At 50.7% G+C, this 70941-nt stretch overlaps 1 protein-coding gene across 1 annotated transcript; it reads right to left on the bottom strand.

Moving 5' to 3' along the window:
* Nucleotides 1-23104: 23104 nt before the first annotated feature.
* NEURL1B (neuralized E3 ubiquitin protein ligase 1B) lies at nucleotides 23105-41297 on the bottom strand. Its single transcript, XM_002816200.5, has 4 exons — nucleotides 40745-41297; nucleotides 26991-27710; nucleotides 24833-24958; nucleotides 23105-24450 (listed from the first exon to the last, which is right to left on the bottom strand). Exons 1-4 carry the CDS (start codon nucleotides 40995-40997, stop codon nucleotides 24206-24208), a joined length of 1344 nt encoding a protein of 447 aa, XP_002816246.2. The 5' UTR covers nucleotides 40998-41297; the 3' UTR covers nucleotides 23105-24205.
* Nucleotides 41298-70941: the final 29644 nt, after the last annotated feature.

Here is a 70941-nt window from a genome sequence, read left to right as displayed (position 1 = left end):
CTGCATGAGACAGCTTAAAGTGGCCTGGGAGCAGGGAGATCTGTTGGGGGCTGCTGCAGCCCTCCTGAGGGGGAGATGGAGGCCTTGTGGACAAGGATTCCAGTGGGCAGTAGAGATATACATTCCAGATATAATTAGGAGGTAAAACCAGTGGCGCTTGGCTGATGGATTGAATGTGGGGGGATTAGGGAGAGACAGAGTCCAACACGACTCCAGAAACCAGGACTTCTCAGCTGGAGAGAACGTAAGATGAGGACCAGGGTGTTGTTATTTGGTTGATTGACAGATTGAGTAATTGATTGATGGGTGGAGGTGCTGGGATTGAGGGTTGGTTTGCAGTTCCTAGGTGGTGGCTTGGAGGAGCTGTCCAGTGGCTGCAGGGTACAGTGCTCTGGAGAGTGGCCCAAGGGAGAAAGGGATTCTGGACTCAGCTGGGTTATTAACGCTGCAAGGGGCCGGGCGTGGTGGCTCACACCTGTAATCCTAGCATCCTAGCACGTTGGGAAGCTGAGGTGGGCGGATCATGAGGTCAGGAGTTCAAGACCAGCCTGACCAATATGGTGAAACCCCGTCTCTACTAAAAATAAAATAAAAAAAATTAGCCGGGCATGGTGCTGTGCACCTGTAGTCCCAGCTACTCGGAGGCTGAGGCAGGAGAATTGCTTGAACCTGGGAGGTGGAGGTTGCAGTGAGCCGAGATCATGCCACTGCACTCCAGCCTGGGTGACAGAGCAAGGCTCCGTCTCAAAAAAAAAAAAAAAACAAAAAAACTACAGGGGAGGATGCCACCGTAAGAAAGAGTGTGGAGGTGGAGGAGGCGAGGGCTGATCCTGATCCCACCTGTGATGGCTGCTTAGATAAGGATGGACCAGAAAGGACCCTGAAAAGTAGATTTTAAGACAAACATTACTAAGGGTAGAGACATTTCATAAGGATAAAAATTGTAGTATACTACGAAGCTATAACAATTCTAAGTATTTATGTTCTTAATGCCATAACTCCAAAATATATAAAGTAAAAGTCGACAGAACTAAAGGAGACATATTCAATCCACAGTCACAGGGGAAGACTTTTAACACAGCTGAAGCAGACAACAAATGAAAAAAAAAGATTTCAACCACATGATAAACAAACTTGACCTAATTCATGTATTTCAAACACCACACTCCACAATGTCAAGATATCCATTGTTCTCAAGTACACACAGAGCATTTGTGAAGATTTACCATGTGCCAGGGCAAAAACAAATTTCAAAAGATCAAACTAATACAGAGTATGTTATCCAAACATTGTAGAATTATGTTAGGAACCAACAGCCAAAAGATAATTAGAAAATCCCCAACTACTTAGAAATTAAGCAATGCAATTCTAAATAAACTGGGTCAAAGAAGAACTCAATGGAAAAGAAAAAATATTAATATTTGGAACTAAGTAAAAATGGAAATAAAAACTAAATAAGAATGGAAATACAACATATAAAAAGGTATGAGATAGATGTATTCGATTACAGATCAGATCACGGATTAGAAAGGAAGGAGGGTTGAAATAAAATTACCGAATATCTATGAGCCCGTGGGGTTTCATCATTTTAAAGACTGACCGATTTCTTTTTCTTTCTTTCTTTCTTTTTTTTTTAGACAGAGTCCCGCTCCGTCACCCAGGCTGGAGTGCAGTGGTGCGATCTCAGCTCGCTGCAACCTCTGCCTCCCAGGTTCAAGTGATTCTCCTGCCTCAGCTTCCTGAGTAGCTGGGATTACACGCATGTGCCACCACACCCGGTTAATTTTTTTGTATTTTTAGTAGAGACAGGGTTTCACCATGTTGGCCAGGCTGGTCTCGAACTCCTGACCTTAAGTGATCCACCTTCTTCAGCCTCCCAAAGTGTTGGGATTATAGGCGTGAGCCACTGTGCCCAGCCAGTCTGACCTATTTCTGATTTCCCCTTATTTCTAGGGAATTTCCTTTTGGGAGGGATCTCAACTGAAAATCCGGGGTGTTCACGCGTTCCCCTCAGCCTGTGGCCAGCCCTGAAATCTGCATTTTGTCCTCATGAGACCCGTGGAAGCTCTGCTCGTCTTAGCCTTGCCACTGCTACTTGCTGCTGGGTCGCTGTTTCTGAACAGGCAGCTGCTCTCAGGGAAAGGCAGCCTCAAACACTGGCCCTGCAAGGCCTGTCTGCCTGGGTACTTCACTGATGTCTTTATCTAAATCAAAAAATATTTCATCCAAGGGCTGGGCATGGTGGCTCACGCCTGTAATCCCAGCAATTTGGGAGGCTGAGGCGGAAGGATCACTTGAGGTCAAGAATTCGAGACCAGCCTGACCAACATGGTGAAACCTCGTCTCTACTAAACATAACAAAAATTAGCTGGACGTGGCCGGGCGCGGTGGCTCACGCCTGTAATCCCAACATTTTGGGAGGCCAAGGCGGGTGGATCACGAGGTCAGGAAATCGAGACCATCCTGGCTAACACGGTGAAACCCTGTCTCTACTAAAAATACAAAAAATTAGCCGGACGTTGGGGCAGACGCCTGTAGTCCCAGCTACTCAGGAGGCTGAGGCAGGAGAATCGCTTGAATCCGGGAGGCGGAGCTTGCAATGAGCCCAGATCACACCACTGCACTCCAGGTTGAGTGACAGAACAAGACTCCGTCTCAAAAATAAAAAATATATGTATGTATTTCGTCCAGGTTCTCTCGTTGTTCTAAGTGGGAGGATTGATCTGAAACGAGTTAGTCCCCCGCCCACCATGAAGGGGACATCTTCATGTAGTTAGCATCCTGCAACACGGGAAGTAGCTAATATAGAAAATAATAAAAGTTTACAAGGAATCAAAAAGAACACTTGAAAAAATAACGGAGATAGCTATTATGTATCTGGAGAGGAGAATTTAATATTTGAAAGATATAAATTATCAGTAATTACCTTAGGATGTTTATGCGATTTAAATATAAAGAATAATAGGATTTGGGGAATAGGAAAATGCACAATTTCCCCATTGGAATAGAAACTCAAATAATAAACTGGGAGGAATATTTTTAACATATATGGCCAACAAAGGATTTCCGTTTTTACCAACGCTCTTACTAACCAGGAAGACTTTGCTTCAAAATCAGCAAAAGACAAGGAAAGGCAATTCACAGGAAGATAGCCAATACTCAAATAATAAAATGTGTATGCTTGCTAATAATCAAATAACAGTATTTTGCAAGAGCAATGAGATGCCATATATCTAAAGTATCTAACTGATCATAGATGAAAAATAGATAATACCCAGAATTGGTGAGATTGAAGAGAAGTGGATATGCTCACATTACCGGCTTACTTGTAAATTGTCTCAGTCCTTTGGGAGAGCATTTTGGCAGCATAGGTTTATCACCTTAGACCTCTGCATAGTTTTTCCCTAACAATTCCCATTCAAGGAATTTATCCTGTAGAAGCAATTGTGGGATGAGCCAAAAGATTGCTTCGGGACCCGTGTGACAGTGATGTTGGTAACTGATCATTTCTGCACACAGTGACAATGTGTGTTATATTAATAGGGGAATGCTGAATAAATTATGCAGTACCCAATCAATGGAATACCATGTAAGTCTTTTTTTTTTCTTTTGAGACAGGGTCTCCTCATTCTGTCGCCCAGGCTGGAGTGCAGTGGTTGCCGTCATGGCTCACTGTGGCCTTGACCTCCTGGGCTCAGGGGATCCTCCCACCTCAGCCTCCTGAGTAGATGGGACTACAGGCGTGAGCCATTGCACCTGGCTGCAATCTTAAAATCAATGACGAAAACCTACAGCAGCAATCCAGAAAATGCCAATAACTCGGATGAAAGGAACTCTAAGGAGTAGCTGCCCCAGAGCAGCCACTCAGCTGGGGAGGCCTCAGAGTACACAGGAGTGGAGGTGGTGACAGCCTTCTCTGACGCCCCTGACCACCCCAGCCCACCTGTCAGCCTTCATGGCCTTCCAGCAGCTTCTGGATATTCCCCCCCCCAGCACTGCCCTGTACCACCCGCTAGCCAACCCCATCCTATCCATCTCTCTCTCTCTCTCTCTCTCTCTCCTCTTTCTCTCTCTTGCAGACACACCCACACCACACACTCACATCCACACTCACTCACCCACCCACAGATTCACACACATTCACCCTCATACTCTCACACACCTACATTCATACACTAACACTGTTACACCCCCCGCGCTCACATACACACTTGCAGTCACTTGCATATGCACGCACATTCCCACACCCTCAGCTCACGCACACTCACACTCACACATACCGCCACGTCCTCATCCCCATGCTCACGCACATTTGCCCTCAGGCACTCACCCCACTCCCAGCCCACACTCCCCTCCCTGTGCGTCCCGTCCCCTCTGAGTTCAGCAGGCCTTCATGCCCCACTCCTCTGAGCAGTGTCTCCATCCCCTCCCCCGCCTAAAATGGGCTGTCCCCAGGACGCGGTGCCCTGGGTGTCTCAGGTGGAAGAAGTTTCCCCATGCTGGAGCCCTGGGAGCTGGAGCGGATGTGCGGATTCCGGGCTCCTTCCTCTCCTTTGGGAGCTGTAGACGTCTGGCTGTGCTGCTCTTTCCCTAGTCATTGGTGCCATCTGCCGGCCCCCAGGACACCTCGTGCCCCTGCCCTGTCCCCGTATATACAGAAGACTTGAGCTCACTGGGAGGGTGGGGGGACTTTAACCCACATGGCAGTGACCCACCCAAGTCCCCAGGCCTCACAGCTTCACACCTTCCCCACCTGCAGCCACCTGCTCCTCCCGCTCAGCCACCTGCCCCATCACATCATTCTCCGCCATTCTCAGAAGGGGCCTCATTTTTGATGTGTCAAGTCTAGGTCCCAGCTCTCGGCCACCACTTCCCACCCCTCCAGGCCACTTGCTCAGGATTCCTCGATGTCCCGTCCCTGGTCCTCACCCTCCAGCCAACTGGCCTCACCCTCTTCTCACCATCCATCCTGCCCGGCAGCCGTCATCTCCCGCCTTCCCTAGCTCAGGTCCTGGGGTCTGCCACCCACGCCTTGTCGCTTCTTCCCGCCCCGCGGTGTGCCCGCCTTCCTCCCTTTTGCTTGCCTGGCAAAGCCCCGACCCTGGATAAATCCACCCTTTCCCCTCTCCAGGGCACTCTGGAGCAGCTGAGTGTTGCTGGGTAAAATCCCACCTGTCACAGTCAGCTCGGCTGCACTCACAAAATCCCACCAACTCAGGGCTTAAACAGCAGACTGTTATTTCCTACAGCTCTGGAGGCTGGAAGTCCGAGGCCAAGGTGCTGGTGACTTGGTTCCTGGTGAGGGCTCTCTCCCCGGCTTGCAGATGGCCACTTTCCTGCTGTGTCTTCACACCATGTTGGGGAGAGGAGGAGGAGGGAGAGGGACATGGTGGGGCGGGATGTCGGGGGGTGGAGAGAGAGAGAGCAAAGCTCTCATATCTTTTCTTATAAGGGCACTAATTCCATCACAAGGGCTCCACCATGACCTAATTTCCTACCAAAGGCCCCAAGTCCCAGTACTATCACATTGGGAGTTTGGGCTTCAGCATACGAATTTGGGAGGGGAGGAGACACAAATACCACTCCCAAGCTGACTGAGTTCACTTTCAATTCAGTTTTATGATTCCCAAATGGTCTCTCATTGCCCTGCCCTCTTACCGTGTTTCTCTAGAAGGTTTTCTGCCCATTCCTGAGAGGATGGTTTTCCTTTGTCTGTATATTCTCAGAAACCCTTCTTCTCCCCCACTCTCAGCTGAGCCTTCCACTCATTTATCTTGGAGCAATAGAAGGTCTCCAGGGGCAAGTTGCTTATACCCACCACCAAACCTACCTTCTCTCTCTCTGCCTGCCATACAGCAGCAAATGTCCTTCTCCCCACCACAGCTTTTGGGCCCTGGATCTCCTCCTGCTTTCTTGGAAGCCTTGCTTGTGTGGTTTTCCCTCCTTTCCACGTCACCAGTGCCTTCTTCTTTAGGTGATCCTCATCAGCACACATGCTAGGGCAAGGGCCGGAAAACTATATAGCTCATGGGCCAAATCTGGCCCACCAATTGTGTTTTTAAATAAAGTTTTATTGGAACACAGTCCCACTCATTTGCTTAGGAATTGTCTGTGGCTGCTATCAAACTACAATGATGGAATTGCATAGTTGTGCCAGTAATCATACAGCTTGCAACGCTGAAAAACTTTACCATCTGTCTCTTACAGAACAAGTCTGTTAACTTTTGTGCTAGAGCAATGGTTCTTAGTTGTGATTCAGCAATGCTCATGAGGAGGGCTTTGGAAAATGGGGGATGGCTTTTATTTATTCATTATTTTATTTTATTTATTTATTTTTTTGAGACAGGATCTCACTTGGTCACCCAGGCTGGAGTGCAGTGGTGTGATCACAGCTCAATGCAGCCTCAACCTCCTGGGCTCAAGCAATCCTCCCACCTCAGCCTCATGAGTAGCTGGGACCACAGGAGTGCACTACCACACCCAGCTAATTTTTTATTATTTTATTTTATTTTTTGAGATAGAGTCTCACTCCGTTTCCCAGGCTGGAGTAAAGTGGTGCAATCTTGACTCATTGCAACCTCCACCTCCCAGGTTCAAGAGATTCTCCTGCCTCAACCTCCCCAGAAGCTGGGATTATAGGCGTGTGCCACCACGCCTGCCTATTTTTTTTGTATTTTTTAGTAGAGACCAGGTTTCACCATGTTGGCCAGCCTGGTCTTGAACTCGTGACCTCAGGTGATCCACCTGCCTAGGCGTCCCGAAGTGCTGGGACTACAGGCGTGAGCCACTGTGCCCAGACTTTTTTTTTTTTTTTTTTTTTTTAAGATGAGGTCTCACTATATTGCCCAGGCTGGTCTCAAACTCCTGGCCTCAAGTGATCCCACCTTGGCCTCCCAAAGTGCTGGAATTACAAGCATGAGCCACTGAGCCTGGCCTACAATAGCTCTTGTCAAGCTCCCAGGACCTTCCTATTGTGAATCCAAAGGCCACGTCTCTGTTCCCATCACAGCACATCTTTCAGCAGTATCTTCACTGTTGACTTCTCTCTCCTTGAGAAACTCTTCCCTTGGCTCAGGGCCACCACACTGGCCTGGTTTTCCTGTCCCCTGCACTGGCCTCTTCTGTTCAGTGTCCTTTGCTGGCTGCTCTTTCTCTATGTGATCTCAGAATCTTGGGCATCCTCAGGTGCACTCCTGAGCTCCTGTCTTCTCTCCATACGTGCTCTCTCCAATGGATCTCATACCATTTGTGATTTTCGGCACCATCAACGTGCTGTTGACCCCCATACTTATGTCTTGAATCTAGATCTTCCCTCTGGCTCCAGACTCACAGTCTAGCTGCCTACACAACCCCTCCCTTAAGTGTCTCACAGACATCCCACCATGAATGTATCCCAAACATAACGTGTGGGTTTTCCTGTAACGCTCGCCCTCCCACCATCCCAAGTCCCCTGGCACCACCATCCCACACAGGTGCTCAAGTGGGAAATGTAGTGTTCATCCTTCTTCTCCCACCCCACCATTCAGCCTGCCAACACATTCTGTAACCGCCAAGCCATTCACCTTGCCGGCTGCCTAGACAGAGCCGATTTGTCAAGGCAGGGGAATTGCGATCGAGAAAGAGTAATCCACGCAGAGCTGGCTGTGTGGGAGACCGAAGTTTTATTATTACTCAAATCAGTCTTTCTGAAAACCCGAGGATCACAGTTTTTAAGGATAATTTGGTGGGCAGGGGGCCAGTGAACTGGGAGTGCTGATTGGTTGGCTTGGGGATGAACTCACAGGGCGTCGAAGCTGTTCTCTTCTGCTGAGTCAGCTCCACGGGGGGGCGGGGGGGGCGGGCACAAGATGGGTTGGCAGGTGCAGGTGGGGCCATTTAGTTGTTAGAAATGCAAAAACCTAAAAAGACATCTCCAAAGGCCGATCTTAGGTTCACAATAGTGATGTTACCTTCAAGAGTAATTGGGGAAGTTGCAAATCTTAGGACCTCCAGAATAATGGCTGGGAATATTTAGAATTCCAGCCCCTCTCATCTTGACTTGGTGGCTGGTGGCCTTCCATTTGTTTTACAAGAACAGTTTAGCCTTTTGGGAAGGCCTATTATATAAACTGTACACTAAATTCCTTCCCAAAGCGAGTTCGGCCTATGCCCAGGAATGAACAAGGACAGTTTCGAGGTTAGAAGCAAGATGGGGTCACTTAGGTCTGGTATCTTTCACTGTCGTAATTTTCTCAGCTATGATTTTTGCAAAGGCAGTTTCCATTCTGTTTTCTCTGCCCCCAAAATACATCCTCCCTGCTACGGTCTGAATGTTTGCATCACCCCTAAATCCATGTTTAAATTCCACCCCACTACCCACCGTGTTAATGGTGTTAGGAGATGGGGCTTTTGGGAGGTGATTAGGTCATGAGTATGAAGCCCGTGTGAATGGGATTAGTGCCCTTATAAAAGAGTCCCCAGAGAGATTCCTTGCCCCTTGCACCACGTGTGGACTCAGCGAGAAGTCACCTCTATGAGAAAGTGGCCCTCACCAGACACGGAATCTGCTGTCTCCTTGATCTTGGACTTCCCAGCCTCCAGAACTATGAGAAGTAAGTGCCTGCTGTGGATAAGCCACCCAGTCTATGGTATTCTGTCATAGCAGCCCAGATGGATAAGATGCACCCTCCGTCCAGTAATGTCTGTTGGCTTCACAGCCCCTGAGCGCAGACCACCTCCATCTCTGTCCTGGGCCACTGCACTAGCCCAGCACATCTCTGCTTGGCCTCCCTCACCCCAGGGTCATTATTCCAGCCTTCTTCAAAGATGGATTGAGCACCTACCATGTGCCACATGCTAGGAATAAGAAGTGGGGGGGAGAGGGCTGTCCCTGCCCTCCCTCACCCTCTCCATAGTGAGGGGGAAACTGAACTGACAAAATGTGATAAATGCTCCAAAGAATAGAAGCAGAGTGGCTGGGCACAGTGGCTCATGCCTGTAATCCCAGCACTTTGGAGGCTGAGGTGGGAGGTCCGCTTGAGACCAGGAAGTCAAGGCTGCAGTGAGCCCTGTTCTTGCCACTGCACTTCAGCTTGGACAACAGAGCAAGATCCTGTCTCAAAAACAAAACAAAACAAAACAAACAAAAGAAGCAACGTGCTGAGATAGACAAAGGTCTCCATAGTGTGGCTACAAAGGGTCCTTCTGAGCAAATCACATTTCAGTTGAGACTTTTATGCAGGTCATGCAGGGCCCTGGTAAAGAGCTTAAAGTTTGACATGAGAATCTCTGAGGGATTTTAAGCAGAGGAATGACGGAATCTAGTTTTATGTTTTAAGAAAATCCTGGCCAGGTGCGGTGGCTCACGCCTGTAATCCCAGCACTTGGGGAGACTCAGGCAGGTGGATCACCTGAGGACAGGAGTTTGAGACCAGCCTGGCCAACATAGTGAAACCCTGTCTCTACTAAAAATACAAAAATACACCAATTAGCTGGGCGTAGTGGTGGGCACCTCTAATCCCAGTTACTTGGGAAGCTGAGGCAGGAGAATTGCTTGAGCCAAGGAGGCGGAAGTTGCAATGAGCATAGATCATGCCATCGCACTCCAGCCTGGGTGACAGAGCGCGACTCCATCTCAAAAAAAAAAAAAAAAAGAAAAAGAAAATGAAAAATGCCTCCTGTGGCTGTGTGGACAATGAATTTGGGTGGGGCGGGTTCCAGTGGAGGTGGGAGGCACTGATGGGCCGGGCCACGGTTCTTGGCCAAGGGAATGAGGTCAGCCTGTGTGATGCACAGGAACAGGGCGGGGTGGGGTGGTGCCCCTGAGGAAGACTGAAGTGCTGTTTCCAAGAGGCTGGGTAGGAGAAAAATAATAGCTGTCCACTTCAGGGACCAAGGTGGTGTGTCTAAAAGGGAATATTATGCAAATAAAGAGCATAAGAAAATAAAGGACCTTCTATACCTGGGACATGTGGGGCTCTTTATTAACTGAAGAGCTGTACCAGGTGTAAACTATGGAGGGTTGTGCACGCCAGGCAAATAGAAATCTCACTTCCCTTCTGATTCAGGAGGAGGTGGAGGAAGAGGCAGGAGCTGTCTGCTGTGGTTTCTTGAGGATGTGGCATTTGTAAAGCTGTGATCCATGTGCCAGTGTGAGAAAAGTCCTGTGAACACAAAACCAGCAGTGTCCGTACAGCGCCGTTTCTCTACTGTAATTCCCAGTTACCATCAAGGGGGCTGACGCCCTAGCTTTGTCTCCTACCTACTGTGTCTTCCAAATGCCGCAAAATCCTCCCGCCAGCCCCAGCCGCCCTGCCTCTTGCACTTCTCCCCTTCTGCCCACCCTCCCCAGAACCCTCCCAAAAAGTGGAGAGGGGAGAAGTGGAACAGACTAAGCCAGAAGGACAGAGGCAAGAAACGCTCAGCATGCACCCAACTGGAAGGAACGTCCCAGGCATGGCCTGACGCCGATGTCTGCAGCTGTCAGAAAGAACTTCCTCTTAGGATACCTTCCCCAAGTCCTGTCTTCCTCATCTGCCATGTGGTCATTTGTTTAAGTGAAGAAATATTTGTGGGGTGCCCACTAAGTGCCAGGCACTGTTCTGAGCAATAGGGATGCCACGGTGAACTAGATCTCATCCCTATTCTTGAGGAGCTGATAGGCACTGAAGGAGACGAAGAAGAAAATGCTTACAGATTAATCCAGCCCTGTGATGTGGGGGCAGGGGTGAGGTCTGTTGGGGAAGGCTTTCTGGAGGGGGTCATATGGAAACCGAGGTTTGGATGGTGAGCAGGTAAGTAGGCATGATCCAGGCTGTGTGAGTGTGAGTGTGTGTGTGTGTGTGTGTGTGTACTTGGGGTGTGGGTGGGAACCTTCCAGACTGAGACAGACACCTATGTATAACAGGCATGAGTCTCAACCCATAAACTCAGGCATGCATTTAATGAGCTTGCTTTCCCAACAACTTAATTTCTATTTTGAGACTGCATTTCACTGGGGTTCCTTCCCTTTCCCTCAAGGTCATGGCCAAGTTCCAGAGGTATAGTGCCAAGGCGTTGATGGGGAGTTGGAGCAGAACACTATTCTGCCTGCTCCCCTGGCAGCCCAGGCTGCTCCGAGAGCATCAGTTATGCAGTAAATCCGGAGTCCTTCCTGTTTGCTTTCTGCCCTGAGGCATCTTTCCATTGAGTAGGGAGGGAGGGAAAGATTCTAGGTAAGTGGGGTGGGGTGGCGGGGCAGGGGGCGGGAAATGCCAGGGGTCAAGGAGACTCAGTTAATACTTAGAACCATGAGCAGTCTGCATCTGTAAAGGCAGCTCGAGCTGGCTAGGGCACTGCAAGGGGCAGGGCGGCTATGGGGGCTGTGGAGGAGCAAGGCGGGAGGCAGGAGGAGCCGTAGAAACAGATGTGACAGAGCTTGGGTGTCCTGCCACGGAGGCTGAACCTAGTTCTGACTCCCAAGGTGACTGTGAACACCAAGCCACACATCCCAAAGCAGCCCCGGCATTCTGTAGAGAAGGGCTGGGCCCTTCACACCCTCATTTATCCAGGAAGGAGGGGTGGGCGGAGCCTGGCAGCTGTCGCTTCTCTCTACAGCAGGGGTGGGCTCTTTAAGCTCTTTAAGCTCCTTAAGGGGTGGGAGTCTCACAACTTCACTGGAGCCAGATCATGCCCAGAGAGGCAAACTCTTGGCGGTTTGGGGTTATTCTCTACCAGTTCCTGGAGATCTGAGGGTAGCAAGTGCCAGTGGCTATGTTGGGGTCACAGAGCTTACAGAGCCCCTATCTTATCCACACCCAGGGCATGGCGCCTTCTTCCCTGGCAGACAAGTAGGGAATGGTAAGCAGTCCTTGGAAACTGTCTTGTGATTTAATTTGACTTAATTTCTTAGCATTAGTAGGTCAATTTTGCAATGTATTAGGCAAAGCACACCCCTGGGGAGAGGCTTAGCAGCTGAGAGTGTGTTTCCTATTTTATGTGAGGGAGGAAAGGAAAGCAAAAAGAACTATTTAAAAAGAAATATTCAAAAGCAACCCTCAAGGTGGAGTTCAGCAACCTCTCCAAACCAGCTTCTTCTATACCTTTTGTTGTTACTGTGGTTATTGGCCTGATGGGCCACCCAAGCTGGAATAAGCTGCCCCTGGGCCTTCGCTGTGCTCTTCCATCTGCCTGGCGATCCTTTCTTCCTCTTCTCCACCTGGAGGCTATCATTCCCCCCTTCAAAATGCTCCTCCAAGCTTCCTCTTCCTGGACACCTCCCCTGACCCTCTCAGGTTAGTCAGGGCTCCCACGATGTCCTGGTTTTACCCTTGCCAGAACACTGGCCATTCTGCTGTAACATCTGCTTCTGGCCCTGGCCCCTGGCAATGAGGATGGTGAGAGCAGAGATTTGTCGTGTTAGATTGATTTGCTAATTCACTGGGCTCTACTTTGTCCACTGTCTTTTATGTTTTATTTTTTGAGATGGAGTTTCACTCTTGTTGCCCAGGCTGTAGTGCAATGGCATGATCTCAGCTCACTGCAACCTCCACCTCCCTGGTCCAGGTGATTCTCCTGCCTCAGCTTCCTCAGTAGCTGGGATTACATGTGCCCGCCACCACACCTGGCTAATTTTTGTATTTTTAATAGAGATGGGCTTTCACCATGTTGACCAGGCTGGTCTCGAACTCCTGACATCAGGTGATCTGCCCACCTTGGCATCCTAAAGTGCTGGGATTACAGGTGCCCGCCACCACGCCCGGCTAATTTTTGTATTTTTGGTAGAGACGGGGTTTCATCATTTTGGCCAGGCTGGTCTCGAACTCCTGACCTCCAGTTATCGGCCTACCTCGGCCTCCAGAAGTGCAGACGTGAGCCACCGTGCCCTGCCCCAGAGCAAACTTCTTGAACCAGCTGGGGCATAAATATCTCAAGCACTGAAGAGGCACTTTTTTTTTTTTTTTTTTTTTTGAATGGCCAAAGGTGCAGTTTTAGCTGCATTGTCATTTCTGTCTATCTTTGAGGGTTTAAAAATATTGCATTTTCCTCCCCTACTTGTTTTATTCTAATGTGCCCGGCACAGGGTCAGACGTGCGGGTTAAACGGAGCGGGTCAGATCAGTAGGACCGGAGTAAAGAAACATCGTGTCCATGCGCCATCCTCCCAGCACTGCAGGGGCGGGGAGATCCTTTCCCTTTCCCAGCCCCAGCCCCAGCCCACCACACCCTCAGCTCCAGTCCACCCCCAAACGCAGACTTGACCCCAGACCCAGACTCAATGTCACCCCGACATGCCTCCTCAAGGTTACCCAGATACACAAGGCCATTTGCAGGAGTCTGGCTTCCCGGTCGTCGTGGCTTCTGCAAGATGTGCTCGCGGGAGATGGTAGGGGGTGTGAATCTGTCCAGCACCTGGACCTTGACCGATGTCTTTCCGCTCAGGTCTTTGCCACTTCTCACCATGGCCACTAGAGAGCGACAGTGCTCCATCTTCTAGAAAGAAACAGTCCAATCCCTGCGCCTTCTGCCGAGGAGCCTGGAGAGCCACCTCCCTGAACTCCAGGACTTTCAGTTGCACTGCCTTATGGTGAGGGCGCGGAAAGGGAAGCCCGAGGGGACGGGGCCCTCACCCGGGATCACTCCCGGCCCAGGCTGTTTCATTGCCCTTTGCCTGTCCGTCTGTCCTTTCCTGGGAGGCCAAGGGGAGCTTGCCCTGTGGGAGGAAGCCTGCTCAGGAGCGCCAGCCAGCAGGGTCGTGGGAACCTCTTGGAGAAAGGCTGGTTTGTTGCAGAAGGCAAATGTCTCTTGGGACCTTTGCCCCCACCCTGGAGGGCTCCTCCAGCACGGGGCCCATCAGCTTCTGCGTTTGGGCAGCTCCTTTCTGCAGGGAGTGCTCAGGAGGAGCTTCTGCCGGCCAAGGGCTGTCCAGCCTCTAAGGTCCAGCTCGGGGAGTACCTTGCGGGAGGCTCCCCCAAGCCGGGTCTGTGTTCATAACACCTCCAGATGAAATAACTCCAGGGTGGAAAGATAGCAAGGTCAGCCGGGAGGGATGGCCCTGGAGTAGGTTCTAGACAGCCCTGGGACCACCTGTCAGAGGGGGCAGAGGCAGAAGGGAGTCTGCCATTGCTCAGAGTCATGTAGGGAACTCTTTTTGTGCTGATCAGGGGTGGGGTGGGGTGGCACCAGAAAAAGGAGATGGAGTCAGCGTGGGAAACTGCGGGCAGATGGGGAAGCCAGAGAGGGCTTCCTGGGAATAGCCTGGTGTTTCTCTCCTGGGGTGGCAGTAGCAATCTCTCAGAGCCCCATCTCCATCCCTCTGAGGTGGGGTGGTTGTTCCTGGGGAACCCAAAGTGGGCTTGGGCCAGCGCTGAGGCTGTGGGGGCCAGCGTGGCTGCAGGCAGCTCCCCGCTCAGCTCAGTTGGGGAAGGCCTGGTGCTTCCCACGCCCCTCCTGGAATGCGGGGCTGCTCCTGGGAGTTGAGCAAAAGTGTGGCTTTCCCCCTGGAGTCTGAGGTCGGTCAGCCTCCCAGGCCTGGGGCCAGCACTCTTGACTGGGAACCAAGACAAGCAAGGGGCGGGGGCCTGGGCCAGCCCCGAGGCCTAGCACGACTCCACCAGCAGATCACCACTCCGGTTCATTCTTTGTGGAAGGGAGGTATGTTAATGCCAGAAATTCCACACTGGGTGTGGGTGAGGGGTGTACACACTAAGGCCCTACCGTTTGGTAGACCCTGTGTTGGGAGCTGGGGATGCGCCGCGTCACCTGCGGATGCTGCTGACAGTGTCGCAGGGCAGGCTCACTGAGGTGGCACGGGAGGCCCAAGAGGTTGCAGGAGGATGGAGGCAGCCGCTGGCCCAGATGGGACAGGGGAGGGCATGGGTGAGGGGTAGCTGGTGTAGCAGGGTCTAGAATACTCCTAAAAAACATTTAGCACCTGCTGAATGCCAGCCACTTTCTGACACAATTTGACACCCCTCTTCCTTCGAAGCTCCAGAAACTGAGGTTCAGAGAGGGTATGTAACTTGCCCAAGATCCCACAGCACAGGCAGGCCTGTCCCCTCAGCTGGAGAGAACTCACCCACCACACTAGACCCCATCACACTGGAAACCCCGGCTCAGAGCTGAGATGCCAGGATGCAGCCTCCTAAGGGCGGAGGGAGGGTGTGGTCTTACAGGGCCCACGTAGGGGCCACGAGGGGGGAGGCTCAGAAGGGGGCATCCCCATCGTGCAGCTCCAAGGGGCACATTCACGTAAAGTTTGGTATGTGAGAGGCACCCTCAGGAGGCCTGGTGGGGAGGGCAGGTCCTCTGCTGGCTGGGGCGGAGCATGGATGTGAACTCAGTCAGGCCGGCCCAGCCCTCCTAAGCAGGCCCTTGTGCTCCTGAAAGGATGGCCAAGGCCTTCCCTGGGCAGTCGGAAAGGCAGGAGAGTCAGGCTGTCTGTCTGGGAAGAAGGGTTTAGACCTGGGAAGGCCCAAGCTGAGAGGGGAGGAGGTTGAGGAAAGGGGATCAGGCTGCCTGAGGCACTTCGTTTTGATGCAGCTCCTCCCCAACACACCCCACCACTGGGCTTCTGGAAGCTTCTCCCTAGGTGTATTTAACAGCCAAGGTCGGGGTTCTGTTCCCATAGCTCGATGCCTGGAATATTCGTGTTTTCCACATCCCTGTGTGGGAGCTTCCAAGAGCCAGGAGATCAGAGCCTGAAGGGAAAAGCAAAGATTCCCTGCCCCTGGAATTGAATGGATAGGCATTGTGTGAGGCAGGACACAGCTGATGTCCTTCTAGAAAAAGCCCTTCGAGGTGCTGAATCTGGCTTTTTTCTTGTCCTTTTCTTCTTACTCTCCTTCCTCCTTTCCCTCCCCCTCCTCCTGACAATGTACCCACAGACATGCTGTGATGCGGTGGAAAGAGCCAGGCCTGGTTCAAATCCTGGCCCCACAGCTCCTAAGCAGTGTGATTTGGGGCAGGCCCTTCCCTTCCCTGTAAAATGGGACTGTAATACAACGGGTGGCTGGTGGGAGTCTGTGAAATCACAGCTGCAAATGTTCTAGGCCCATTTGCACTTGGGAACCAGGGGGTCTAGGTCCAAGGACATAATTACAAACAGAAAGTGAAGAAACCTTTTGTCTTTGAGAGGCCATATAAAGTAGGAGAAGGTTACTGATTCCTTCTGAGTCTTGACTTCTTGCCTGTAAAATGAAGGTAATGATGGAGCCACTTCAGAGAACTGTTGTGAGGATTTACTGATGTCATGGATGTCCTTTGCACACAGTAAGTGCTCATTAAATGATCCGGTATTATTATCATCTTTCTGGAGGATTGCTTGTCCTGCAGGAACTCAGGGAATGAGAAAAAGGGATGTGCATGCACAATAGCGAACCCCCACCGCCCCAGGCTAGGTGCACTGCAGGCAGCAGGAGCTGGTGAGGGTCAGCGCACAGGCTGTGTGCACTGCAGCATCGGAGGAGGAATTGGATGTGCCAGGGAACATGGCTCAGGTGTTGGTAAGAACACACAAGGCCAGGAGAAAGAAGGATGCCTAATTACATCGCTAAATGATCCCGAGCCCTCGTGGCCTGAATTGGATCGTTCCCACAGCCTCAGAAGTGCACTGGTCTAAACACGTCTGTTTAGGGGTCTGCCTTCCCCTCCAGACTGGTTGGTTCTTGAGGGTAAGGGCCATGCCATACCTAGAGTTTTGTATCAGGTGTGGGCATGTGACAGGTTCAGGGATTGAGCTTTTGATCCAAGGAGTCAAAGGAGAGACAGCACTGGGACTTTTCCTGAAACTTCTTTAAAGGGTCACTAAACTGGCATGATATGAGTCACTGGAGGTTGTTCTGGTTGCTGCAAAGGGAGAGCCTGCCTGAGAGTGCCATCAGCTCAGAGGAAGGCAGAACTGAGAGACAGAGGTAGAGGCCTGACAACATCATGTGAATACCCGGATCTAGCTGTTCCTGAAGCTAGACTGATCTGTTCTGGGCGTGAGTCAGTACATTCTGCCCGCTCTCCTTTTTTTTTTTTCTTAAGTTAGGTTTCAGTCTCTTACAATGCAGTGGGCCTAGATTAATATGACCTTTTTTTCTTTATTTTTCTTTCTTTCTTTCTTTTTGAGATAGAGTTTCGCTCTTGTTGCCCAGGCTGGAGTACAGTGGCACGATCTCAGCTTACTGCAACCTCCGCCTCCTGGGTTCAAGCAATTCTCCTGCCTCAGCCTCCTGAGTAGCTGGGATTACAGGCGCCCACCACCACACCTGGCTAATTTTTTGTATTTTTAGTAGAGACGAGGTTTCACCATGTGGTCCAGGCTGATCTTGAACTCCTGACCTCAGGTGATCCACCCGCTTTGGCCTCCAAAGTGCTGGGATTACAGGCTTGAGCCACTGCGCCTGGCCCTACTTTTTTTTCTTTATTCAAAAAAGTCTTGATTATCAGATAGCGTCTGTGAAAATGTTGCCTGGTCCAGTAGAAGGACATAGTGTTGTGGGAAGGAAATCTGGAAGGGGAGAAAGGATCCTGGGTTTTGGACAGACTCGGCCCCTCACCAAGACTTTGGTAAAGGGGTGCGAAATGTGTCTCTGAAAGATTTTGCCTTGACTCTGGAGCAGGCCCACCTGGGGGCCAACCCTACTTTCACTTTGGCCTCCTTGCCTGTAAAATGAGAACACTATTGTGAAGATCCATTGTGAGAATGTGTGAAAACCATGGTTTGTGCTGCTTGATAAATGCTGGTTTCTCTTATCTCATTGCTTCCTAAAACTCAGTGTCACCAAGCCAGGCTCTTCTAACCATCCAGAAGGAGCAGGCCTGGGCAGCTCCCTCTCTTTGTTCACCCCACTCCCCTACTCCCCACTCCCGCTCCTGCTACCACTGCCATGTTCCACCCCAGAAATTTGGGCCCCAAAGCCTGACCTGGAGGAAGCCCCACCAAACTGGTCAGCCTGGCCTGGCCTCCGCTAGAAACTTACAGGTCCTTATCTCCACCGGACTAAATTTGGATCTTAAACTCACAGACAATCAGCCTGGGAATTCCTGACAAATTCCAGCAAGAGCCAGCTGTTCTCTTTGGCTTTTGCAGAGTAGGGAGATCATTTTTTCCAAGTAACAAGTTTAAATGAAAAGTCATACTTGCTCATTATAGAAAATTTGGGAAATTTGGGAAATTTTCTATAATAAGCAAGTATGAGAAAAAGGCACCAATAAGGCCATCACTCAGACACAGCCCTCATGGACATTTCACTCCTTTCTTTCTGGTCTTTCCAATGCTTGGGTAGGTTTTTGGGCTGTTGGTGTTTTTGTGTTTTTTTCATCTATGAGATCACGGTGTATGTGCAATTTTATATCTTGATTTTTTTTTAACCACACTTTAACATAAACCCGTTCCTGTGTTATAAACTAACAATTGTTGCTTGGTGCTGGGTGCCAGATGCTGTGCCTGGCACATCACTGGTATGATCTCAATAACATTTACACCCATCCTAAAATCAGGAACTATTATTGTTCTTGCTTTGAAGATGAGGAAACTGAAGCACAAGGACATTAAGCATCTTTCCCAATGTCTTGGTGAGGCCTTGGCAGTCTGGCTTCATGCCGGTGTCATTAGCCCCATATGTGTCGGTATCATGGTTTACCGTTCCCTACACAGAGGCCTGTTGTTTTTGCCCACACTGCATTCTTCTTTTTTTTTTTAGACAGTCTCGCCCTGTCACCCAGGCTAGAGTACAATGGTGCGATCTCGGCTCACTGCAACCTCCACCTCTCAGGTTCAAGTGATTCTCCTGCCTCAGCCTCCTGAGTAGCTGGGATTACAGGCGTGTGCCACCACACCTGGCTAATTTTTTGTATCTTGAGTAGACGGGGTTTCATCATGTTGGCCAGGATGGTCTTGGACTCTTGACCTCATAATCTGCCCGCCTTGGGCATGCATTCTTTAGGACTCATTTTCTCTGGAGATTGCGAGTCCCCATTTTCAGCCCACAGAGTTCAGACAGGGCAGCTACTGGGTGCAGGTGAACACCCATCCTGGGTCTGACCAATCAGAGCCCCGTATCTGCCTGTCCTGTGACTAGTTCAGGAGCGGACACGTGATCTGAGCTAGTCCATGCAGGGACTGCTCAAAGGCAGGATGCTGGTGGCCCTGCAGGAGGCATCTTGAGAACCTGCCTGGGAATGGGGCCAGATCACAGGGCTGAGTGAGAGGGGAGAGGCTAGTCCTGATGCAGCATTTCAGACCCTGGTTCCACCTGCACGTAGAGTGGGTTCTGCTACTGGACTTTTCAGTTCCCTAGCTCTTTATCCCCCTAAAACCTGTCCGAATTGGGTTTCCGTCACTTGTAACCAACAGTCTTGGTGAATACACCCTGGTTGTTGGACATTAGGGTTGCTCACAGCTTTTTACCACTCTAGAAAATGCCGCAGTGAATATCTTTACACGTAGATCACATCCTTGATTAGAATGATTTCTTTGTGATTTTCACAGAAGTGAGTTATTTGGCAAAGGCATCAAACATTGTCGGGGTTCTATAGACATTTTGCAATTTATTTCCTCAAGGCTGGCAATGATTTGGATCCTCACCTTCATTCCCCATCAGTGTATGTAAGTGGGATTTTAAAAATTGAGTTCTGAAGACTCTTTTTTTTTTAACAAGCCAAAGTTGTATTTTTTTTAAACAGGAAAATTATGTCAATATAAAACAGATAAAAACAGACAAAAATCAAAACACACAACACAGAAAAGCACAACACGCAAGACCAGTGCAAACCCTTCCCAACCCACTTCCCAGGTTTGAAAACCTTGATTACAGATCCCCAAGGATTAGACTGTACTGGAGGGTCACAGTATTGAATCAGAAAAAGAAGACGTGTTTTAAAAGGTCTGTACACAGGTAGTGGTGTGTGGGGTGGGGGATGTACACTTCATCACTCCAACATCAAAAACATGATGCAAAAAGGATTTCAGCGATGACCACAGATTTCTAGAACCCTACCACGTATGCTAGCCCCCCTCCCCATCCACTTTTAAAAGTTGCTTTTAAAAAGGATAAAAAGTGCACAGACACTTTCGTAAGGCACAGACAGATTGTCGCACAAGTCATTTCATTAGGGACTCGGATAAGACAGCGAGACAGTTAAATACCGAGAAATGCCAGGAGGCCGCGTGTTCCTGAGCCGGTGCCCCCTGCCAGGACGGGCAGGCGCAGGGCCGAGCAGTGGGAGGTTAATTGCCTCTCTGCCTCAACTGGACGGACTCACTGGGGTTCTCCTGGGCCTTGGCCACTGATTTCCAGGGCCTGAAAGCAGCAATTACCCAACTTCCCCACCGTGTCTCCCTGGCAGGACCTGAGGGTGATCACCAACCCGCGGGGCCTCCGGGGGTTCTACTTAACGCCGTTTTGGCAGCAGCTCACTGACTGCAATGTGCCCAGCATTTCTAATGAAGAGGAGGTTCTGTGAAGCGCACAGCAGGTTCTGGTCAAGAAGGCAGCCTTTGGGCACCCACCTCAACGGACCCAAGGCAGCAGATGGCCAAGAGAGCCCAGTGGATTCTGCCCCAAATATCTCATTTCCCTCTCAGTGTCACCTCTGCTGGCATCACAGCTGGGGCACAGTCCTCTCTGCTCTATCCTCACAGCACCTCACACGTATTAGGTACTCAGCAAATGTTTCTGGAGTATCTTTGTGTGCGTTATGTGGTGCTGTTTTATCAAACCCCTGAACACTCATAATCTGATTTCTGGTTTACTCAGCAAACCTTTACTGAGTAACTACTACGTGTTAGCACAGGACCAGCACCAGGGGGTCAGAGAAAAGTTAACCCTGTGTCCTGACCACAGTCCATGCTGATTAGTGGCATCGAGGGACTGGAAACGTGGTGCTGCCGTGAGGGGAGCAGCTCCATCCCAGGGGACTCCCCGTTCTGAGAACCTGCTAGGACAAGGAGCCGGATTTGCCTTGGCAACAGCCGAGTTTTTCAGGAGGCTCCGAATGAACGGGCACAAGGCCATTAACAACGGGGTGTTTTCAGGTCTCCCCTGTCCTCGCCCTGGAGCCCTGGCTGCTGGGGCCCAGAAGAGCACACCACGGGCAGTGAGCCTGGAACAGCCGAGGGCTGGGTCACGTGAGGGGGTGCTCAGGGGGCTAGGGCCCCGCTTGATGGGGTGGTGATCACAGGGCCTAGGAAGGTGGTGGGACAAGGCCCCAGGTCCCTCCCCAACTGTGGACACCCCTGCATAACAAGAGAGGGCCCTTGGGTTGGAGTCCAGATCTCTCAGAGCTCAGCTCTGCCAGGAGGTGGGCAGTGAGCAGATAAGCCTGGAAGGGAGGCCGCTTCTCCTCCCAGGGTGTGGGCAGTGGAGGGGCCCTGGCTGGGGCTGGAACCCTCCACATAGGCACAGGTGCCCGGACTCTCTCCAGGTGAGTTTCAAGGGAGAAAACTCACAGTCTCGAGCTTCCTGGGACTTGGAGCCAGGCAGTGGGAGTGTGGGATGTGGCAGCAGACACTCCCGGGTTTGAATCCCAGCCCTGCCTCCTCCTGTTGTGTGATCATGAGGTCACTTCACTCACAGGACCTCAGTTTCCTTACCTGCCAAGTGGGATAATACCAACTTTCATAGATTCTAAGTAGCACAGTTTTTTTTTCCACACGTGAACATCTCTGATTGGAAGGAACTGTACAGTTGTAGCATCTTAGTTAAGATTGGCCGCGTTTTTTTTCCTTATGGTATGTAAAACAGTGTTTTATGACCGGCAGTGTCTTAGATGTGACTTATTATGGCAATAAGACCTGCCTCACAGGATTCACGCAGGAAGGTGCCTCTCTAGCCCAGTGCCAAGGCACACTGTAGGTGCAAAATAAAATATAGTAGCTCCTTTTTGTCTTTCTCTTGTCCCCTTCTCAAGACAGAACATAGTGGGGACGTGTGCATCTCCTCTGTAGCACTGAGTAACGCTCAGAGCATCAGGAAATGTCTGGTTTTTAGAAGATAAACACCTCCTTTCCTCCTCTTGGAAACAGGGAGGCTATTTATAGCAGCTGCAGAGCAGGTTGAACGGGCCACTGACTCCCTTCTTCCCAGGTCACAGGTGGCCAGGAGATGCCTGGTCCACCTCTGGGTCCAGGCCTCAGTCACTGGTTTCCCAGTGGAGGCTGGACGTGACCCCGGTTGGAACCCAAAGGGGCAGCCAGGAAGGGCAGGAGAGTGGAGCTGCTTTCTCCCAGGCCACTGAGACCCCACAGCTTGTGGCTAGGTCTCAGTGTAGACAGGAGACGGTTGTCTGGAGCACCACAGGCCTGGGGTGAGGAGTCCTCCGTGCAGGGCCTGTGCATGGCCCCGCCCACACCCAGCACATACAGGAAACCAAATTCAGCCAGGCACCCAGGGCTGCTGGATTCTCAAACTCTTATCTTGGCAAACACTGTGGTTCCAAAAGCTGCTCAGAAAATTCTGCTGCAAAATTAAAATGTGGGAATTTCCCCAGATTTTCTAGGGAAAAGTAAATAATCAGGGATTCTTGATGGGGCAAGAGAGTGGGGGCCTTAAGTTGGAATCAGGTCAGACAACAGTGACTACTCCCAGCTAGAGGAGGAACAGGAGGCCCCAAACTGCCAGCATTGCATGGGCACCAGCTGGTCTATGGGGCTTGATCTGGTGAGGGCCTGGCTCAGCTTTGCTCTGGGCACCCAGACACCCAGCAAGTGTTTGTTATATGAATGCATCAACTCCCCTGCCTTCCTCTCCCTCCTTCCCTCCTTCAGCAGGATATGAACAGATTAGGAATTGTACTACAATTGATACTTGCTTTTTGTAAGGCGTCCCAGGCTTTTTAGAACGTTGTGCTGGTCCTCCCAAGAACTCTTGGAGTTGGCAGGTTCTAGACTTCTAATTGGGAACTGAAAAATAAGACAGGCCAAAGGACTTCCCTAATGGGACAGCACAGAAGAGGGCAGAGGTGGAGCCCAGAACTGGGGGCAGGAACGGAGGGACAGGCCTGGGCCAGCCCATCGGCCCGGGTGTGGTCTGGGAGTCTGCAGAGATGGGCAGGGCTGAGGGGGTGGGGCAGGGCCAGGGTCCCAGGAAATACCAGCAGATAGGTCTGGGAAGGGAGAGCATCCCAATGCCAGCATTTTTAGTTACTGTCTCCATCATTAGTTAACATACTTATCAGTGAACACTTTAGTAACCAGCGGAGGAAGATACACTCAGAATCAGAACAAAGACCAAAAGTTATAACCAAAGTTATAAAGCCCTCGTTCCTCCTCCTGCCAGCAGGTCCCCTGGGAATGCCAGGTCCAGGGACCACCGCAGGAAGGTGAGAGCTGTCTGCGTCGTGGAGTGGACTTTCCAGCTCCAGGTGGGTCACCTGCCTCTAGGATTCTTTCTCTTCCAGAGAAAAACAGAACCTACTGCTGGTCTTCTCCTTGGAGATGGGGAGGGGCATTACAGAGACTTGCCTCCAGAGACGGAGACAAGGTATGATGTGTGTATTATTAGACAGTCTGGGGGTGAAGGGGTGAAAAGATGACACAGCCCAGAGGGCTTGGCCTTGGTGCCCATCACACCCAGCTCTAAGACCCAGTAAGAAATGAAGAAGTGAATTGTTCTCTGCCCACCTACCCCTCAAGGAGTTCACGCTTCGGAGCTGTAAACAATGAGTTATTTTTGCCTCCCCTTAGAAAATCTGAGCATCTCTTTTCTACACCACCCCAGGGAGTTCTGTTAGGGTCAGCTTCATACATTCAAAACCAGCTTATGTCCCATCCCCAGAAAGTGAACAACTTCTAGTCATGCCAACGTCGGGGCTCCGGATTCCACATTTCCTCCCGGAGCCGGGACCCCTGGTAAAATCGCTACACGTTCATTCTCTCTCTCTCTCTCTCTCACACACATTCTCTCTGTTCTCCCTCCCTCCCCTCCCCCTCTCTCACACTCAACCCAACCCCAGCAAGAAGCATTGCACAGACAGAGGACGCTGTTTCCCAGTTGAAAGGTCACCAAGGGACAGGGTGATCTGCCAGGCAGTTCCTGAGCTTGCTCTTGGGACGGCCTTTTGGGGGCAAAGCACTTTGGAGCCGGAAGCAAGCCCTGCCTGGGCTGAGGCCCCGCGGGCCTCGCTCCACGACTGTCACGCCTTGCCCACCACTGGAGAGACGGCCGCTGCCCTTGGACTCCCTGGCAGCCATGTGGTTGCCCAGCCCAGGGGGGCTTCAGAAAGGTGACCTTGCTCTGGCCAAGGCCCGTGGGCGGGCTAGGCTATGGCCTGTAGATCTTAATGACGTCCTTGATGGGCCGCCGGCAGATGGGGCAGCAGGCCCGGGCCTGCCGCTTGAGCCGCAGGCCGCAGCTGTGGCACAGGCACATGTGTCCACACGTGTAGATGACCGTGTCCACCTCGCCATCGAAGCACACCGTGCACTCGCCATTCTTGATGCCTGCCGGCTCCGGTGGGGAGAACATGGGGGACACCGGGGGGCTCAGTGGGGAGCTGGGGGCCGTCACTGCCGAAAGGGAGAAGAGGACATAATGTTAACAATGTCTCTCTCAGGTGGGCTCTGTTGGGGCAACCCCGAGAATGCAGGGCTTCTTGGTGGGACCGGTGGGAGAACACTTTGGGGAGATACTAATTTGAGTTCACCTTGCAGGTTTTGCAGCTTTCTCTACTCTTCTACTCCCAAACACCAAGATAAAACGCCACCATCATCACCCTTTGGAATGCCTTATCTAGACACTTCTCCCTCCAGCTGAGCACACAGCTGAGGGAAGGAGAGGATGCTGGGGAAAGGCGGCCACCCTGCTCAGCCCCTGGAAGGCCGCTGGCACAGCCGGAGGAGCCAGGCCAGCCGCCAGCCCCTGCCCCTGCCAGGGTTTGCATTTCCTTACCCAGGGATGACTCAGATGCCGAGGAGGACTGGTTGACACTGAAAGTCATGTCTGAATCGCTATCATCCTGGGAGCCGCTGAGGGACCCTGACGGAGTCGTGGTCGCAGGGCTGCACTGCAGGGTACCTGAGACCCAAAAGATTCCATCAGGGGCAGTGGGAGGTTGGACCTGCCCTGCTAGTCCATGGTGCGTCACTGCTTTGCACCTTAGCTTTTCCGTCTAATGAGAGGACCAGAGCTATCTCCCAGGGTTCTGCTGAGGAGTGAAGAGTGTATCCAAGTGTGGTGCCTCTGTTCTTTGTCTACCAGGCCTCTCTTCTCTTCCACAAACAGCCCTGGGATGTTCTTTTGGGATACTAATGTGCCCTCCCTCATAGGATAAGGGCCAGGCCAATAGGAACTTCCACTCCCTGGTCGCAATAGTGGTGGTTCAGGAAAGGGCACATAACCCCCGTAAGGCCCGAGACCCAATTCTGCAACTTTTACTAGAACTACTAGGAAAGAAGGAACTCATTCCATTCATTGGGAAGGAAGCCTGGAGCTGGAAGAGCCAAGCTGTGGCAAAGGCCTGCCTCAGAGTGATGCCAACACAGAGGCAAGCAGAGCTTTGAGTTGGAAAGAGAGGTGCTATCCTGCTGACAGCCTTCCAGTACCTAGATCCAGCTGTTCCTGAACTCACCCAATATACTCCCAGACATTTCCTTTTTGCTTAGGGCACTTTGAGTGGGGTTTTGCCACTTGCAAAAAGATCCCTGACTACTAGTGCTCAACATGGAGGAGTTTTCTTCCCCAAGCTTGCTATTGGTTCAGACAATAACAGCTTATTTCTTAGGATGAAGAGACGCCCCTTCCCTTGCCCTACCTGAGGATGAATGGACAGATAATGGGCACTTCATCTCGGGCTGAAATGATGACTATGTCTGACGGTTCCTCAAAAACACAAAACAACACAACTTTCCCCCTCCCCAAAAAACACTCTGACCAAATAACCACTCTGCCACCCGGCTCCTCCTCTGTTCTCATGAAGACAGCAACAGCTGCTGTTGTTACTGGTTACCACTGATTAAACCCAGGGCTGTGTCCGGCCCCGCTCAAGGCATTACATGCACATGATTTCATCCTCATGACAACCCCATGAAGCAGGTATCACTCTCTTTCTACAGAAGGAAACAGGCTCAGGAGAATCTGTGATTTGTCCAGCATCTTCAAAGCTGATCAGCGATGTGAGCCTGGGACAGTCATTTAATCTCTCTGTGCTCGCTGTCTTATCCGTAGGTGGGGATAATGATACTGATTTCAATAGGGTCAAAGGGAGGATAAAATTCAATGAGGGAACATATGAGCTGCTGACTGCTTCTTATTGCTTGGACTCTACTTTTTGAGCCACGAAATTGGAGCCAGGCTCTCTGGGAAGCCTTCTCTGAACACCTCCTTTACTCCACCAAGCTGGGAGAGGAGCCCCCGGCTGTAGCAGATGTCACACCGTGCAACTCTCCTTTAGGGTGTCTGTGAGCTCCTAACCGGCATGGAGTGTGTCCTGTCCTCTGCTGGCCCTATCCTGGTGCCCAGGGCCCGGCCCACAGCTGATGGCTGCTCCTGCCTATTTGTGGCATGAATGAAGGCAAAAATTATCTCAAAATAGGATGGTTCAAGCCTCCATTCCACTTTCTGTGGACGATACTATTCTTATTTCCTCTTTCATGTGTAGTCGAATTTATTTTTTCCCTACACTTACTGTGCATTACATGTTAAAAACACCCTAATGTAACATATCATAACAACGGAACTAAAAATCGCACCGACCATTTACCGAGGGGATACAGCCTGCCAAGCTCGGAGATCAGCCGGTGACCTATCTAGGTCGGTGGTTTACAAAATGTGGTCCAGAGAGCCGCAACGTCAGCATCCCCGGGCACTTGTCGGAAATGCACGTTCTCGGGGCGCACCGTGGACCCACTGAATTGGGAACTCTGGGGTGGAGTCCAGCAATTTTGGACGGGGTGGATCGTGCCGGGCGCTTAAAGTTGGGAACCGCGGGCTGGCCTCGGGCGGTGCAGCGCCTAGCGAGCGGGGCGGGGCCGGGGAGGAGCGCAGCAGGGCGAGACGACGCGGGACTGGGGAGGGGCGGGGACTCGCGCACGCGGAGCCGGGGACTCACCGAGGAGACGCAGCTGGCCCGCGACGCCGCCGCGCACGGCGAAGAAGGCCCAGAGCGCCTGCGTGGTGTCGACGCACAGCAGGCGGCCGCGCGGACGCCCGTTGACGCCCAGGAGCACGTCGCCGCCGGGCCGCAGCGTGAAGCTGAGCGCGTCGCCGCCGCTCGGCACGGGACCCGCGCGCGCGACCACCCAGTACTCCTTGCGGTCGAGCAGCGCGTCTGGGTCGGCGGGCAGCTCGTTGGGCCGTAGCCCGCCCGGGTCGCACGACGTGATGCCGAAGGCCAGCACGCCGGGCGCCGCCAGCCCCGGACGGCCCACCTCCACAAAGAGGCTCTCGCCGGGCCGCAGCGGGCGCTCGGAGAAGACCAGCGTGCGGCCGCCGTCGGGCCGTGGCGCGCAGGCCACTTTGCGGTCGGCCGACAGGCTCACGTCGGGCCCGCGTGTTGCGTGGAAGCGCAGGTCGGCCTCCAGTAGCGCTGGCGACGACGCGGGCCGCGGGCGCTCACGGGGCCCGCACGGGATGGCGGCGGCCGCGGCGTCGGCTGGCGGTGGGCCCGAGGCGCGGCCCAGCGCCAGGTGGCCCAGCTTGGCCACCACCTGGTTGTTCTCGAGCTCGTTGTTGTCGAAGTTGGCCGCGTCGTGGCTGCTGGGCGGCAGGCAGGCGCTGAAGCGGGCCTGGCTGAGGCGCGCGGGCGTCAGCGTGTCGGCGAAGGCGCTCTCTGTGCGGATAAAGGGAGGGACATGGTCGGGGAGAGGCGACGCGTGAGGCTGGTCGCGAGCCCCTCCTCGCCCGCTGCCCCCTGCAGGCCTCCACGACCGACCTGGGCCTCGAGCAGCCCCCACCCCACCCTGGCTTCGAACTCTCCTTTTGTCCATCTGTAATGTAGTGAGTCGCAGGAGTACAGAATTGCACTAAGCACCATCCTCGGTTTCCCTGACATGCTGTTACCTTTGGGACCGGCAGATTAGGCCCTTTTTTCCCCTGCCTCCTTCTTTCTCTTCTTCCATCCCTCCTTTTCTCTCCACCGTTTCCCCTTTTCTCTCTCTTTCCGAGGTTTCCATATTTCGATCATTAAAAGGGCATCTAAAAATCGTTTATTGTCCGTCTCCCCAACTAGAACATTAGCTCCAATAAAAAGAGCAAACCTGTACTCCTGGCCTTATGCAACAGGCACTTCTAAGCTTTCGCATGCTACCTCATTTAATTTACACAACCACTCTGTGAGGCATGTACAGTTACTGCCTGCTGTTGAGCTCACAAACTGAGGCACAGAGGGGTTGGGGAACATGACCAAGGGCACATGGCTACTAAGTGGCAAAGTCCCGACTTGAACCCATGAGTTGAACCCAGGCTGTCTGGCTCTAGAGTCTGGGCTCTTCAACACATGCTGCCTCTCAAAGAAGGGAGGACCTGGGTCTGTCCTCACTGTTGTGTTCACAGCACAGAGCACAGTGCCCGGGCCTGGATAGGTGTTTAAGCATTGACAGAAAAAAGTTTACGGGAGATTGAGTTACTTAATAAAACAAAATGAAGGGAAATTTTTTTTTTTTTTTTTTTTTTTGAGATAGAGTTTCGCTCTTGTCACCCAGGCTGGAGTGCAATGGCGTGATCTCGGCTCACTGCAACCTCTGCCTCCTGGGTTCAAGTGATTCTCCTGCCTCAGCCTCCCGAGTAGCTGGGATTACAGGTGCCTGCCACACGCCCGGCTTAATTTTTGTATTTTTAGTAGAGACAGAGTTTCGCCATGTTTGCCAGGCTGGTCCTGAACTCCTGACCTCAAGTGATCTGCCCACCTTGGCCTCCCAAAGTGCTGGGATTATAGGCATGAGTCAGCACGCCCGGCCGAAGGGAAAGTTCTTTAAAAGTTACAGTTATGAAAATATTTTAAAGTAATTTTTAGTGATTTGAAAAAATGTTCTTCATATGACATAGGTAAAAAAGCAAAAATAGTGTTTATCATTTGGGTAATACAGGTATTCGTACTTTAGTAGATTACCTGTTTATTTTCTGCCTCCCTAGCTGGAATATGAGTCTCTTGAGGGCAGGGTCTGTGTCAGTCTGGTCACCACCATGTTCTCAGGGCTTGGCAAATAGCCTTTACTATTAATAGTTTATTGGATGAAGGAAGGAACGACTAAGGTCTAGAAGAGACTGCTATGCTAAATAACAACAACATCAGGAAAGAGTCATTAAAATATTGTGAAGGTGTTTTTTAGTGATACAAACATTTTTGTTTACCATAATAGGAAAGTAAGTGTTTTAGACTTTTTAAACAGACCACTTTGAGCCAAGATTTTGTTAAATGTTACCATTCTATAGTGTCTTGAAAAATATTTCCTCTTTAGTTTTCCAAATATGAAATGAAATCATAAGAATGCACATGCTTTTTCAAACTATGCCCTAGGCCCCGGTGGGTCCAAATGCACCCCCTCAGACACCTTTCACTTAAACTGGATTTATAGCACTTGGGAAACCAGTAAATCGGGCAGTAGGACCTGAATTCTGGCCTGGCCACAGTGGGCTAAAGCTTGCCCTTGTATTGAGGTGGTTTGATCTCTCTTGATGCACCTGAGGTGGCCCTTTTCAAGGTCTCAGCAAAAGGGGTCAGCTACTTGTTTGGGCTCTGGGCATCTGCGTGTGTATGCTTTGCCTTAGCGAGGGTGCTTCCCATAGCTCGAGGGAAGAAGTGGGGTTTCAATTTGTTTCTTTAAAAAAGTACATATGTGTGCATTTGTCTACATTTGTCTGTATCATTTTATTTATGTGCATAGGAAATCAAGTGCTGGAGAGACATAAAATATTAATAGTAATTATCTCTTGGGGTGAGATCATGAAGGACTTTTCTTTAGATTTTTCTGTATTATCTAGTTTTCCTACAATAAACTTGTATGCTACTGATACGGTTTGGATTTGTGTCCGCCCAAATCTCATGTCAAATTGTAATCCCTAGTGTTGGAGGTGATTGGATCATAGGGGTGGACTTCCCCCTTGCTGTTCTCATGATAGTGAGTTCTCACGAGATCTGGTTGTTGAAAAGTGTAGCACCCCCCCCCCCAACTTCACATTCTTCCTCCCTCTCTGGCCGAGTAAGCTGTGCCTACTTCCCCTTTGCCTTCTGCCATGATTGTAAGTTTCCTAAGGCTTCTCCAGCTGTGCTTCCTGTACAGCCTGCGGAACCATAAGCTAATTAAACCTCTTTCTTTTACAAATTATCCAGTCTCAGGTGGTTCTTTATAGCAGTGGAAGAACAGACTAATACAGCTACAAATTTTTATGGAAAAAAATATTTAAAAAAATTGAGTTTTCAATTAATATTTAATAATATGGGAAAAATACCTATGATATAACATTAAATGAACAAAACATTCAAAACTGAACACATGGTTTGATTCTACTTTTGTGGAAAATGTGTGCATAGGATTCATAGGAAAAATATAGAAATACATTAAAATGTGAGTGGTTATCTCTGGGTAGAAATTTGCTTCTTACAGTTTTCTAGTTTTCTCTTTTTCTCTAATGAACATAAATTGATTTTTATGATCAGAAAAAAGGCATATAAATAAAGGTAGAATAAACAAGCACTTTTTTTGAAAAGGCATTTTAGACAAGTATGTGTTTCTGGAAGTCTCGGTGCAATGCACTTTTCCCAGGCTCCCTGCCCCACTCACAGTTGCCCGCCCCTAAAGGCGCTGGCCTTACTCACCCTGCTCCTTCCCCCACCCCTAACTCTCCTCCTCCTGTCCCCCAGTGGCTCCATACAGGAGCCCATCAGTGCAGCATCCTTATTAATGGCCTATGGCCTATGGAGACAGGCGGACTTAGGTTCAAGTCCTGGCTTTGGCTCTTCCTGGCTATGTGACCTTAGGTATGCCATTTCACCTCCCAGAGCCTCAGCTCCTTCAGCATAACATGGAGTGATAGAGTGATAGTGGTAAACATCCCCATGTTATGGAAATTACTTTCATGAAGGGTAATACAGAGCATGGCACTAAGTGCTCAAAACATTAATTATGATCATAAAAATGTATAGAGCACTCATTGTGGGCCCAGCGCTGCTGTGTGCTCGGTGAACAGAGGTGAACACACAGGCGTGGCTCGTGTGCTCATGGAGTTCCCTTTCAAGTGGGAGATAAAGGCTCTATGAAGCCATCTTACAGAAAACTGTGCCAAGTGCCACCAAGAGCCTCTGTCCTATGTGGGGAAGTGTCATTGGGGGAACTCTGAGGCTCCAAGAGGTCACACAGCTGGGGAGTGACAGAGCTGGGATTCTCTGAGTGTGTATAAAGGGGGACTAAGGCCAGAAAAGGCCTCCCTGACTGATCAACATGCTGCGACCTGGAGATAAAGGATGGGTGGCCGGGCAGGTTCTCCAGGCACAGAGAACAGCACATGTGAAGGCGCTGAGGTGCTGGAAGCTTGGTGTGTCTACAAGGCTGGGTTACAATGAATGTGACATTGTGCTGGGTACCTGGCACATGGCAGCCCCTCAGAAAAGGTTGCATGGCCTCACTTATTCTCTGTGGAAGGAGCTTTGTTCCTCTTGGGCATAGGTCCTGATTGAGACAGTCCAAGACAGCACAGTGCCGGCCTACGCCAGACACTTCAGAATCCACTGCTCAAAGGGGCATTTCTTCCAAGGAGAACCAGTCGGCTATAGGCAGAAATCCAGCAACATCAAGAGGCACCGAGGGAGCGTGTCGAGACTGCCCAGCTTCTACCCGTGGCTGAAACAAGTCCACACATAACCACGTTCTCGAGCGCCTACTAGACGCAGCTCCATACACTGATGGTCTCCTTCAGTCCTCACCACTATCTTATGTAGCTCTGTAAAATGGGCACATTTCACAGTGGGAGAACACTGAGGCGCTGAGAGGTGGAGTGACTTACTGAAGGTCACATAGCCTGGGGGTGACAGATGGGATTCCAGCCCAGGCTTTGACTCCAGAGCAAGGCCCCTGGCTAGCAATACTGCCTCCCAATGCTGCTGTTCTCGTTCAGCTCTGAGAGCTGCCCAGCACCTGGACTTGGCCTCGGGCCAAAGTTGGAGTTTCAGTCTCCATGGGCCTAATGTCCCTGCCTCCCTGCGTTGAATACCCACTGAGCACCAACACACAGCAGCAGTCCCCAGGCAGGTACGAGGAGGCTGGGACAGGCCCCTGACCTCCCATTCTCCCAAGCCACTTCCAGGGCCTAGCTCTTCCCTTTTTCCCCTCCCCTTTCTCTCTTAGGTCCAATATATCTGGGCTGGAAGTAAAGCAGAATGTATGTCTCAAATGAAACCGTCTTGGTGTAGACATGAAAATGAAGACAGGGACAACTGGGGACAGAGAAACCCATCCATCAATCACCACTCTGTCTCTGTGGGACTGACTCGGGCCATGTACTAGAGGCAGAAATGACAAGACTCGCTGACAGAATGGATCCAAGGCAAGAAAAAGAGGAATCAAGAATGACACCGGGTTACTGGCCAACCAAGTGGGTGTTGCCACTTACTGCCAATGGCCAACCAAGGGGGTGGTGTCACTTACTGCCAATGGCCAACCAAGGGGGTGGTGTCACTTACTGCCAATGGCCAACCAAGGGGGTGGTGTCACTTACTGCCAATGGCCAACCAAGGGGGTGGTGCCACTTACTGCCAATGGCCAACCAAGGGGGTGGTGTCACTTACTGCCAATGGCCAACCAAGTGGGTGGTGCTACTTACTGCCAATGGGGCTGGCTGAGGAGCAGGAGGTGGGGGATTCAAGAATTGTGTCCGAGCATGTTCAGTGTGGGATGCCCCTCAGCTGTAGGAGGAGAGGCTGGATAGGTGGTGGGAGGCCTGGGGCTCAAGGGAGGCATCAGGGCTGGGAAGATGGGTTTGGGAGTCAACAGCCTAGATGTGAAGCCCAATGATGGCTCAGATGACTTGGAGAAAGAGGGCAGACAGAAACAGGCTTGTTTTACGACAATCTGTTGAATGCTACAGTTGTTCTTAGATGCCTTCCTATATGCATATTGTATTACACAATTTAAGAAAGTAAAAAGGAAAGAGTGAGCCCAAGATAGAACTCTGGGGCTTTCAACATAGGGACGACAGGCAGCGCGAGGGGTGGCCGGGAAAGCAGGAGGAACGGCGGGAGCTCGGGAAGGCCCAGGAGCCACAAGCAGCAACATTCACGCAGCGGGGAGAGGTCACCCGGGCTGAAAGCGAGGGGCCTGGTAGTGGGCCCAGGATGTAGGCTCAGGGTCTGACAGGCTCAAGGTCAGTGATGGGCAGGGACTCACGCCTCAGGGCACAGCTTAAGAGGGAAAAGGAGAGGGTGGCATAACCAGCACTTAAGAAAGACCTGCCCTGAGGGAGGGAGGGTAGAGAGACAGGACTGTGGCTGGTGAGGGGGCTGATCGAGGGTGTTTTAAAAAGATGGATGCCACTGGGGCTCTTCCATGTGCTCATGGGGATGATTCAGTGGAGGCAGAGGAAGTGGACAAATGACTGGAACCATGTCCATGAGCAGGCAGGAGGGGACAGGAGCAGAGCTCCTTATCCACGGCCACAGGGGGAAGGCCGAGGGAGTGGGCACCAAGGGAGAGGGCTTGGGGTTCTAGGAAAGAAGATGGCAAACATTGGCCTTGGTGCCGGGTCTGTGGGCCACTGACCTCGTGCTTTTCCAGATGCCCTTCTGCCAACCAGAGAAGGCTGGACTGCAGACACAGGCCTCTGTTGGACCCTGGCCAATTCTGGCTGTGACCTCAGTTTCCCCACTTGCAAAGTGGGGACCCTCGTCCCATTTCAGTGGCCTGTGGGGAAGATTAAAGAGGGCAGAACAGTGGGATCACGATGCACCCAGCTCCGTGCCTGCATAGAACAAGCCTTCAGAAGCCCTTGGTGGGACAGGCTGGCGGCCATGCAGTGGCAGTCTCGCTCCAGACTGGGAAAGGACAACCCTTCAGGACACCCTGCCATGCAAATGATTTATGTTGGAGTGAGGAGGTGGGTGCTGGCCTGGTCTGTTTGGAAAAAAGAACACTAACCGCAAAGCTAATGACGCCACGTGGCTCCCATTGGGGCTCTGCCTAAAGCCAGCAGCACAGCAGCATTCCTCCCGGCCCAAGGTGTGCTGACAGGCCCCTCACCGAGACAGCCCCTGGGTCCACACCTCCTTCCCCAACTGTGGCCACTGACCAGCTGAGAGACCTTGGGCAAGTCCCTGCCTTTCTCTGGGCCTCAGTTTCCTCTCCTGCAGACTGGAATGGTGCGCTCAGACCTCCGAACCCTGCATTTAGCTCTGTAAGTTCAAGTCTTTATCACACACTTTGTTTATAACAATAATGAACAAACTCTGACTTTAGGACCACCAACAGTTTTGTAACCTTGGCCAAGTTCTCTATCCACGTGGAGTTTGCAAATGCGCTTCCTGCCTCACAGGATTCTTGTAAGGAACAGAAGATATGACCCACGTCAAGCTCTCAGCATTGTGCCTGGCACAGAGTAAGTGCCTAGTAACTATCTTTAACAAGGGATCTCAGTGCTTCCAAGCGGGCAAATGACACCTTTCCAAGGCCCATGCAGGGCTGTTGTTTCTGGCTGCCTGGCATCCACTCTCCTTCTTCTGGTAACAGCACCCAGCTTTTCTTTGGAGGGAACTGCTCCACCCCCACCTCCCATTGCCTCAGGAGTCGGGAGGGGGGCCTTAGCCTGGCCAATCACTTCATCCTATCCCCCTGGCCATGGAGATGGGTTCAGAGATAGGCGTGTGACCCAGGCCAGATCCATGAGGCTACATCTAGAGACGATAGGCAGACCTTCTAGGAAAGCAGCTCTTCTGTTGGATTTGTTAAGCTCATGGGATGCAAGACTGGAAATGCTAGTGGCCTTTCCTCCACCCCAAAGGGACAGTCCAGCTGAAGATGAGGCCACCAAAGAAGATGGCAAAATGAGAAATGAAGACAGAGAAGTATTCCAGGTGCTGTTCTTTGGGTCCCTGTATTGCGCCAGGCTTAAAGGCAACCATTCCCAGGAATTTTCAGCCACATGAGACATTAATGCTTTTTTTTTTTTTTTTTTCCTTAAGTGAGACTGAACTGAGTTTCTGTCCCTTGCAACCAAAGATTTCTGACAATATGGTCTGCTATGCCATGACCCCTGACTGGCACTGCTTGTTCAATCTGACCAGCTTCCCACGACTGGGCAGAGGAAGGACGGCAGGGCTGACACTGACTACCCTGGAGCTGCCTAGGAAGAAGGGCAGGGCTGCCTCAAAAAAGCACAGGGCCTGGCCTGAACTCGAGGACCTCCAGAAAGGGCTTCCATAGAAAAGAGACATAAGTTGAGTATCCCCGATCTGAAAATCTGAAATGTGAAATGCTACAAACTCGGAAGTTTTTGGCACAAAACATGAAAAAACACTAATCTAGAATCATCAACAGTGATTTTCGGATATCAGATTAGTGATGCTGAAATGTTAACTATAATACAAATATTCCAAAATCCAAAAACGTCTAAAATCTGAAATGCTTCTGGTCATAAGCATTTCTGACAAGGGATACTCCACCTGTGATAAATGCTTCCTGGAACCACAGGGAGAAGGGAGGGAAGGGAGCGCATGGCCTGGCAGAAGCTTCCTCTCCTGGCTCCAGGAACTGCTAAATTCAGCGAAAAGTAATTTTCCTGCACTCAGTCCCTTCTCTTTGGCCCTGAGGAGCATCTTGAGAAATCTAAGCCTCTCAGGATGGACCCACTCCGGGACCCGCACGCCCCTCCTGATCTGTAACCCAGAGACCATTAAACAAGCATAGAGCAGCCCTGAGACAATGCACCCTACAGTACTGTCTGTGTGTGTGGCTTGGGGGATTGGTCGTAATCCAGGTGTCCATCAATGGGCAGGGACCACGAGGGAGAAAGGAACCAGACAGGCATACAACAGTACAGATAGATCCTAAAGAAGGGTGAGTGGAAAAAGAAAAACAGAATAAGATCCTTAGCACAATACCATCCACATATGCATATAAAACAAATCTACCTATTTTTAAAAGATACATTCGGCTGGGCACGGTGGCTCATGCCTGTAATCCCAGCACTTTTGGAGGCCGAGGCGGGCGGATCACCTGAGGTCAGGAGTTCGAGACCAACCTGACCAACAGGTACCCAGTAGAAACCCCATCTTTACTAAAAATACAAAAATTAGCCAGGCATGGTGGCAGGTGCCTGTAATCCCAGATACTCGGGAGGCTGAGGCAGAAGAATCGCTTGAACCCGGAAGGCAGAGGTTGCAGTGAGCCAAGATTGCACCATAGCTCTCCAACCTGGGCAACAGAACGAGACTCCAAAAGATACATTCGTGGGGTTATGAATCAGAGTGGTGCCTATCTGGTCAGAAGAAGGCATGAAAAGGAGTGGGGATTGGGGATGAAGCGAAAAAGTCAAAGCAAGAGACAGGGTCTACGTGGCCCAATGATTCTATCCCCTGGACAGAGGAGTCCGAAGAACTTGACACCCAAGGTTCCCAAGCAGGGAGGGAGGAAGGAAGGGGCAATGTACACCTATGCAAAGGGGATCGTTAGCACAACCCTGGCAGCACCTGGGGGCCCTTAAGAACTCCTAACACCTGGGTGCCACCCCCAGAGGTTCTGATTTAATCGGTCTGGGTGCAGCCTGGGAAGTGGGATTGTCAAAGCTCCCCAGGTGAGCACAATGCGAACTAAATACTGCCGCAGCAGTCTTCAGGGCTGGCTGTGCCACTGACCGTCTTGGTGGTTCTAGGCTAGTCACTTTCCCTCTCGGGACTCTGGATTCTTTACCTAGAAAGGGCACCCCACGGTCTGGCCCCATAGATGCAGCACTCTCTGCTGCAGCTGGACTCTGTGCAGGAGGATACTGGACTGGGCTCACAGTTCCACCAGGCAAAAAAAAATATGTGAGGCCTACAAGCCCTTTTTTATTTCTGAGACTTTGGCTCGAGGGCAAATAAAACACACCCCAGCCCCACAAGATGGGGTGGATGCTTCTTAGACAAGGATTGCCAGATGAAATGCAGGATGCTCAGTTACATGTTTTTATAACTTTTTTTTTTTTTGAGATGGAGTTTTGCTCTGGCACCCAGGCTGGAGTGCAATGGTGCCATCTTGGCTCACTGCAACCTCTGCCTTCTGGGTTCAAGCGATTCTTCTGCCTCAGCCTCCCAAGTAGCTGGGATTACAGGTGTCTGCCACCACGCCTGGCTAATTTTTTGTATTTTTAGTAGAGACGGGGTTTCACCATGTTGGCCAGGCTGGTCTCGAACTCCTGACCTCAGGTGATCCGTCTGCCTCGGCCTCCCAAAGTGCCGGGATTACAGGTGTGAGCCACCGCACCTAGCCACATTTGAATTTCTGATAAATACATTTTTTTTTTGCATAAGTATGTCCCAAATATTGCATGGGATACGCTTGTACTAAAATTTTTTCCTAATTAGCCAGGCATGAGCCTGTGGTCCTGGCTACTCGGGAGGCTGAGGCAGGAGGATTCCTTAGGCCCAGGAGGTCGAGGCTGCAGTGAGCTCTGTTCACACCACTGCACTCCAGCCTGAGCAACAAGAGTGAAACCCTGTGTCAAAAAAATTTTTTTTCCTTGTTTATCTGAAATTCAGATGTAACTGGGTGTCCTATATTTTTATTTGCTTGATTTGACAACCCTACCCAGATGCTACTTTCGTTTGTTGGTTTTCAGGCTTTATCCAGTGGGACCTGATTGTGGTGAGGGAGGAATGAAGGGGTCTCAGGGGTTTTCAATTCTAGAATTTACAACTGAGAAGCTCTAAAGGAACCATGTCAGCCCCTTGTTCTTGCGATGGAAAGGAGTTTAGAGTGCTCAGGATAGCACAGAAACTGGCTTTCTCTTTATGTATCCATTAGGTACCTTGGACACCACCTTCAGGAAATTTCGGGTGGGATTTTTGATGTTCTCGTGGTGCCTCATCCTGTCCTGGAAACAGCAGGGTATTTGTCTCCTGTACTTAAACCATACAAAATCATGACTGCTTAGCTTATTTTTATTATAACATTTTTCCTGATTATAAATCATTGTTATTTTGGAAAAAAAAAGTGACTCATAATCCCTTTACCCAGATGTGACCAATGACAACTTGCTTTTCCTCTGGGAAGAAAATAAACACTCACTGAGCCTCAATCACGTGTCAGAAACTTCCCCTCTGTTATCTCATATAACCTTCAGAAAGGACAATAACCTTATTGCTTTTTCTGACTGTAAAAGCAATACAAGCTCTTTACATATATGTATTTTTTAAAGGTGACTCAGAGATATAAGGAAGTAAAATTCACCCATTATCTCATCACCCATGAATGAAATTCCTTCTAATACCATTTTCCTCTTTTATATATGTTTGTGTTTCCTGCAGATCATATGAGGCAGATAAAAACAAAAGGACAGAATAATTTTGTGATCATTGTCCTGTGGCACCTGTGCCAGGTACTTTCCATCAATGAGCACAGCTCAGGGACGACTTGTAGATAAGGGAAGCTGAGGCTCATGTCTGCCACGTCACAGTGACGTTCCAGCAGACTCTACCTCTCCCTTCCTAGAATGTTGTAAGGAGTTCAATAAGGGTTTGCTGAATAAGGAAATGGAGTGGGGGGGAGAGTTCACCTTACAGATTTATGCAGTCTCATTAAGTCATCAAAGGCTGCTTCCAATTTGTATTTTTTTTAAAATCCGAATCCACTTGAGCTGATTATGGAGTGGCTGTGATTTCTTGGCTGTTACTCAAAGACATGGGCTGCAAATGAGCAGGTGAATGAGGTGGGATTGCTTCCCTGCTGGATAGGAACAAAGAGCTCCAAAAGAGATGATGGGAAATCTAGGAAGTTTCAGAAACCTGCATCTCCTGGAGGTGAAATACCAAAGCCTTTCATGGAAAAGAGCATGAGGGGACACAGTTAAAATGCCCAAGTAGGCTCCAGCTTGGAGGGTGGGTAGCTCTTCACAATCTGGTCTAAGCCTGGAATTTGGACACGTGCTCCGGCTCACCTGCAAATAGGCAGAGCTTCTTATTTCTTAGCTGTTATTTCTTGAGTGCCTTCTCTGTGTCAGGAACTGTGCTGCATCCCTTTCAGACATCATCTCATGTAACCTTATCAACAATCCCATGAGGTGGGTGCTATCTTGTGCCCATTTTGCAGATGAAAAAAAATCTGAGGCACAGAAAGTTTCAGTTACCTGGCCAAGGCCACACAGCTGGCAAGTGGAGAGTCGGTCCTAGAACAGAGGTCTATGTGATCCAACATCCTGCTCTTGACCACTCAGATGTTCCACTGTCTTCCTACTTCTGTGGGTTGGGGCATAGCTTGGATGCATGAATCTTTCCTCCTTGCCCAATGGTGGGGTAATGAAGGGGATGAAGTAGAGGATCAAGAAGCCCAGGCCAGGGTTTTCCCACAAGATGCAGGGCTGAAAAGCCAGAAACAGCCCAAACATTCAGATATACAAACTCTGGTAATCCAGTTCATGGGATACTACTTAGCATACTTAGCAATGAAAAGGAACAAACTACTGATACAGAAACAATGTGGATGAATCTGAAGAATACAATGCTGACATAAAGAAGCCAGATACCAATGGATAAATACTGTGCGATTCCATTCACATGAAGTTCAAAAACAGGCAAAACTAACCTATGGTGAAAAATCAGAACAGTGGCTACCTCTGGAGAAGAGAAGGTTTGACTCAGAAGGATCAACTCTGGGGTTATGGACAGGTGTATCAGTCTGTCAACACCTGCGAACCTTTAGATCCATGCATTTCAACGATGCACATGAGCTACACCAAGAGCTGTGTCCAGATTCCCTGACAAACCTGCTCTCCCTTTACTCCCGCAGAGGTGGAGGCTGGGCTGGTTCCGGCGCAATCTGTAGGTTCAAGAGCAAAGGTCTCAAACAGAAAGCAGATGAGTGGTTGCCGGGGCTGGAGCGAGGGGAGAATAGGGAGTGGCTGCTGAATGGGTAGGGTTTCCCTCTGGGGTGATGACATGTTTTAGAACTAGATAGAGGTGATGGTTGACAACTATATGCCACTCAGTTGTACACTTTAAAATGGCTGCTGTTCTATTATGTGAATTTTACCTCAATTTTTAAAAAAGGTCTTGAGATACAGGTAGCAAACTTCTACTCTCATGAATTCTCACCATCAGGATTTGGGCATTAGCAGCTGCCTCCTCTGTGAGAATCGGGCTCACACCTGTCAGCCTCCCCAGCACCTCAAGCCCCTTAATGGGGGCCAGGGTTTGCCACACCTAACTCGTCTCTGCACATGCCATGGAGGTACTCCACGGCTGCTTGTGATTGGAGCCTAAGTTTGACGCTGAATGGGTGAACGAACGACTAAATGAGCAAATGGAAGTGTGTGAATGAATAGGTGAAGGAGTGAGCAAATGAATACATGTGCGAATGAGTAAATGAGTGAATGAATGAATGAACAAATAAACTAGGAAGTGAAGGAATGAGTGAGTGAATGAACCTGGGCCAGAGCATGGGTTCAAGCCATGTGGGTTCCAATCCTGGCTTTGCAGCACAAATAATTTAACCTCTCTATGCCTCAGTTTTCGCATCTGTAAAATGAGAGGGTAGGTTGTTGTGAGAAATAAATTAGTTAAAAGGCATAAAGCGCTTCGTGCCACGCCCGGCAAAAGGAGCTCTCCATAAGTGACTGTGGCTGCAACACACACCCACGCGCAAAGGCACCGCGGCCAGGTCCCCAGGGGGCGCCGCGCCTGCGACCTACCCAGAAGCTGCACCTCGTCGGTGATGCCGTAGACGTCAATGAGCGCCCAGAGCGGGCCGCCCACGGCCACGCCGCAGTGGAAGAGCACCGGCTCGCCGTCGTTCACGCTGTAGAACACGCGGCCGTGGCGGTCCGCCCAGTAGGCCAGCACCGTGTCGCGCAGCGCCAGGTTCTCGGGCAGTGCCTTGGCCCAGTAGCCCGGCCGCGTGACCAGGTCCGGGCAGGCGTACTTGGGGATGTCCTGGGCGCTCATGAGCGACGGATCGTGCGCAGTGAAGCCGAAGCGCAGCGCGCCGCTCCAGCCCGGGCGCACGGCCACCAGGCGCAGCCGCACCTGCTCGTACAGCCGGATGGGCCGCTGCGTGAACGTGACGCCGTTGCAGAAGCTGTTGCGCCGCGTGGCCCGGCGCGAGTGGCCGTCCAGCCGCACGTTCTTGCCTTTGGCCTGCGCGTGGAAGCGCGGCGCCTCGCCCAGGACCGGGCGCCGCTCGGGGCCGGGGCCGCAGCACGGCCGGGTGGCCAGGAGGCGCGCCGGTGGGCTCGGGTCTGCGGAAAGACACAGGCAGCACGGTTAGGCCTCCTCCGAACTCCTGCGGGCCCCGATTGGTCTTTACTTAACAATCATTTTCATTTGAAATTCCATTTTAACTGGATTGGTTATTGATAAACTTAAGAAGGTTCCAGGCTAGACCAAAGGGAGACCGGCCCTAACCGGCCCTAATCTCTGCCACAGCAGTCAGCATACCCATTCCACAGATAAGCGAACCAAGGTTTAGTGTGTGTGGTGAAGCACTAGAGCTGTTTCCCTGTCAGAGGCGCCAACACCAAGAGCTTACCACGACAGCCAGCCAGGGGCCAAATGACTTCTCCATCCCCATCAAATCCCTGCACATCTACAAGGACCTCCCGGAGCCACCTCTGGGCCACAGAGTCCCTCCAAAAGCAAAAGAGCCCTGGATTCTTGGGGTTAGTAGTGGAGGTATTTGGCTGCTTTTCTCTGCAAATCATCCAAATACCTCCCCTACTTTTATTCAAAAGCTAAGACAGGTCAGGCAATAGAAACGGCCAAGGCAGCCTGAATCCCAGCTCTGGCACTTCCTGGCACTTCCTAGGTGGGAGGTATGGGGCAGACTTGTCACTTCTCTAGCTTGTCTTTTTGCCTGACATGACTCCACTCACACAGCTGCTGAAAGAGAATGTGGATGAAATCCCTAGAGTACTACCTGGCACAGTGTGTGTGTGTAACAAGTCATTAATAATATGATATTATTACTGATGATATATATTACTGAGGTTCCAAAGCACATCCAAGCCAGGATTCAGGGACTTCCCCTCCCCTTAGCCACAGAAAATGAAGGCATTGCTTATGAGCAACGTTGGCTTTTCCAGAACGGACACCTTTGGGGTTCATTTCTAAAGACATTCTGCTCTGAAGGACCTGGGGAATCCCGGGGTGGTCTTTCAAAGGATCTGGTCACAAAGCCAGGTGGCTCAATATCAAGTGGGAGTCTTCCTCTCCCCCTACCTTTCCTCCTCCCATCCTAGGGGCAGTTCCTGGGGAGCTCTGGGATCCCGGGAGGTGGCAAGGTGGGAGATTACTACATGAATCTGCTGCTCTTCGCACAGCAGCTGAGTACAATTTTCATGGCAAATTCTCACAAACCACAGGCCGCCCAAGGCACACAATGAGAAGAATGGCGACCCCGGGAATGAAAGACCACTCCTCCCACGCCCAGCCACGGGCACACCACAGAGTGGAGGTGGGGGGTTCGATGAATACTGAGCCTGATGGGAGCTAGGGCAGGGGAAAATGAAGAGGGAGAGGCAATGATGAAGCAAACAAGACATGGCTCCCCTCCCCAGGCCCTGGGAGAAGGAAGGCCCAGTCACGGGGGGAGGAAATCATGCCTGGAAGCTGGGAGGCCCCTCTCCAAACAGAAGCCGCTGGCCCACAGAAGACAAAATACAAGGAATAAAAAAGCCAAGATTCCACATTAGAAAGGAACATAAGGGGCTTCAGTCATTCTTTCACTTAACACATATGAAGCGAGTGTCTAGTATGTGTCAGGCACCATGCCAGGCACTGGGAATACAGCAATCACCAAGACAGACAAGGCTGTTGCTCTGATGGAGCTGACGTTCCAGTGGGCAAAGTCAGACAATGAAAAACATACTCTTCCTGGAGGGAAGCATTACAGAGTAAAATTCAGCCAATGAGGCGGGGCAGAGAGGTGTTTTCTTAGGACTTTGAGGAAGGGCCTCCCTGATGAGTGGCTTTGGAGCAGAGACCTGAAGGAGGTAAGCAAATGAGCTGGGAAGGTGGTTGGGGGAAGACCATTCCAGGTAGGAGGTATAGCAAGTGCAAAGGCCCTGAGGTGTCACTGAGAAATGACAAGGAAGCCAGTTAGCCGGAATGGTGGGAGCAAGGAGGGAAGCGGGTAGAAATGAGATCAGAGCTGGGGTGGGGGGTGGGGAGATCCTATTGTTTGATTTTTCTTTAACCATTTTACTCTGAATGCGATGAGACCTTATTGAAGGTTTAGAGCAGAGACATGGCAGGAGTGCTCAGGCCACTGTGTGCAGAGTGGACTGCTGGGAGGCGGGGGCAAGGGTGCTGGGGCCAGCAAAGCTACTGGATTATTCCAGGGCAGAGATCATGATGGCTCCTATCGGGGGTAGGTACCAGTAAAGCTGGTGGGAAGGGGTCAGATTCTGGATATGTCTTGAAGGTAGTAGAGATTTGAAGGTTTTCATTCATTTTTATGTAGGAAAGTAGAAAACATTCAGTCTACTTGCTTTGGACATTTCAACTATATTCAATAGATAAAACAAATTGAAAAAGGCCTTTTGCATCATTTTTTTTTTTTTTTTTGAAATGGAGTCTTTCTCTGTTGCCCAGGCTGGAGTGCAATGGCATGATCTCAGCTCACTGCAACCTCCACCTCTTGGGTTTAAGCGCTTCTTCTGCCTCAGCCTCCTGAGTTGCTGGGATTGCAGGTGTGCACAACCATGCTTGGCTAATTTTTTTTTTTTTTTTTTTTTTAGTAGAGACAGGGTTTCACCATGTTGGCCAGGCTGGTCTTGAACTCCTGACCTCAAGTGATCCGCCCACCTCGGCCTCCCAAAGTGCTGGGATTACAGGAATGAGCCACCATGCCCAGCTGGCCTTTTGGTTCTATAACAGACACTTGAATGGGAAGCAGAGTGGTGGTAAGGACAGGGTAGGGAGATGCCAGTAGTAGATCCTGGAGGGCAGGGGCTTGTCCATGCCGTCTTTGGTTTCCCTGGGCTCAGCACACACCAGGCTTGATAAACACCAGTTGCTGCCTGTGTTACAGTTAGAGCTTGAGCAGACCTCAGGGATCATCTCCTCCAACAAGCCCATTTTACAGATGGGAAAATGGGCCAACAGAGGGAGAGGGGTCTGCCCAAGCTCAAGGTCAGTCAGGGTCAGGGCAGAAAACCCTTTCTTGGGCTCTTCTCGCCAGGCCTCCCCTGATGCAGGGAGGCAGAATATGGAGGTCATTTTCATGGAAGAAGGGTAAGGCCCATGAGGGGTGGCTGAGCACCACCTCCCTCAGCGTTGGGCCGTGGTGAAGGCCTCCACCTTTCTACACCTCCCACCACAGTTAGTCATGAGGGCACCTGCTGTTTCTGCCTGCCCAGTATCCATCCCTCTTTTTCTGGCTACTATGCTCCAGTTTTCCTTGGGAGATCTTGCTTTCCGCCAGCTAGTGGATCGACCTCACTCCAACTCTAGAGACTAGGGTGGCCAATCAGATGACTGCAGACTTTTTGGCTAGGGGCACCCTCTTCTGCTCTAAGCCAGGTTGAGCTGGGTTTCTGATACCAGCAACCAACAATGTCCTAACTGATAGAATCACCGCACATTCAGACACTTACTCTGGGCTGGTCATGTGCCATGCATTTCATCATTTAATCCTCATAGTGTCTCTATGAGGTAAGGACTGCTGTTATCCATCCCCAGTATGGATGAAGAAATGGAGTTTCAGAGAGATTCAGTCACTTGCCCAAAGTCACACAGCTGGTTTAGTTAAGGGCAGAGATGAAACCAGGGATTGAAGCCAGGTGTGTGTGATCCCAGCTCTGTTTGTTGTTGTTGTTATTGTTGTTTGTTTGTTACCATTTTATCATAGTCTCTCTGCCTTTTAGAAACCAACACAAGATGGATAGAAGGGCTGGGCCATAGACCCCTAAGGTAGGAGAGGGAGGCAAGAGGCTGCCTGTTGACCTCCTTCACTCCTGGGCAGAATTGCCAGTCACTGGACTGGCACAGGCAGCAGACAAAATGTTCATTCCACTGCTCATTCATTTCTTCATCCAGTTATTCTTTCTGCAGATCACACACATCCTGCCTTCATGGAGATCTGAGTCTCTCCAGGTCAAGCAGACACACAGCTGAATGCCCAATGACAACAGGCGTGATAAAGACCATCTCAGGCGATGGCACCAGGGGGACTAGGGGCCTGGAGGAGGCCCTGGACTCAGTTAGGGGCTGGGAATAGTGGGATGCCCACTGAGCCAGGTCTTGAGGGAGGAGAGGGAGCAGAGGGGAACGGTAGGGGCAGAGGCAGGGGGAGGCTGGAATTTGGGGGGGAGGGTAAAGTGATACGGTAGGTGTGGCAGAGGGTGTGCCAGGTTGGGCAGTCACTGCCTTGCAGAGGTGAGGGGGAGGGTGCTGCAGACATCACAAGAACCAGATGGGAAGGCCCTGAATGCCAGCCCAAGAGGCTCAGACCGCACTGCACGGGCAAGAGGGAGCCACTACAGGGCCTTTGGCAAAGCAGGGCCACGGCCACACCCGCACTGCCTGTCAGGGAGGGGCCTCCAGGGCAGCAAGGAGGGTGGACATACGCTGTGTCCATCTCTAGATGGACTGTGGCCATCTCTAGATGTGGGCCATCTCTAGAACCACGAGGTTAAGAGGAATGGACAAATCCCAAATGAGCAGGGGAAACAGCACCCGGGTGCAGACCATTGGCAGAGATAGCTCAGGGACAGCAGAAGCCTGTGCTGTCCCCGCTCACGGTGGCCTTGTGCAAGACACTCAGCTCCTGGTGCAGCTTCCCTCAGTGCCCGGCAGGCCAAGGCCCCCTCCAGCTGGCAAATCCTCCAGGAAACATTAAATATGACCACATAGCAAAAGCCCTTCTGAGCACCAGCGTCCATGGCCACCCTTATTTGATTATTTTTATCTCCCCTCCCCATCACTGTTGTTTTCCAACTTCATCTCTCAGTCAGAGAGTTTCTTTACAGAAGGGCTTGGGAATCTCAAGAGATGTTCTTTAAGAGCGGCCTGCAATTTAAATGAATACTGGGGTGGAGAGAAGTACTGCCTTGTTACTATAGGGGAAGCTTCCTGCAAAACCAGCTATATGTTAGGATAAAATGCGGCCAAGTAACCAGCGAAGTTTACATATTTGTTTAATCTTGATTATATGATCTGACTTCCTTCAGGGAATAAGAGATAAACAGTCTTATTTTTTTCCTCCCCAAGACCAGAGCTCTGACGTGAGATAAAGAAAACTAGAGTTAAAAAGTTTCTAAGAGGATGTGTTATTTACACAAATTGAAGATGCTTAAAATAAAATAAAAACAATAAGCAATCTCAAATAGTACAACAGCAGCTGCTTTTATCTGGGTTCAGGGAAAGTGGTTCCTATAAGAAACAGAAAAATGTGGAGGGTGGACTCCAAGGGCCCTGCGGATCATCCTAGTTTGGAGATGTCAATGGCAAACCTGAACTTTATCATTTAAATTGCTGCAACAAACAGAACAGTCACATCATAGAAAGTTCAGAAAAGAGGAGAAAAATCTACCCCCCCCCCACCTGCTGCCTCTCCCAACTTTTGCGCCCTGTCTCTGCATTTTTCATTGTCCCAGTCCTGATCCCACATGAGAACTGTGGGCTGTGCACTCATGATGTACCGTGGCTGTGGTGGATTTTTTTTGACACATGATACCAGCTAATTCTTAAAACAAAGCTTCACCTACAGGATTGGTGTCTCCATTTTTCCAGGAGAAAACAAGGCTCTAGGCAGCAAAGACACTTCCCTGAAGCTGCAAGGGGGCAGCGTTGAGATGTGACCCCAGCCTGTCTGACCTCAAGCCCGTGCTTTTTCCCCCGTCCTAACTTTCTTCCATAAGTACCACTGAAGTACTCAGTAATATAAGTAGTTTCCTAACTTTCTTACCATCAGAGTGCACAGCCAATTTTGTATCCTGCTTTTTGTTTTCTAACTCAACATTACATCAAAAGCATTTGCCCGCATCGCTCCCAAGCCTTCTCTGCTTGTTTCATGGCTGCGGAATATTCCATCGACGGCCAAATGTCCCCCACCTGTCGCCTCCTGGCAGTCACTACAACCATTCCCCCAAAATGGCCAAGTCTGCGGGTGCAGAGATCCTTAGCTTCTGACACCAGGACCAGACTCAAACAGATACCCTGTCACTGGTAAATAATAATAATAATAATAATATTAATAAACAAACAAAACCTCTTCTGCCAGGAAGAGGCCCCCAAACCACGCCAGCGACTAAATCCCACGGGCTATCCTCCCATGAAAGACTGAGGCCCTGCTGGCCTTGGGTGAGTGCTGGCCCCGGCCAGTGAGCCGCGCCCCCCACTTCTGACCAAGAATTGAGTCCAGGGACTCTAAGAAGTGGGGGAGGTGCGGTTTCTGTGAGGTGGGGACTCAGTGGAGACCTTTGTAGTTGCCCTTCTCGTTCATAGAAGGGAGAAGGGACAGTCCTGGCCCAAATCCCACGGCTTTTTTTTTTTTTTTGAGATGGAGTCTTGCTCTGTCACCCAGGCTGGAGTGCAGTGGTGAGATCTTGGCTCACTGCAACATCCGCCTCCCGGGTTGCAGCGATTCTCCTGCCTCAGCCTCCCGAGTAGCTGGGACTACAGGCGCCCGCCACCACACCTGGCTAATTTTTGTATTTTTAGTAGAGACAGGGTTTCACCATATTGGCCAGGCTGGTTTTGAACTCCTGACCTTGAGATCCACCCGCCTCAGCCTCCCAAAGTGCTGGGATTACAGGCGTGAGCCACCACACCTGCTCAATCCCATGGCTTTTTACATGTTTTCTTGAGGCAGGGTCTTGCTCTGTCTCCCAGGCTGAGTACAGTGGCATGATCACAGCTCACTGCAGCCTCAAACTCCCGGGCTCAAGTGATTCTCCCACCTCAGCCTCCCAAGTAGCTAGGAGACAGGTGTGTGCCACCACACCCGGCTATTATTATTATTATTATTATTATTATTATTATTTTTTTTTTTTGTAGAGTCAGGGTTGCTGGGGCTGGTCTGGAACTCCTGGGCTCAAGCAATCCACCCACCGCAGCTTCCCAAAGTGCTGGGATTACAGGCATGAGCCACCATGCCCAGCCTAACCCCCATGGTTAATCACAGGCTGCTCCAGCCCCACCAAGACTAGAGGGCAGTGTCTTTCCAACAGTTAGTCAAGGAAACAGTGCCCGGACTCGAAATGCACGGCAGAGATTTGGAGGGTGGGTGATGGGTGTCTGTGGGTGGTTAGGGAGGAGGGAACTCTGGCTGTCAGGGTCACCACTGCCCAGCCTTGGCAAGTCTTTCTGGAAGGCCGGTCAACATAAGAACTGCTTCCTGGGTGGCTCTGAGGTTTACTTCATGGGCTCTGGATGAAAACCTGTGCTTTGCTACTGATTTGTCTGAGAGCCTTGAACAAGTCACTCTACCTCCCAGAGCTGCAGTTTTGTCATGTGTAAATGGCACGTGACCGTAGACCCCTGTCTCAGGCTGCTGGCAGGGGCAATGAGAGCATAGAAAAATCCCGGCAGAAGTCCTGGCACATAGTAGATGTTAAATAAACAGCTATTCCCTTCCCTTCCCCATGGGAAATAACAAGTCCAACCACTGGGTAAGCCCCTCACCTCCATCTCTTTCATGCTTTTTATTTCTACATCACAGTTTGAGAGGTGGTTAAAAAGAGCACAGGCTTGGAGTCAGACCTGGGTTTAAATTCTGGTTTTGCTTATTTATTAGCTGTGTGGTCTTGCAGTCCATGTGATCTTGAGGTCCGTACTTAACTTCTCTGTTCCCCCCGCCCCAGCCCCCAACAACCTAGAAAAGTAGGAAAAATCATCTCCACCCTGCAAGGTTGTTGTGAGGATGACACAGAGCAAACTCATCAGACACACAGTGTGTGGCATGTAGTAAGTGCTCATTAAACACTTGATCTCCTCCTTTAACCACCTTATTTAGTTCCTTTGACTAGGAAAGGTTTATTCCTGGGTCAGAGATGCCTACCTGTGGCAGCTGGGAAAATACGTTCCGAAACATTTTTCTCCCGTGGAGGGCTCACAACCTTGGCCAGCAGAGGCCTCTTGAAAACCCTGGGGTTGCTTCCCCTTGGTGTCCAAGGACAGAGGCCTATTTTTAAACTATCCCAGCAGGCGTCCTAAATGCACCTTGTGCCATCCCCTGAATGGTCCTCACTCATCTCCCCAGCCTAGCCCTTCCTTTGATCTAAAAAGAGCCCAAGGAAATGGCAGTTACCGTCAGGAGGATGGCAGGAAGCAACAGCTCCCGATACTCCGGCCCCGAGACGCCGGCTTCCAGCCTGCTGGCGTTCTGCAGATGGCATGCTGGCTGAGGTTTTCAGCAGATTCCTCTCCACCAGGAAAGGAAATTGCCAAATGGGAGAACGGTCTATTCTGCCTCCTCCTTTGAACATGAGGATTACACTGGAGTTTCACTGGGCCTCTGCTGTATACTGGGTATGTGTCTTGGTTCATTGGGTTTAATCTTTAGGAAAACTCTGCAGAGTGGGTTTTACCACCTTGATTTCCCAGATGAGGAAACTGAGGGTCTGAGAGGACCAGGCTCATGCCCTTTCTTCCACCCCACCCCTTCTTCAAGGCAGCTGCCATAACTTTTGGGTTGGTGGGGCGTGGGGAATGGTTCATGGACCTTGTTAGAAGCAATAAAATCTATAGAGGCTTTCCCCCCAGAAACATACCCAGACTCCATGCACAATCTGATATTCAACTTCAGGGGCTTCCTGGACCTGGACCTTTATAACATGCATCCTTGGACTGTAGACCTTGGGTGAGAAATCTCTGGTTCAAATGACATTTGCCCAAGTCCAAAATGTAAACCAGCACCGCTGGCAGCAGGAAGCAACATGGCGCTCATGTGTGTTGGGGAGAGGAGGGCAGGCTGTGCTCTAGAAAGAGGAAAAGGCAAGGCTGGTATTTAGCAAGGCTTCCCGCCATATCCAGAGGGGCCAAGATATCAGTCACCTTTGCCAACAAAGTTCCATTTTCCATTAGTGGATTTAAAAGTGGGCTGGAAAAAAACATAACCAGGCCGGGCGCACTGGCTCACGCCTATAATCTCAGCACTTTGGAAAGCCTAGGTGGACAGATCACCTGAGGTCAGGAGTTCGAGACCAACATGGTGAAACCCTGCCTCTGCTAAAAATACAAACATTAGTTAGGCGTAGTGGTGGGCATCTGTAATCCCAGCTACTCGGGAGGCTGAGGCAGGAGAATCACTTGAACCCAGGAGGTGGAGGTTGCAGTGAGCTGAGATCGCGCCACTGCACTCCAGCCTGGGCGACAGAGGGAGACTCCATCTCAAAAAAAATAAAGAGAAAAGAAAAAACATAACCAACCCTTCCTCACCTCTGCCAAATGGGGCAGTGACAGGCACTCAGGAGACAGACACCAGCTTACTGGACTTTGTTCCCTTTTTCAGAGGCCTGGTTGGCCAGCATCCCCAAGGGAAAAAGGCCAGCCCGCGCTGGAAACTGCCATTCTGCTCCCTTTGCTTTGCAAACAAAACCCCGTCAACAGCTGCAAGGACATCCCAGAGAGAGGCCAGAGGTCGTGATGCTGCTTGTGGGGAGAAAAGCCCACTCCATCCAGGCCTAAGTGGCAGACCTCTCAGCTTGAGTGGGCTCTGATGCGAGAGTTCCCAGGTGGTGAGGTCATCCCGACGCCCCCTCAAAGCATGCTCAGCCGGGGCTGGGACTCCCAAGCTGACTCCGACCCTCTGCTGGGCCCCTTGACTGAGGTCTCTTCTTGATAAAGGGACCCAGGAAACTCCAACTTCAGAGGCGCCGGCTCCCAGGGCTAGGGCCCCACTGCAGTGAGAGGTGGGGGGAATGTGCCCTCATTCCTTCTCGAGTACATCACTTCCTCCTTCATCTGACATTTACAGAGCATCTGCTCTGGGCCAGGGCCCGCGCTGGCTGCCGGGTACATGCACTGACAAGTCACACACTGTCCCCGCCCCCTCGAGCTGAGACCAGCTGCAAGGATGGACAGAAGCAGACCCCATGACTACACAGGGTGCTGGCCAGGGAGGGCTGGGGCAGTGGCGACAGCTTCTCAGGGGAGCTGCTTTGCAGACTGAGGAAGCAGGGTTAGGAGGATGACAAAGGATGGGGAAGTGTGTTTCAGGAAGAGGGAACAGCACCAGCAAAGGCCTGAAGATGAGAATCAGCTGAGAGCACTGGGGAACTGTGAGGAGTAGGGGCCAGAAGGGAGATGGGAGGGTGGAGTGGGAGTTAGGCGCAGTATCACAAAGGGTCTTAAAGGCCATGCAGGGGAGGTTAAAGTCCTCCAGAAGGTTTTGGGGGCTGCTGAAGGGTTTGGATCAGGGAAGAAACCCCTGTGGATCCACCTCTCTGAAAAGTGAGATTGAAACCCTGGACCTTCCTTTCTTCCATGCCAGTCAAAGTGACCCAGCATGGCAGAGTAAGAAAACAGTCCAGGTTTTGAACGTCTCTTCCAACGGCTGACATGGTCCTGCCCCTCAGCGCCTGCTTCTCCTCCTGGCAGCCCCTGGCAGCTGCCCAGTGATAAGCTGGCTGAGGTTGCCAGGCCTACTGTTTCTCCTCTTTGCCTTGAGGACGGCCACTCCCCCAGCCTGGGTGGTGCCTAGAAGCCTGGCTGCTCCCAACTTCAGCCCCAGGAGAGCACCTGCAGGGCCTGAAAGTCAGCATTTTTGGAGCAATAGACCCACTGGCCCAAGTTCCCCTGGAGCAATGCTGTTCTTGCTCCTGGACTGAGGAAATGTTCTTTACACCCCAACAGCTGGGCAAAATGTTTGCTGGTCCCAAGGTCTCTCACTTACATCCTGACCTGCAAGAAAAAAGCTAGACTACGTATAAGTAGCTTAATCCACCTTCTGGCACAGAGGGTGAGCAATACCCTGGCTTGGTCTCAGGAAGGAAGCTTTGGCTGGGGGTGGGGCAGGGGTGGTGGTGGATGTCATCAATCAGCTTGTTTTGAGCTCCTCAAAGGCCATAGTTTGGCGGAACTTGGGATGAACAATAAGCAAAGCATCTAAAAAAGGAAGAAAGTGACTGATTACAGCAGGGGGATGGAGCCCCAGGGCTGAGTGTCCCTGAGGCCTGAAAAAGAATTGGGGGTAGGGCCTGATGGGAGAGGCAGACTTCCCAGGGGACAATGGCCCCCCACCCATAGGACCTTGCAGGAACCTCCTGACGGTGCTGGAGGAGGTGATGGCTACCAGACCCCCTCCCAGGGAGGAGCGTGGCTCTGAGAGGTTGGGTGAGCTGCCCACGACCAGGAATTGTGGCATGGGTGTTTGAACTCATACCAGCCTGGCTCCCAAGGCTATGACGAAGATGCTATGGCTCCTGACGGCAAAGTGCAGAAGTCATCCCTGCAGGGAAGGAGGACAGCACAGTGCCTGACACAAGGTAGTTCAGCTAATGTCATCTTCCCAGCCACACTCCGCTCTGAGGCCCCCCAGGAAGTGACTCTGATGCGTGTCTCGTCCTTCTCTGAAGATGCAGCCTCCTCTTCTCTCTCCCCCTCACCCACCATGCAGGGCATCCCCTAAATGCCTGAAGGGCTCATGAAAGCAGGTAAGTGTGGACTGAGGATGCCTGCAGGAAGCCTGCATGGACTTCAGCTCCCTTCCCCAAGAGGTAAAGGGCTATGTGCTTGGAAGGCATGCTCTGGAGCCTGTAGGGTCCAGCCTCCCTGTGTGCGGATGTTCTCCCTGTGTGCGGAGACGAGAGATTGTAATAAATAAAGAGGAGACGAGAGATTGTAATAAATAAAGACACAAGACAAAGAGATAAAGAGAAAACAGCTGGGCCCGGAGGGACCACTACCACCAAGACACTGAGACCAGTAAGTGCTCCCGAACAGCTGGGTGTGCTGATATTTATTGCATACAAGACAAGGGGGCAGGGTAAGGAGGGTGAATCTTCTAAGTGATTGACAAGGTGAAGCAAGTCACGTGATCACTGGACAGGGGGCCCTTTCCTCTTAGGTAGCTGAAGCAGAGAGAGAAGGCAGCATATGTCAGCGTTTTCTTCTATGCACTTATAAGACAGATCAAAGACTTTAAGACTTTCACTATTCCTTCTACCACTATCTACTACGAACTTCAAAGAGGAACCAGGAGTACGGGAGGAACATGAAAGTGGACGAGGAGTGTGCCCATTGAAGCACAGCACCACAGGGAGGGGTTTAGGCCTCCAGATGACTGCGGGCAGGCCTGGATAATATCCAGCCTGCCACAAGAAGCTGGTGGAGCAGAGTGTGCCCTGACTCCTCCAAGGAAAGGAGACTCCCTTTCGCGGTCGGCTAAGTAACAGGTGCCTTCCCAGACACTGGCGTTACCACTTGACCAAGGAGCCCTCAAGCGGCCCTTATGCGGGCGTGACGGAAGGCTCACCTCTTGCCTTCTAGGTCACTTCTCCCAATGTCCCTTCAGCACCTGACCCTATACCCACCGGTTATTCCTGGGTTATATTAGTAATGCAACAAAGAGTAATATTAAAAGCGAATGATTAATAATGTTTATAATAATGATTGATAATTGTCCATGATCATCTCTATATCTAATTTGTATTATGACTATTCTTATTCTAACCATTTTCTTTATTATACTGAAACAGTTTGTGCCTTCAGTCTCTTGCCTCAGCACCTGGGTAATCCTCCACCCACAGGAGCCCTGATTAGAATCTCCATCCCATGTGTCCTAAGTTCTGGCGATCTGACAGTCCTTGGTTCACTGGGCCTCTCTATAGCCCTATGAGCCCATTTCACAGATAGGGACGTTAGGCCCAGAGAGGGTAAGGGGCTGGCACAAGTTCATGAGGCAGATAAGCAGCAGGGTGAGGATTCGACTCAGGTCTGAATCCAAAGCCCATGCATGCTGTTGGTTATCATGCAGAATTGCTTCCCTAGCCAACCAGTCATCTATCATGGGGACGTGAGGGGCTGACTCAAATAGTCCATAGCAGGACTGTTTGGTCCTACTGCACAGATCAATTTTGGGACCACAGATCCCTTGTCTCCAAGGAAAAAAGGTAATGGCCACTTAACAGAGTTCCCAGCTTGTGCTGGATTTGGACTTCTCCTAGAATCTCCTATTTATTCATCATCGCAGCCCCATGAGGGAGGGAAGGACTGTCATTATCCCCATCCTAAAGATGAGGACATGGCGGTTGTTAGATATGAGTTTTACATTTATTTTCAAAGAATTAATATGTCAGTATGTTCAATTCTTTGTCTTCTACTTTTAAACTTAACTTCCTAGTAAAGCAACCTTTTTTGATTATCTACTCCACCCTAACTCATTCCGATCACTGGCTCCACCCTAACTCATTCCAATCACCTGCTCCACCCTAACTCATTCTGATCACCTGCTCCACTCTAACTCATTACGATTACCTGCTACCTGCTCTGCCCTGACTCCCGCCAAAGCACTCACCCCGTCATTCTCTTTAAATTAGCCGATCAGAATTAGTTTAACCTGCACGGTCTAATACTAGCCAATAGGGGAACGACACAGCAGCAGGGGCCACATGCGTCAGGGGTAAGAACCCCTTCCCCTCGTCCAACTGTGCACTCACCATTGCTCCATCTGTGAGGATGTACCCTTCTATGAAGTAACTTGCCTTGCTGAGAATTGAAAAAGAAAATGGTATATTTGAGTGCTTTTCCTTTTGTGGCACCAAAACTTTATATATAACAATTTGGGGGCTCGCCCGTGATTATATTCCCCTCTGGGGGCGGTCTCTGGTTCTCGTGAAGAGGTGCACCCCGCCCTATTGTGGCAGCCTCAAGGGTGAGAAACAAGACCCACCCAGTGCAAGGAATAACCTGAGCTCTCAGCAAGGGGGCGGGGGGAACAAAACACTGGCCAGCAACCTAGCTTAAAGGATCCTCACATACTGCGGCAACAACTGTCCATAGACCAAGGAAGAAGAAGCCGCGGGAGCCGGTAAAGTACTTCGTTGGTGGTCAAATTCTGGAGGACTAAATGTGTGTGTGCATGAATGACCACCCTGCTTGCAGTGTTGTGTGTGGATGGTGACAAGTCCTACTGCTGGACAGAGTGAGTGGGTCCTCTCCGCGGTTCTGTAGCTACCTCATATGGCTTAGGGTGGATCCTGCCGTAGGATTTATACCAGCACACCAACACTAAGAGGGGCCTAATTCTCCCCTGGGGAGCAGCCAGAGAGGACAGCACAAGTGGGAAGTGTGCAAAGGACCTTCAGAGGGGGAAAGGAGGGAAACAGGTCAACCTCCCAAGATGAGGAAGGCAAGACACTCCCTGGTTTGAGGGGTTGAGCCTTCTGGGACAGGCAAGGCGAGACATCCCTGGTTTGAGGCGTTGAGCCTTCTGCTGATTTCAAGGGTTGAACCTCACACAAACCCCCCCTTTATTCTTGGGGGAAGAAAGAGTAGTTCCACTCCCTCCGGTCCCTTCCCTAGGTGAAGAGGAAGGAGAGGGGAGAACAGCAGCCTAAGTGGCTGGCAGAGGCAAGGAAAGACCAGCAGAGAGAGAGGAGAGAAAGAGAGAGAGGGGAAAGAAAGAGGAAGAGACAGAAAGACAAAGAGGGAGTCAGAGAGACAAAGAGAAAGGGAGAGATATACAAGTAGTTAAGAAAAAACCAGTGTACCCCATTCCTTTAAAAGCCAAGGTAAATTTAGAACCTATAATTGATAATTAAAGGTCTTCTCCGTGACCCTATAACACTCCAATACCACTTTGTTGTCAGTGTAAACAAGGGTGTAGCCCAAAAGCACTGAGGCCACTGACAACCTGTAGCCTTCCTATCAAAAATCCCTAACCCAGTACCCTGCGGATGGCCCAAATACATTCAATCTGTAGTGGCAACGGCTTTGCTAACAGAAAAAAGTAGAAAAATAACTTTTAGAGGAAACCTCATTGTGAGCACACCTCACCAGTTCAGAACTATCCTAAGTAAAAAAAAAAAAAAAATAGTTTAACTCAAAAATCTTAAAGTATGGGTCTACTCTGTTAGATGATTTAACATTAACCACTGATAATTCCCTTAACCCAGCAGGTTTCCTAACAGGGGATCTAAGTCTTAATTAATTACCATACAAAGGTCTGACCAGACCTAGGAGGAGCTCCCTTCAGGATTGGATGATAGATGGTTCCTCCCAGGTGATTGAGGGAAAAAGACACAATAGGTATTCAGTAATTGATAAGGAAACTCTTGTAAAAGCAGAGTTAGGAAAATTGCCTAATAATTGGTCTTCTCAAAGTGAGAGCTGTTTCCACTCAGCCAAGCCTTAAAGTACTTAACAGAAGCGGGAAGGAACCATCTATACCAATTCTAAGTTAATTTGGACTGAACAAGGTCTTATTAACAGCAAAGGATAATTGAAATCCCAAACTTACAAGGTTTTCAATAAAAGTAAAATTTGCTAAAAGTTAACAGTGTAACATGTATTATCCTAACTTCTAATCTTGTGGCCTTAGGCAGTCTAGTCCACAGACGTGAAGGAAGTTCACTTTGGAAAAGAATGGTTATCATCTTTAGGGAAAAAAAAAAAAGTTGGGAGAATTTATGTAAAAAGAATGTTATATGGTAAATTATTGTCTTAAAGTAACTGGTTGTTTAAAGAAAGAGATGTTTGCAGTAAGTCAAAGTTGAGGCATGTTGAAGAATTGTCTGAAAGTTGTGAAAGAAAAAAAAGTTATTAAAAGGAATTTATGCAAGAAATGTTGTATAATTTAAAAGTAATTAGGCCTCCTGAATGTAAAACTATTGAAAAAAGTTTATGTGCAAGGTGTATAAGGAAAGTAAAATATACTTTTAGTAAAAGGATTATAAAGAGGCATAAGAATGTGGATTTTTACCTACATTAAAAGGTTAAAATTTTTTTTTGTTTTGAAGGTTTAAGCAAGTTTTAAAACGTTAATTGTAAAGGAAATTCTGTGTGTAAACATATTGGCTAAAGTTAAAAGGGTATCATCCAGTTTTTCTGTGAACTGGACATTAAAATAACACGATGAGTTTTTCTTAAAGCACTAACCTGCTCTTTAACAAAAATTATAAAAGGTTAAAAAGTCTATAAAAATCTTACCTTATGGTCAGACATTACAAATTAAATGTCTACAAAGTTTTATTAAAACTAAGTTTAACATTGACACACTAATATAAAGGTGAAATTTAGCTTATCTGGTATAAAAATCATACAGGAAGCATTGTCAAATATAAAATGGTGTTTGGATTTCTTCAGTCTAAAAACTAACAAAAATAGGTGCTAAAGGAAATTTCTCAGAAGGCACCAAGCACTATAAAGTCCACTGCTGATGTCCCCACATTTAAAACAAAGGTCAATTTCTTAGAAATTATATACTTGGTTTATCTCCCACTTTCCTTTCCCTCAAAACTAAAAGTGTTTTAGCACATGTGCCACCCCTAGAATTTCCGGTAAACCAGCACCAACCTGGCGATCACGTTCTTATCAAAGGATGGAAAGAAGGAAAACTCAAGCCAGCCTGGGAAGGACCCTACCTTGTGCTGCTAACCACCAAGACTGCTGTTTGTACAGTGAAAAAGGGATGGACTCATCACACCTGAGTCAAGAAAGCACCACCCCTCCAGAGCCGTGGGCCACAGTCCCAGGGGAAAACCCTACCAAACTAAAGCTAAACTCTTTATTCTATTACTCTTTCTTCTTCCTCGCTCTATTGCTGACCATCTAGTTATTAACAAAACCAAGTCAATTTCACCTCAAACTATTGCATTTAATGCTTGCCTTGTTATACCTTGTGGGGACTTGCCAAGTCAAAGACAGCTCTCTACTTCAGAAAAGTACCTCTATCCCTCCTGACTTTCTTCAGACTGGGCATTAGTAAATTGGGACCATTTAATCTGGGAAGATTTCGATAAAGACCCCAGTGTCAACTAGGAGTCTTGCCCCCTGATGTAGAGCTTTTATGCTGTAGTTGGTCCAACATTCTGTGGACCACTAAAGAGCAAGGATGGACTGCCCCAACCGGTTTTTGTAATTTCCTAAAAACCATACATTCATTTTGCTAGAGGATCATAGAAGTTAGAGTGAAAACAAACGTTGGCAATTAGAATACCAAGATGCAAATGCCTGGTTGGAATGGATCAAATATTCCATCTGCAGGTTAAACAGAAGCAATTGTTATGCTTGTGTACATGGCAGGCCAGAGGCCCAAATTGTCCCCTTTCCACTAAGGTGGTCCTCCAGTCGACCAGGCGTGGGCTGCATGGTAGCTCTTTTCTAGGATTCTAAAGCCTGAAGTAATAAGTGGTGCCAAGCTCTCCCTCTGCTATATCCTGAAGTCCAGCACCCTGCGGGTCAGCCCCCGAGGGCCATCCAGCTTCCATCTCCCAACACTAAGTTCACTTCGTGTCTCTCATGACAGGGAAGAAACTTAGCCTTCCTTGGAGACCTGAAGGGATGCAGTGAGCTTAAGAACTTTCAAGAGCTTACCAATAAGTCAGCCCTTGTTCATCCCAGAGCGGATGTATGGTGGTATTGTGGTGGACCTTTACTGGACACTCCACCGAATAACTGGAGTGGCACTTGTGTGTTTTAGTCCAATTGGCTATCCCTTTCACCCTGGCATTTCATCAACCAGTGGGAGGAAAAACAAGACATCATAAAGCAAGAGAAGCCCCTATGGGTCTTTTGACTCTCACATCTATTTAGATGCAATTGGAGTCCCACGGGGAATACCAGATCAATTTAAAGCCCGAAATCAGATAGCTGCAGGATTTGAGTCAATATTTTGGTGAGTGACAGTTAATAAAAATGTAGATTGGATAAACTACATCTATTACAACCAACAGCGATTTATTAACTACACTTGAGATGCTGTTAAAGAAGTAGCTGCACAAATGGGGCTACTAGCCAGATGGCTTAGGAAAATAGGATAGCCTTAGACATACTAGCAGAAAGAGGAAGAGTTTGCATCATGATTAAAACTCAATGTTGCACCTTCATCCCAAACAACACTGCCCCTAATGGAAGTATAACAAAGGCATTGCAAGGTCGGACTGCTCTATCCAATGAGTTAGCCAGCAACTCGGGTAAATGACCCCTTTATAGGATGGCTTAAAAAGTAATTTGGTAAATGGAAAGGAATAATACCCTCAATTCTTATTTCCCTCACAGCCATAATAGGTGTACTTATTCTTGTCAGGTGCTATGTCATACCATGCATCCATAAGTTGATGCAAAGGCTCATACAAACAGCACTTACTAAAACCTCACTTAACTATCCTCCACCTTATCCAGAGAAGCTACTGCTTTTGGAAAATCAAGCAGAACAACTAAGCCAAGACATGTTAAAAAAAAAAAAGTTTGAAAAGAAAGCTGTAAGGAAATACAAGGGGAGGAGTTGTTAGATATGAGTTCTAAATTTCTTTTCAAATAATATGTCAGTATGTTCAATGCTTTGCCTTCTACTTTTAAACTTCCTCGTAAAGCAAGCTTTTTTGATTACCTACTCCACCCTGACCCATTCTGATCACCTGCTCCACCCTAACTCATTCTGATCACCTGCTCCACCATTCTGATCACCTGCTCCACCCTAACTCATTCTGATCACCTGCTCCACTCTAACTCATTCTGATCACCTGCTCCACTCTAACTCATTCTGATCACCTGCTCCACTCTAACTCATTCAGATTACCTGCTCCACCATTCTGATCACCTGCTCCACCCTAACTCATTACGATTACCTGCTACCTGCTCTGCCCTGACTCCCGCCAAAGCACTCACCCCGTCATTCTCTTTAAATTAGCCAATCGGAATTAGTTTAGCCTGTGCGGTCTAATCCTAGCCAATAGGGGAACAACACAGCAACAGGGGTCACGTGCGTCAGGGATAAGAACCCCTTCCCCTCCCTTGTCCAAGTGTGCGCTCACCATTGCTTCATCTGTAAGGGCGTACCCTTCTATAGAAGTAACTTGCCTTGCTGAGAATTAAGAAAATTTATATTTGAGTGCTATTCCTTTTGCGGCACCGAAACTTTATAACACAGCTCAGGGAGGAACAGACTTGCCCAGGACCATACAGCTTAGAGACAGTGGAACTGAGATTCAAACTTGGGACTGCCTCCAAACCAACCCTCTTTCCACCACCTTTCTTGAGATTCCAGCGAAAGACCCCATTTGTAATCACCTGGTGACCTTGTGCCAGGCTCTGGTCCTCAGTATCCCCATCTGCCACGTGGGAGCTGGGACGGGGATTCTGAGCACCCTCTGGTCCTGGGAACAGAGCCCCTGAGTGACCTATCTGCAGAGCTGAAGTTCCTGCAGAGACATGGGCACCCTCTGATCCTGGGAACAGAGCCCCTGAGTGACCTATCTGCAGGGCTGAAGTTCCTGCAGACATGGAAATTCCACTCTGCCATCTCCTGCCCTTGAATGGCCCAAACTTTAAGGGAAGGGAAGCTTTTCTGAGACATGGAGATCTGCTTGTTTGGACTGGAAAGTTACCAGGCAGACCTGGCCATGGAGACATGGAGTACAGCGCAGACCCATCTCATAAATCCATCCTTGTAGCAAAAGGAAAGAAAACACGTGCCTGAGGGATGCAATTGTGATACAAACAATGTGTAATGTTGAGGATGTAAACAAAATACACTGTTTAATAGCTGTGGGCATTCTGCCAAGTGCCAATACTGTCCAAGACACCTCGATCCCACCCATTTCCCCAAATGGCTTAGTCATTAAAGAACTTTCCCCTCTTGCCTAGAAGTGAGGCTAGTGGCCAGCTCTGGGTGGCCCCGAGTCCTGGTAATAAGATGAAAGGAGAAGAAGGGATGAGTTTGCTGCGTCTGTGGTCCTGGGATGGCTGTCCCAAACTCTGCTCAGAAACACCTGCCGCTGTCTGAAAGTTCTGAGGCTGGGTGGACACAGGGAGGTATGAGAACTGGGCTGAGGCAGGTGGCGTCACTGTCCTGTGCTTTACATGTCCTGATCTATAAAGTGGGGCTAAACCCTCTGCCATGCAGAACTGAAAGGGGGACTAAGTGAAAGATGTGAAGGGTGCCAGGCAGGAGTGGTGGCTCACGCCTGTAATCCTAGCACTTCGGGAGGCCGAGGTGGGCAGATCACCTGAGGTCAGGAGTTCAAGGCCAGCCTGACCAACATGGTGAAACCCCATCTCTACTAAAAATACAAAATTTAGCCGGGTGTGGTGGTGGGTGCCTGTAATCTCAGCTACTCGGGAGGCTGAAGCAGGAGAATTGCTTGAACCTGGGAGGCAAAGGTTGTAGTGAGCCAAGATTGCACCACTGCACTCCAGCCTGGGCAACAGAGCAAGACTCTGTCTCAAAAAAAAGAAGTGAAGGGCTTTGCAGGAGTTGGGCAGATGGGCGCTGGAAGGCATTCCCCGGAAGACCCCAGGGTCAAAAGGCGTCTTTGTGGATAATTCATCTGAGATGCATTGGATACTCCAGGGCCTCTGCAAGAACCATGTCAAGTCCCAGCTTGGCTAATCACCTGTGTACTCCAGTGACAGGCACACTCTCCCCGCTGTCCAGTTCCAGACAGTTCCCACAGTTAGTTCCTCCTTTGGCTGAACTGGAATCTGCTCTCCTTTGATGTCTACACACTGGTCATGTCTGCATTGGGTCCACCATGCACTTCCCCTTCAGGTCTGCAGGCAGCTCTCAGGCCACCACAGCTCCCCCAGACTATGCTGCTGGAGAGTCTTTGCTTCCCTGGGGATGGCATGGCCTTTGATTTGCTGCCCAGAAAGCCCTCAGGGCATCAGCTCTCCCCTGACCTGTCTGGGCAGGGAGTTGGAGATACGCACAGCAGACCTTGGGGACTATCTGCTGGGAATCCCCATGGTGAACTCACAGGCTGCCTGGAGAGGGCCCCCACCCTGCCATGCCTAGAGGTGCGATGTGAGACAAAGAAAAGTAAAAGAACTAGGTGAGCAATTAAAAATCAACCTGCCAAGATTTCTAAATGCTTACAGATTTCTGCCAAATACGATGAAGGCTTCCAGTGCAAATGGGAAATGTCCTCCATAGGAACCCTCCACCCTGACCCAACATTCCCTTCCACACTGACGTTCCTTCCCTCTAGCTGGAATCATGTTGGACTGCTTGAGCTGTGTTCCCTGGGAAAGTTACCTTCCCTCTCTGTGCCTACGTTCTCCCAAGAGTTGGGGCACTAATAATAGGAGCCATCTCACAGGGCTTGTCCTGGTAGACATGGACATACCTGCTGAGAACACTGTCTGGCACAGACGGGCTACATGATACAAGTTAGTGGTTATTCTTTTGTGTCTGTCTCCCTTGAGAGCACCCAATCCTAAGATCAGTGTGGAGGAGGGGCTCATCTCCCAGTGAATACATAATCCTAGCAGGTGCTACGTGTGAGCACTTCGTACCTGCTGGACACTTGGCATGCCTGAGAGGTAACATCATTCTCCCCTTTCCGTAGAAGAGGAAACCGAGGCTTAGAGAGGTTACGTCACTTGTCTGGCTAAAAAGGGAAGAGGCCCAAAATCAGACCTGAGAAGGAAGGACTCCAGCCTGTGCGGTTAATCTGCTGCTGCTGGGGGCACAGCATGGGGACAGGACGCTTCTCACCTGCAGGACAGATGCGGGCCCTGGATGACAAAGGGCTCTCACCCTCACCTGGGCCCTTGCTCACTGACTGGTGGGGGCTGCCTGGAGGTCCGGGATGGGGGAAGGGCCTGTGAGCACCCTGGGCCTAGGGAAGGTATTGGGAGCACTGTGATGCTTGCCACTGGGGGCTGGGGGTGGCAGAATGGGCCAGTTTTTACCAGACAGACAAGCCAGGAGCCTGAGTCCTAGCTGGGCAGGAAGAAGGAGCACAGAACTCAAGCTCACCCCTTCTCCTCTCAGGCAAGATTCCCAGAGGCCACATCCAGCTTTTGAGTTCCAGAGTCTACAGGTCTGGGGTGAGGTGGGCGGGGACAGGGGGCTTCGCTAGGCACAGTTTCATTTTGGCAGCTGTGGACAGAAGTAATTCATCTTCAGAGGGCAAAGGGAGTGCACCTGCAAGAAGGGTGGGGCTCAGGTGCTCAAGACGAGGACAAGGGGCAGCAGCAAGTCAGCAAGAGGAGCTGCAAGAGGCCCCAGGGTGCAGTGCCCCGTGGGATGGAGGGGAAGGGGTGTGGAACTCAGCGTGCCTGGGATCCAATTCACTCTGCCACTTCCTGGCCTCCTGGGCTGGGCAGGTCTCACTACCCCTCTGAGCCTCAGTTTCCCCTTCTGTGAAATGAGAAGACTGCCTCGCAAGACTCTCACGATGGTTTCAATGGGATGGAATAAAGGGCCTAGTGCAGGGCAGGTGTGCAGAAGCTCGGACCACCCCGCAACGCTGCCCAGGTGAGTGTGTGCTACCTGCCGGGCTGCAACCTGGCGCCCTCCCTCTTCCCTCTCTGCTTTAAGCTCTAACCACACACCTGGCTTCTGGGCTTCTATTTTAAGCCCTCAGAGAGCACCATAAGTACAGAAAGCCCTTTGGTCCAAAAGAGAGGCAGAGCCGACTCTTATCCATGGGGGAGATTAAACAGCCTGTTTTGAGCGGCCCTTGAGGTCCAGCCCAGGGAAAATGCTACGCCCCTGCTGGCAAACACAGCACATTATCCCGGTTGGGAGTGTGGCAGCTGAGAAATCCAAGCCTCCCGACTGCAGCCTGGCCTACAGGAAGCCTCCTCTTACCCCCGGCCCCCGCCTCCAGACTTTGCCACTGCAGTGACTTCACATCCCACCCCCATTTGCACTGGGGTCCTCAGAACTCCACAGCTCCCCACTCCTGTGCTGCTCCCCCTCCCTCAGGCCTTTGCACATGGTGCCCTGAACAGCCTTTCTCACTCCCTTCTCCTAGCTGATGTCTCTTCTTTCCGGGCTCAGCTAGACAGAGCGCACCTCCTCCAGGAAGCCTCCCCTGCAACTTCTGGGCTCTCACAACTCCCCGAGCTTCCCCGCTGACCACGTACTGTAACTGCTGTGTCCTTGTTGGTCTCTCCTGCTAGAACTTGAGTCCCTAAACCCAGGCTGTGTTCCCCTGCAGCAGAACTGTAAATGCAACCCACCAGGCATATCCTTCTTAGCAGAAATCAGGTGTTCAGGAAAGAGCCCGAGGAACCCTTGGGAATTGCTGTCAGTAGACAGGAAAGGGGTGCCTCCCCATCTTCAGCCCCTTGGTTTGAGGCTTGTGGTCACCTGGGGCAGGGTTTTCAAGGCAAGGAGTGAAGGATACCTGTCAGCCAGCCCCGTGCAGGGACTCCAGGAGCAGGCCCGAGGCCTCTCTTCCCAGAACCACGATGGCTACCGTCCTGGGCATGTGTTGAACACTCACTTTCTCTATTCCACATAATTCCTACCCCCACCAACCATGAAGGAGCTACCCCTAGTCTCCCTGTGAGGAAACTGAGGCACAGAGAGGTCATGCCATTGGGAATTGGCCGAGCTGAAATTTGAACCCAGGCAGCTTGACTCTAAGATCTGAGTCTAACACCATAACACCAACCTTGCACTGCTGTAGGCCAGGGGCCTTCCAACTCTCAACGGCTCCCGCTGTGACCCAGGGAAAGAAATGCATTTTACATGGCAACACACAAAACACACATCTCACGCACACCTGCATGCGCAACTGAAACAAAAGTTTATGAAGCAAAAAGACTCTCATTACATAAATGCACCAGATTTTTAAAATTCTATGTCATTAAAGATTTTTTTTATAGCCGGTCACAACCCACAGTGGAGAGATCACATAGTCTGGTGGCCAGGCCTTGCTTGGAGTGTTGGGTGCTGACTTTCTCTCTCTGAGTCACAGGGTAGCAGTAACTTGTGCTCTCTAGTGACGTGACCAACTGGGTGTCCCGTTCTGTTAGGGCATGTTGGCCCCTTCCACTAGGGCCAGCTCATGAGGGTAGCAAGCGATTCTGATTCTACAGAATCACTGATAGAGGTGGTTCTTAATGACCTGGTGGAAGGGAGGAAGATGGGACAAGACAAGCAAGGTAAAGCCCAACTGAACGTGAAGTTGTGACTGGGGAAGGAGGAGGAGAGGTAGAAAGAGAAAAGGCAATATCACTCCCTGGGCCATCCATGCAGTATTGCCATGGCTGGAAGGAGGGTGAAGGGTCGCTGTCCTCCCAAGAGCTGAGAAAGTCCAGATCCAGGGAAAACAGTGGCTGCCAGCCCTGGGAGCAACACCACCCATGGCTCAGATGGGAAGCCAGGGAGCAGATGTGTCCCGGGTAGGCTCAGCATCCACATGGCCCCTTATCTGGGCCAAAAAGAGAAAGGGGCTCTGCAAGGGAGGATGTCAGACTGTCTGGGGTAGGCGAGTGCTTCTTTGGATGCAGCACTTACAGACTGTCCACGTAGGTTAGGGGAGTCTGGTTCTCCCCTTACTCTGTGTCCTTGACCTCTCTGAGCCTCCACTTGCTGCCCTGTAAAATGGGGATAAATATAGTCCCTCTAAAGGGTTGTTATAAGGATTTCAAATAGATACTGTGGGTAAAGCCCTTGACCAAGGGCTTGGTATAGAGCAGGATCAACACACTTTCCTCACTCCAAAGCTCCGGGATGCCGGGTTATTGAGCTAATACGAAAAGGCTGTTGGTTCGGTCAAGCGTGGGCCAACTTAATGATTAAACCCAACCTGTTGTTTGAATTTAGTGTATTCTCCAACCAGAGCTGCAGGCGAGCCCAAGGGGCGAGAAGGAAGGGATTGGAATGTGCTGTTAGAAGGGGATGAGTCCCTCCCTCCACTTCCCCTCACTCTCATCCTGGAACGCTGCCCTCCCCTATCCCCACCTGCTTACACTTTTTTTCTCCCTTCAAATACCCAGATGAAGGCTAACGGACATGAGAGAGAAGGACTACATGGCATTAGGAGTCAGACAGGTCTCAGTCTTCTAAGCCCAGCTTTGCCACTGCCTAACTGTATGCAAAGTGTCTTAATCTCTCTAAAATGGAGGAGGATGGCACCTTACTTTGCAGGGTTGAGTTGCAACTGGAAAGAGAATGTGGAGCACACAGTAGGAGCTTAGTAGATATGAGGTCCTGTGCTGCATGGTTCTGTTTAAAGGGCATTTCTCTGAATATGCTGATGTACTTTGCAAGACCTGCCAAGAGGCTTCTGCAATCGATCATAAAGAACCTTCCCTTTCTTTGGCATTTCCTTATTGTATAGTGTAGCATGCCACGTGCATGGTGGGGAACCCAATAAATGTTATCTAAATCACGGGCTGGGAGGCCACGGCATGTCAGAATAAGAATGCAGGACTTTGGAGCTAAGTTAACCTAAATTTCAATCCCAGTTCTGCCAACTAGGTGAACACTGTGTGAGCTGGGACAAGCCACTTTACCTCTCTGAGCCTTGGCCTCTCAACTGTAATATGGAGATGATAATGCCTACATTGCAGGGATGTTAGAAGAATTAAATTCATCCATTCATCCCATCCGACATGTACTTACTGAACATTTACTCTGTACTAGCCACTGCTCCAGGTGCTAAACATATAGCAGTGAATAAAACAGACAAAACCTCCCCGGGGGAGACAGACAAGAAACTGCTAACTACACATACAGCGTGTCGCATAGTGACACATGCTAAGGAGAAACTTAAAGCTGGGTCAAAGGAGTGAGTAGGGTTGGGGGCAACAGCAGGCCCCTCATTCAAGCAGAGACCCCACGGAAGCCTGGTGGGAGCCATGGGGAGGCGGGCAGAAGAATGTGCCGGGGAGAGGTATCAGGAAGTGCAGAAGCCTTGAGGAGAAGCATGCTTGGCGTGTAAATGAAGCCACATATGCAGGAAGCCTGGCATGGAATCCAGGTGCTCAGCAAATGCCAGCTCTCTATTTCAAGTCCCGCAGAAAGAACCCCACGCATGTGTCCTTTTCCTGAGAACGAAAGCACAAGGATTCTACAGGGCAAGACTGTGCCAAGTGTTCCTTCAGCCTAAGATTCAGGCAACATTCGAGCTCCACCACCAGTTTTTGAGCCCTTGCCAGGCACCAGTCTCTGGGATGGGCAACCAGGGATACAAGATGATCAAGACAAGGGCTCTGTCCTCAGGGAACCCCAAAGAGTCACGGAGACAGGCAATGACAATGCAGTCATTGCAACGATGAGCAGGAAAGGACTTCAGGTATCCAGGTAGCAGAGCAAAGGATGAGACTGTGGGTGGTCAGGGAGGGCTTCCTGGAGGAGGTAACGACAACTGGATTTTGAAAGGCAGACTAGACAAGAAAGGACAGTTCATGCGTGGGGACCGTCACATGCCAAGCACAGAGGTATAAAAAACAGCACAGGGTGTGCAAGAAACTCATACTGGCAGGTCGGAAAACAATTAACGGCCCTTCATATTCTTGACATCTGCCACCCGATGTGACTCAGGAATTCCAGTTCTGACCCCTTCCTCAAACTCAGTGCAAGCTTCAGGCCCCAGAGGAGAGTCTGAATTCCCCATACTTAGACACTGCAGTGGGTAACCAACCTTAACTGCCGGCTCCCAGCCTAGGGTGGCCCAGCCCACAGAGAGAGAGTTGAGAGGGATGGAGAATACATAAATCTCCAGCTATATTTAGCCTGCCTGGCGTGTGTCTGTCCCTTTACGCACCCCAAGGCTGACCCACAGGTGGCAGAATGGCTTTTTACTAAAATAGTATAAACATTTTTAAATTAAGAAACCAAGCAAAGGGGCCTGTGCTGAGGTGCCTCATCCCAGTGTCTTTGTGGCGAGAATATCTGCTGCCCTATTTGCCAACATCCCCAGATATCTCCTGACCCGCGGGTGGGTTCTCCCCCAAGCTGGCAATAGCCCTGTCCACAGGAGGTAGAGGCCACCGTCCAGTAAGCAGACCTGGGTTCTAATCCCACCTCTGCCACTGACTAGCTGGTGACTCTGCTGATGATTTCAGCTCTCTGGGAATTTGAACGTTTGAGTGCAGTTGCTCAGAGGCTTGTAAAGTAGGAGTTGGCTCCTCTTCCATAAGCTGACCCTGGGAATCCTGGGCTCAGCACTGTCCACTGCAACCCGCTCCAGGGGAAATTATTCTTTAAGAGCATGTAATGCCTAGAAGGGAGAGCTATATGGGAGTGTTGTAGCAGAGATGGGGTGATATGTCCCTCTTCTAGAACCTCACACTAAATTAACCTCACAGCTGACTTGCTTGCCCATTGAGCCGAGCCTTTGTGCTTTAAACACACACACACTCCTCTCACCTTTTGCCCAAAGGATGCTACAAAGGCCCAGCCTTAAGACAAAATACTTCTAAATACTTGGGCGTGTGAGGGGAGGGAGGGCAGAGAGACACAGGTCCCACTCCAGATTCTCCCACTACTAGCTGTGTGACCTTGGGTGAGTCATTTCACCTCTTCTGACACTCAATTTTTTTATTTGTAAAACTGGGATACACATCTTTATCGCGAACCTTCTTTGCATACCGAGCTGGGGTATGCAAAGTGCTGGGCACTGAGCCTCCACGGGCGCGCGCGGGCGCGGGACCGCTGATCTGTTCCCACAATTACCATGTATTTTCCAGTAAGGCCTCCTCCTACCCCGCTACCCTGCTCCGGATCCCCTCACTCCGGTCCCAGAAATTCTGGGGCGATTTTAACTAGGGGGCGATGCGATCTGCAGCAGCGACTCCGAGGGGGCGAAGGAGTCCCCAGCGGAGCGGACACCAGAGGGGGGCGCAACCTGGGTGCGCGTGGGAACGTGGCCAAAGCAAGGCAGCATGTGCCGCGGGGGCGCTGGGAGACTGGAAACTGGGGTGCCCCTGCGAGCACCCCTCACTCTGGGCAGCTGCAGTCTCGGCACCACGGGTGGCTTCTGACCGTCGGAAGCCCTGGCGAGCCCGGCTCCAGTCACCCCCACCCAGGTCGCCTTGAGTTTGCTCATCAGCGCCCTCGGGCTGGAACAAAGGCGAGGGGGCGCGCGGCATCGCCCCAGCGGCCCTTTTTGCGCATCTGGCCAAAGCCGGGAGAATGAGGACTGGGGTCCCCAAGGTAACCAGGACGCGGTACCCGCCCTCCCGGGGCGCAAAGCCCAGCCGCGGGGCGCGCGCCGAGCTGGGGTCCGGGAGGTACCGGAGACTCCAGCCCGCTGCGCGCCGAGGGCTCCAAGGGGCGTGGGGTGGCTCTCCAGAGTCACCCCCCGGATCCCCCGGAGGAGAGAAGCCCGGCGCCCGCCTCCCGGGCAGGGCTCCCCGGCGTACCTGGCAGGGTCCGGTGCACGGTGTTGCCCATCGCTGCGTCGGGCGCGGCGTTGGCGGCGGCGCGCTCTGGGCGCGCGGAGGCTAATTACGCTGCGGGCCAGGGACCAGGACCGGGGTCGACGCTCCGGGGCATCGCCGCTGCACGGGCGAGCCGGCTGGCGGCAGCTGGGGCGGGAGCCGGGAGGGAGGCGGCGGCGGCGCCTGCGGGAGGAGGAGGCGGAGCCACCGGCCCGGGCCCGCCGGCTCCGCCCCCGCCTCCCACCGCCTCCAACAGTGCAGGGGCGGGGCCGCGGCCGCCGCATCTTTTGAAAGTTTGCACCAGGCGGCGGGAGAAGCACAGCCAAGCCTCCCGCCCTCGCCGCTCCCGCGCCCGGGCCGGGAAGGCGCGCAGGGCAGCTGGGTGCCCTCGGGTGCCAGGATCGGCAGTGTGCTGGCCTGTCACCCATTTGTTCCAACACTTTGAGAAGGCCCACTGTGTGCCAGGCTCTCTTCCAGGCGCGGGGCCCCAGCCGGCCAAGTCCTAGCCCCGGCAGACCTCTTTGGAGAGTGCTTCGGCCGCGGGGGAACTTACACAGAGGCAGAAGGGCGCCTGACACCGTGTAAAGGGCTTGGAGACAGTACACCCAGGGTTCCCGGTTTTGGGTGGAGTCTTTTCTATCCCCTAGGCCACGTGCCGAGGAATAGAAGAAACCTAGTGTCCAAAGATTGGGAAGAGGGAACCCATATTCATTAATTTATTCGCTCATTCATTAAAATATTTATTGAGCACATTCTATGCGCCAGGTACTGCGCTGGGCCGGGTAGATACAGACAAGGTCCCCACTGCCCTGGAGATGGCATGCTGAAGATAGAAATAACAAGCAATTACGATCACATTATATAATAATCAAAGCCAGGAAGAAAATAAAACAGATCCCAGTAGAGTGATGAGATGACACTGTTTGGGGGCTTAGGGAGAATCTGGGGTGGGGGCACATAAGCTCCATCTGATGGACTAGAAGGCATCGGCCATGGGAAGAGATAGGTAGAGTGTTCCTGGCAGAGGCAGTAACAGGCATTCCTCATTCAGGCACCTGGACCACACTCAGTGGGAAGCGCAGCTGTGCCCTTCTTGAGCTCCATTTCACAGGCTGGAACACTGAGGCCCAGGAAGTGCAATGACTTCCCCAAGAAGACCCAATTCCAAATGAGTTGTGTTTTTCAATTCTATTTTCCATGCTCTTGTATCCCTTGAGACCTTATGAAATATGTATTATTAGTTCCATTTCACAGATAGGGAAATTGAGGCTCTGAGAGTGGAAGAGAGGTGCTCAAGATCTTCCAATGGTACAGGGCAAAGCTGGCCTGAAGCTATGCGAATAAAAGTGGGGTATTCAGGAGACAGCCTTCTGTATCTCCGGTGCCTTCTGCTTACAGTACATGACCCATCCCAGAGGGTTCTAGGGTCTTTAAGGCCAGCTCCAAGCTTCCACTTCCGGGAAACCTTGATTCCCCACCCCACCCTGACGTCATATGTCTGAACATAAGATTGCCTTGTATTTGAGTTACTAATTTCTCATATTACAGGTGCTCGCCCAGTGACTTAATTTTTAACCCCAAAGTTCTGTTTGAGAAAGGCCCGTTAGCATGATCCTACCTTTTTTTTGAGACACTCTCGCTCTGTCACCCAGGCTGG

Source organism: Pongo abelii, chromosome 4 (assembly GCF_028885655.2).
Source record: "Pongo abelii isolate AG06213 chromosome 4, NHGRI_mPonAbe1-v2.0_pri, whole genome shotgun sequence".
Taxonomy (NCBI): Eukaryota; Metazoa; Chordata; class Mammalia; order Primates; family Hominidae; genus Pongo; species Pongo abelii.
Note: the sequence above shows the minus strand (reverse complement) of the source record. Positions and strands in the feature narration are given on the sequence as shown.

Excerpts from the sequence above, each read along its gene's own strand:
- NEURL1B (XM_002816200.5), bottom strand. The coding sequence starts at position 40,997 with ATGAGCGCCCAGGACATCCCCAAGTACGCCTGCCCGGACCTGGTCACG. Across the intron at positions 27,711-40,744 it reads CGACGAGGTGCAGCTTCTGG|AGAGCGCCTTCGCCGACACG; the intron begins GTAGGTCGCAGG and ends TTATCCGCACAG. Across the intron at positions 24,959-26,990 it reads GGGCCAGCTGCGTCTCCTCG|GTACCCTGCAGTGCAGCCCT; the intron begins GTGAGTCCCCGG and ends TTTGGGTCTCAG.